The sequence below is a fragment of the Lytechinus pictus genome, chromosome 7 (assembly GCF_037042905.1).
Source record: "Lytechinus pictus isolate F3 Inbred chromosome 7, Lp3.0, whole genome shotgun sequence".
Taxonomy (NCBI): domain Eukaryota; kingdom Metazoa; phylum Echinodermata; class Echinoidea; order Temnopleuroida; family Toxopneustidae; genus Lytechinus; species Lytechinus pictus.
Window position 1 is genome coordinate 23,166,674 of NC_087251.1, and position 72,089 is coordinate 23,238,762.

The window sequence follows — 72,089 nt, forward strand, 5'->3', positions numbered from 1 at the left end:
CGACTTCATTGGTACAACCCTGGGTCATGTAATAGATGTCAGGGATAGGGACTTCATATTACTGCGTGGTCGGTGTTGAGATTACTAAAGTACGTGAATGATCTTGTTTTCTTGATTTAATAACAACGGAATTACAATTACAGATAAATTTCATGAACCACTTGGCACATATTTTTTATTCATGCATACAAATACTTAATGGGTGGTAATTTTATTGGTTTCTGTTCGAACTCATTTTGAGATCGTTACTAAAACTGGTATTTATCTTTAATTAACTACCCTTATCACTAAAGCTAAAAATAATGAAACTCGTAACATACCTGTATGTGTTAGCATTCAATATTTGGCCTTGACTTGTAAAGTTAATAATTTAATGGGTAACTGGGGGGGGGGTCAGAAATCCTATTTGTTCTAGGACCTTTGTATATCCCATTTTCACATGATATTCTCATTTGTTTTCCAGACGCTCTTTTCTCTCTCTCACTCTTCCTGTCTTTTTCTTTCTGATCAAGCCTGAATGTTAAAGGAGCCTGCGAAAACAACAGATCAATAGCAAAGACATTAGAGCCGCGTCCATGATTTCTTTAGCATAATTGGTGAGGAATTGTTTATGTAGAATTTATTCAGTGGCTTGAGAATTATTCAAGCAGTTTGCTGATTTTTGGAAGTGCAAAGTGATCGCTTTAAAATTATTTAGCCCTGATAAATCAAATATAAAGGAATCTTACGATTGGCCAATTTTTTTTCTTCGCAATATGGATTTAAATGAATGTATGAAATCATACCTTGATGAGCATTACTTCAAATTTCGTCAACAAGGCTGTGGAGGTGGACAGCATAATGGTAAGATGATGCTTACAACAACATGCATGGTATATTACGTGAAGAGTTCACGATGTGAATGAGATCACTTTGTAAAGGACAAAAGCTATTTAAAGATCAATAGCTATGTGTGCTTGTCTACGGCTCCATCTTACTCCTCCGCTTTGCACTTGTTTTGATTTACCTCTGTATAAAATTTTACATTCACATCACGTGACCTATATCATGTTATTCTCACACAGTAAAAATTAATGTAGATAATTTACTATTTTGTAATGGTGATGTATTATTGAAATATCCAATCTTTCTGTGCAAGTAATTGTGAACTATATCTTCTGATTATCTGTTGAAGTTTGAAATAGATATCACAGAATTTTCAGGAAAATGGGAAAGTTTTCTTCAGTCAAACCATTAATGATGATGTGATTTTTTACTATCCTCTTATTCTAAATGCTATTCATATAAAAAAATGTTTTATTATTATATTCATAGATTTTGTCCGATTATTATTCTAACGTTCCAATCGTGCGATCGCCGTATTTTGAGATAACCTTTGTTCACCATTCAAAGATGATAATGAAAAGAGCATTCACCATATTTCAGCTACCTTATGGCATTTACTCTACTTCGAAATGATCAAATCCATTGGGGAGGTGTATGCCCTCTCTATGTTTAGACAGTTTCCCCGAGTAGATTTGTGTAATTCAGGTTAAAACAACAATCTAAGATTTCCTCGCTACCTACCCATTAGCGATTCCCGTGAAAAAGGCGAGAAAATCCATTACTTCACTTTTTGCTTTAATCTACAGGGAGCGCCTTTCAGAGATAAGGGACTTTAAAAGGAAAAAAAGTAATCATGTCCTTAACTCTTAAGCTTGTACTTTTTGTAAAGTGTAATGCTGTATCTTCAGAAGATATGAAAGTATTCTGAAATGTGATGACATTTTATAAGACTGTTTCTCTTTTCGGTTTATATAGGCCAATGGTATAACATTATACCTACAAAACATATATTGATATTCTGTGTGTTAATTTTATGGTGCATTATACATTAGATTTATCGAAGAGTATTTGATCGATGAAAATGAGGGTCCGACATCAAGATTTTATCTTGTTCAAATCATCAACATGAATTCTGTCAATCGTCTTCTTATAATTCTCTCGTGAGATAAACTATTTGGACCAGTCAACTAGAAATAATGGGATTGTGTCCATCCTCTGAAAATACCCAAGTGTTTTTTTTTCAGTTGGAAATCATGAATATTCATTTCACCGCGGGTCTAACTGACATAGTCCGAGAAGCGGAAACAAGCAAATGATTGATCAGTGTCCGTTGACATACAAATGAAACAAAATGGCGGCGCGATTGATCGTTGTTTGTTGATTTCATTGTAAAATACGCTGCCTAAGTTCACTGTTCTTGGAAGGCATCCCGACAAACTCATCTCCATCCGATTGTGTTTCGGGAATGGTTCGGTGTGTTGATTGGTGTCTGAAGGCATCTTTAAGACCTAAAATGGCGGAAACCTTCCGATCAATAGAGAAGGCAGTTAGTGCCGTCGGCAATCTACCAAGCTCGCTGACACGTTCGATCGAACGACATGGAATCGAATGTCGGATGGCGATTGGAGTTCGACGTTGATTCATGTTATTTATTTGGAAGGTTATCCCGGTGACTGAAAGATGTGGCATCTAAAAAATCTGAATTGTAGTATCACAGAGCTATTTAAGTAAATACAAATTAAAAGAGAACTTGAGAAAGTTTAAGTACTCATTAAACCCCCATCCCTGTTCATGGTATAGGCATATTTTATTATTAAGTTTAACATTTACCCCTCTCCCTCAAAAACACGATGTAAAACAAATTTGTGAAATTGCAATTAAATACATCCGACAAATTATTGAGAGTAGACATAATATAAGGTGAATTTCCTTTTAAACCATAGTAAATAAAAAATGAACCTTATAGAGAGGGATGGGTGATAAAGAAACCATGTACATGTAGTTGTACAGTATTGGTGAATAATCCAATCGTTATGTTTCATGTCAGAGGGACGTTGTGTTGATGTAGAATTGCTGGTCCATTTAACTCTGAACAAACTGATATCACGCTGAGGAGATCGCTGACTCCATACTCGCAGCATCTCAGTACCTGACAGGTTCAGACATTATGGCGCACACATCAATCACGGACATATTTTGGCTCAATTGCGATGTAATCCAATGGTTAGAATGATAAGGCGTTCCCTGTCAGTTCTGAATCTCAGTGTTAAAATAAATCGTGATAAGAATATTGCTGCTGAAATATAGATGTTTCTATTGAACCAAAAAAAGTGTTAAACTTTGTTGAATCTTTAAGGGACTTGATATGCGTGTGTGCTCTGGGAGGGTTTGTAAAGTGCGTGTGCGAGTTTGGGACGGTGTGTATTCTGACGTGCGTGTGTGGGTGGATGCGTAAGGGTTACATAACCATGTGTGCTCTGGGAGGGTTTATGAAGTACGTGTGCGAGTTTAGGGGAGTGTGTATTCTGGCGTGCGCGTGAGGGTGGATGCGAATGTGTGTACATAACCATGATTGAGATTCTGATATTTTAAAACGAAAAAAAAATTACAAGAAATGTTATTTTCACATCTGTGGTAGGTAGTCCATTAGATTTTTGAGAAGCAGTCGTCGTACTTCCGGATGATTTCAGTCTTGATGAAAGAAAAACACACATTATTAAGATGAGTTTTTGTGTGAGTAATACTAGGAATACTATAAAGAAAATCAGTTCCAAAGCATTTTGGTCGGAGTGAAGTCCGAATTTTTATTCAATTCAAATCGCAGCCGATATTAAGATTGTTATGTTGACACCATGATTATCAACTAAAATTGCTTTCATTCCTCCAGGAAGGCTCGCGATTGACTCGAATTACGATTTAAATGTCTATATCAATATTCCGAACGTCTGAGTGATTCATATGAAATGCTACTGCATTTTCTTTCCTTACTCGGACTGTATTGTGTGTGATGGTCCTAAGTCTTTTATTAGATATAAAACTCTTCATTATCTTTATTTATATTTCATTTGTGGTTTAGACATCTCGTTTCCAATTTCTTTCAATCTGGACTCTGATGCTTTTAATTTTAATAAAATGGTTGTCAATGGCATTGTATCTTCTCACGTCGAGTGCAAATGAAAACATAAAGGAACGCCAAGACTTAATTGCACGCTGTATGAGGTAATGGGAAGAAGGTTATGGAAAGACTTCCCGTGGCGGGTTTTATGATCGAATGATTAATATCACGGATTGCCGCCGGAGGTATAGTGTTACATTCTACGAAATGTTCATCTTATATTCAAACATATTGGCCCCTACCCTAATATACTTATCATCAGCGGAAGGGATAGATACGGGTTCTAATTTCATTTCATTCTTCTTTTAACTCTTCTGCACTTATTTCATTTCTTCTTTTACTACGTCATACACTGTTAAAAAAACCCTGATTTTACAGACAAAAATGAAAGAAGATTTTGCAGAAAGCGATAACAGAATCATTCTGTAAATTCATAAAACAGGAATTTTTCTGCAATTTAACAGAACAGGTCTGTTTAAAAAGGGAAAAGGGTGTTTTATTAAAGGAAATTTGTAAGGTTCCATACACCAAATACCAATTTCCTGTAAAATTACGCAATCTGGTTAGATTACAGGTGTTCTCGAGACTCTGCTGCAGGAACTTCTTTTATTTTAATGATAAATTTTCTAACAGTGTACATCAAACATAATGTAATTTTCTGCCCTTTCCATCTCTCTTACATATCGTTTCTCTCTACATCGCTGAATATAAATATTTATCTGTTCCTCTTTCTCTCCCCTTCTCTCCTTCGACTTTTCTCTTTATATCACTCACCCCTTTTCTGTCCCTTACCACTCTCTATCGTTACCAATAGCCTTATCAGAGAGAACACATTCCGAGGCACACCTTCACATCAATCAAAAGCTCAGAAACGTTTAAAGGTATAAAACACCGTCTGAAAGTACTTTGGATGTTACGTTTTTCTCATGAAGTGCTGAAACCATAACAAATTTGGAAGTCATTTTTTTTTCTAATAGTAAATTAAACTCTTGCTGTTTACGCTTCATTTTCTCATTCACGAGACCAAGAAACATATAACGTGTATGAGGGGACAATGTGCGTCCCCAACGTGATCATCTGGATATTCGCATGGGCAGGAGAACCGTAAAGATATTTGAGTTGAAGGTCTCATTGCGAACACGAATCTATATTTCCTTCAATCAATAATTCATCAGGTGGGAGATCGACCTAGATACTTCCCAGATCTAGGACATAGAATTAGCTTTCTACTTTGGTGTCCGGTACTTCCTACTCTGTTTAAAATGGATAATGCGGATGAGAATTGTCATTATATTTGTTCCACTAATAATCTCTTTGCTAATATCCTTCTTTTGACCAGATAAATTGATTTATTACAACTCATGATGAAAATAAATTGAATTACAATCTGTGCATTCTGACATGCCATGATGTAAAGACAATTTTCGTCAATGTCAAACGGTCTTGGTACTTTTCCTTCTCACCAAACTTGCCCCTTTTTGAGAATAAAACGAGCCAACTGCAAATCACGTGTAAATACCCTTAGTTGGAACTTTCTTTTCAAAGGCTGATGTTTTCAGCATGACTGAACTGCCGTCCGTTCAGCCTCAAGAACGCGACACAGTGGAAAACATTTAATGGAAGGAGATTTGCCTGATATCGATTGACTACTTCGATTTTGCCTGCCTTGTGTTGTTGAAAACAGGGGAATAGCTAATGCTTTGATCATGTCGTTGGTTTGTGCACCTGGATCACGCGGTTTATCAGAGATGTTGCTTTCTGTTGTCGAAGAAGTAGCAAACAGAAAACACAACGCATTTTTCTGGGCCTGAATTGTCGAACACATTCAAATTATTTGCATTTGAAAAATCAGCCTTCTGAATTAGCTGGTAATTAATGCAAACGCGGTTCTGTTTGGGAAGTCCGAAAATTGTAGCCATCGGCATTGACGCAACATCCATAACCTCTTTATTTATCTGAGAAAAAAAAAGAGATAGCGAATGTGTTTGTAAAGATAACTTCTCTCTGCTATTTGTAGAGATCGTTGCTTAAGGCTCATATTTCCTCACTGTCTTATTATTCTAAACTTACCTTTATAATATATACGGTTCTATCCAGTAACAATAGACTCCCTTGTTCATACGCGTAAGTCAACTGAATGATTTTCAATGCATGGCAGTACCTGTGTACAAATATATATCCAAAATGCATAAATACTTATCTTCAAATAAAAGGCAGCCATCTACAGTTGCTTCATCGTTGATATATTTTTTCCAGTTTTGGTGTGAAACATAATACAATTTTCAGCACTATAAATGGTTTATCACTAAACTTTTACATTGAAAATCCCACAGACTTTGGTAATGGGCATCCTCAAAAGATTCTTTAAAGTCCCCAGAGGGCGGTGCGAGCGAGAACCTTGACTTTTTTTTATAATTTAATACTTAATTTTGTGATTTTGACATAGTATTCCGAAAAAACATAATATCTTACCATCTTCTTTCATTGACTTCCTTTTTTCTCACTTTTGGTGGTGGAACCTTAAGGTACCACGATCTGTAAGCCCTCTATCTTTAAGACGGTACTTTATAATACTATAGAACATAAATAAGAAAATAAAGGCAGAATCTGAAATCTCTGTAATCAGAAGTGTGAGAATGTAATTGTTTTCCCCTTGGTAGTGAATTGTCAGTCATCCTTTTCAATTGCTGTGAAACACATGTTTATAGACAATTTAACCGAAATTTAGATACTGCTCGAACAACAACACATATCATAAACTTCTCCTTTTTATTTTGCAGTTGGTGGTAACAGGCATCATGCCGGAGCTGCCTTCGCATCCAATGATGAGCTCAAGATTTATGACGATGTTGGAACTGGTGATCAACGTGGTCGATTACGGCGTCGTTTGCTTGCTGAAACATCAAGTCCTAGCATGGACTATTTCACCGATATTACCAGCGGCGTCCACGAAGTGGAGATGAACTGTACGCCTTCAAGTAAGCCATTTAGTAAAAACATACTTTTAAATATAATTATGATAAATTGTGTTATGAGGGGTTTTTTATCACAACTTGTGAATACCGCAATGAGCGTAGCTGTTCTCATAATTTTGTAGCCGTTATTATTTTGAAGGATAACGAAACTGTAAAAAAAATGGCAAGTTGTTCACTGTATACTAGCACAATGTCCAAAGTTGTAATGTATTTTATTTTTCAGTTATCAGAAATAATAAATGCCGAATTGCTGTATTTTATGTAGATATTAAAATCGACACACACCCTCTCACATACACACACCCCTACACACATACGTACATAGGGAGAGAGAAGGGTAATCTAGCCAGTTTGATTATTCTAGTACGGTAAAAAATAGTGAACTATCAGACGAATGACGTATGGCTTCATATGAATACGTTACTCACTTATTCGTGTTAAAGCAGGTGCATAAAACTAAAGCAGGAAACTTAATCATTGGTGGAATAAAATCACGTTCATTACGAAACCTAAATTCATATTACGCGAGTGGAGAAGACTGGGGTTAACGATATTTATACAGATGCCGCATTTTTAACGGAGTTGAAACAAGGATGAGCCTTTAACATTTCATAGCATCTCCCAAGCCGGATGCCGGAGGATGGTGTTTTATTATCGGGTCATCTTTATTCGCTATCCCTCCGGAACAGTAAAGCTCCGATGTCACATGATTGCGCACTCGTCATCGCATTTCCAAATTAATGATTGTTGCTGTCAGGGTGTTACTCTTGGAGTAATATAAGGAATTTAGTTGCTTAATCGTTTGTAAATGTCGACTTTATTCTACCTCTATCACTCAATTTACGCCTCCTCCTGTATCTCTTTATCTAAGGCTTACAGATATTTGTTTTTGTTTGAGTTTTGTTTAGCTTATCTTTCCCTCACGTTTGCCTATCAATCCCTCCATCTACTGTCTACACAGGCTTTCTTTCTAGCCATCGATTGCAGATCCTTATCTGTATTTCACTTCCTGACAAGTCTGACACATTAACTCATTTACAACCTCTATCCTAAGGCTCATCCTCTTTCACATTCATATTTTTTTAATGTTCCTATGTTGTTCGTATTATTTGTCAAAGAACACTTGATCAAACCTTGATTATTTCTCTGGAAGTCGATGATGTCTTATTCATCAACCCTATACAAATTCTAAACGCGGTTTTCAGTATTTTGATGAAGTCATCGTCCTAAAACTAATGTTGTAGGATAAAGATGCAGGAACGTAGCATAAGATGGCACGATACTTTTACTAGATGGCAGACCCGCTGGCTCATTTTCAATTTCTTCGTACTGCTGGATGGTAAAATGCGACCCTTTTTTTTCAAGTCGATAGGAGCTTATTCAAGTTTGATATTCAAATAAACATTGTATGTCAATGATAAATGCAATAGTCTCTCTGCACGAATAAAGCATGGAAAATTAATACAGTAAACATATGACATATGTACAATGCAAAGAAAATACGGCTTCCCATAATTGTAACGCAGACCAGATCATTGCTTTACTTTAACCATAGTTCAAAATATCCACCAGTATGTTCATATCTTCTCAAGACGAGCCTGAAAAGTTCAGATCACCGTTCACCTGTAATCTGATATGGCCGCCATTTTCCTGCGCAAACAGAATAAAGAGGATGTACAAGCACAGAGGGCAAGCCATTGCAAACAATGGCACACGAAACTGTGTTTTCTCTTCAGTAATGTTTCCTTTAAAGGATTTCCTCTCAAGGGATTGCTTAGAGAGAAAGAGGATAGATTTGAAGTGAGCATTTTAAAGTGATTACATTTTTGTTTATGAGAATTGAATCTATGTACGATAGGAATGGGGAGTTGTAGGACTAAAAATCGTATTTTAAACAAAGGTCAGTCAGTAACAGGAAAATGGAGTGAGAACTAAATTGATTAGCTGAAAAGATTGATTACTCTTATGTAGCCTATGTATTTAGAAAAAAATAGATGTACAATTTTTTAAAGAAAAGAATCTTTAATCCATGTTACCGTGAGTTCTGAGAATGGGCTTTCAAGATGAACACTATGTAAGTGAACTTAAGCATTTTCGGAATTTATGGTGGAAGAAAGTGGTATTTTGTACAGAAGATACCTTTACCACTATATCATGAACTAACAACATGTGGTAACTCAATGAGACTGTGAGGGAACACACTGTTCCAGCTGCCTGTTTTAATTTTGTTATTGTCATTTACCGTTCCCAAATACAGTCCTAATTTTCAAAAAAATTTATAGTCCCTAATCACTGTAGCAAAGTGCTTAGTGCTGTGACGATCTAAGAAAAATGAAGACGAATGGTTTGTCAAGATTCCGTCTCCATCACGAGTCTTTATTAATTGCAGTATCGTTTATTATTCCAAGCTTCCTGTGTACATTGCTGCGTCAAAGAAAAAAAATAATCCCTTGAAATGAAGCTTTACATACATCATCCCTGGATGAATTTGAACATCAATCATTCGCACGTGAACGAATCACTAACAACAACGTCACGTGATGTGAAGTGAACATGGGGAGAATCCAGGGGAAACAGCTGATGTTCTATTCTAAGAAACCCCAGGGTAATATAATAGGGATTTCATCAGTGAAAGCAAAAGAGGAACACTGCACTGTGATTTGAAACAAATGATATGGTTTTCCCCTATTTAAGTAACAATTTTTAAGTAACAATGGTTGTAGGAAAACAAACCTTAAGGGTTAGAAATTATTGGGTTTTAGCTAAATAGTCAATTCATACCTACTTCCTCTTCCCCGTGCATGTACTATTTCTCGATCATTTCTCCCCGTTTTCACACTCTAAAAACACTGAGTAAAATGTTACCCAATATTGGGTAGAAAGGGAACATGCATGTTTGCTGGGTATTTTTTGTACCCCATATTTGGCTATTTCAATGCAACATTTCGGTTTTTTTTTTTAACCCTACCAACATGCATGTTCCCATTTTACTCAATATTGGGTAAACCTTTTTTTACCCATAAAGTAATTTTCTGTATCTATCATATATTATAAGTCCCCTTTTTTCTCTTTCTTTTTTTATATCGATTAATCCATTGTCTCTTCATTTGATTCCCATCCAGGTTTGTATTCTCTGTTTATTCGCTTTGATCAGAGTTTATCTGCATATTGTTTTTTTCATTTTTACATACACATTTGCAATATTTTATTGATAAATGTAAGCCAGCAGAGATAAAATGTGCAAGATAAATATTTGTAATTAAAAGTGCTTTTGAATAATCCGAATAAAAAATACTACCGTCAACACTCTAAAACAATAAAGTTTAAAGTTTATATCTGAAACACTGGAACCATTTTAGTTTGAAAGATAAACGCAACTTATTATTTTAGATCCCAGAATTATTAAGACGAAATAAAGAAAAATAATGAAACAATGATGATAATAAAGACTTAAAGGTGACGATAAGAGCAACAATTATTTTGGCGATGGTTCATCGTACCATGGCTATTTTTCGCAAAGTTTTAAACAGTATTTTCAGGTACTGATGAAGAAAATAAATAAGAGCTACTTATTTCTGTAAGAAAATACTGAGATGACTTTTAAAATTCACCTAATACATCCGCCTACGGTGGTGAATTTATTGGATGAGAAAAAAAAAACCGATTTAAATGTCATGATTATTGGGTAGATTTAATGGAGTCGAGAAAAAATAGAAGAAAATTCCCATCTCAGCTTGCGGCGTGTGAATTGATTGGTGAAATTTGTTTCAAAGATGTATAAAATACGATTCTTATATATTATGCTATTGGTGGTTGTTTCATGAAGGTCACGATTACATGATTAGTATTCGCTTTGTGATTTCTGTTAAAATCTATCGAATGAAAACGATGTCGCAGGAGAAATCCCGACAGAATAATGTTATTAATTTCGTGTTTTTTATGCAACAATGTATTCAGCTTTCATTTGTTTTATTAGTGAAGGTTAAAAATACTTCATTTATTTACTTCATGAAATACATGAAAAATATCAACATTATTTTTTAATATTTGATCTAATGGGAGAGTGTTATTATCTTTTAGCCTTTTAATTTCGCATTTGTTGATCATTAACAAAAATCAAAAGACTTATTGTGGCTGACAATGTCCATAATATGTATATATTTTTTCAGATTTTCAATGTTTTTTTTCAAGTTCTTTGATCAAATGGGGGGGGGGGGGAATAGCAATCAAACTGTCCCCGGTAAATTATGTAAAGAAAAAGTAACTATTGGTTTGAAAAAGGTTTTTGACACAATCTCATTAAGATATTTAAAAAGTTAGAAGCCCAAATTAACACTTAGTTAACTCTTACTATAAAATTGGTTTTTAAACTAAATGTTTTGAGTAGTATAAAGTAGATGGAATGTTGTACATTTCTTGAGTAATTGATCAAAAATAAGTTTGATCGGTAAATATCTACATAGTCTACACCCGCTCTGCTTGACTTACTTTCCGTTTGGTATCACCGATCATGATCTAATCGTCTACAAGCAGTACCCAATTCTGTACATAGAATACAAAATATGCACTGCAAAAATTCCGGTGTTGATTTAACACCAGTCCGGAAGCTATATATGTACACACCAGAAAAGTATTGAAACAACACCAGTTTGGAATCAAACTGATGCTGTTTTAATACTAATTGTTGTTGTATAAAGACATATCTGGTGTTTGACCAAAACCAAACTGGTGGTGTTTAACACTTCTCTGGTGTGGACATATATAGATTCTGGGCTTGTGTTAAATCAACACCGGGGTTTTTTCAGTGTGATCATTGTCTTTGCCATTTCATATATGCTCACATGAATGTAATATTGTCCAATCTTTTTCAGAGAGGAGTTATATTAACATTCACCAACAACAATTTTGCTTTAAAACTAAAGAATTTATGACATGGAAGGCGGTAGGGTTTTTATTTTTGGTTCAGTTTAGTTTATAAATCACCCAATACATGGTCGTTTTTTTTTAAGTTTATCCTCTGGTCACATGGTCACATTTTTTTAATTGTTGCTCCGTTTATATTAAATCATTTGATAATTTGGCCATCAAATGCATGGAAATATATTCAGCCAATATTCTCCAAAAACCAATGTTCTGACCAACCTCTCAGCATCTCCGCTGGAGGTTACGCACCGAGGGGCCGTTACGCCATAAAGCCTGGAGCTCACGAACCATTACCACACCTTCCTGAATAAGCATGTTGGGATCAGTGGAAATGCTGATTCTGTCTTTCGTGGAACTGTAGCTGGAATTGAATCAAAGGAAATACGCATTTGTATCAGGGACAGGTAAATCAGTACAAGGGGTTGCAAGAATGCATTGAACTGTGAAAGATTGGGATGACCTACAGACATAGTAGTTACACAATGCAATCGTGCGTGAATTTATAACCGATGCATGAGGAAAAAGCGGTATATAAGAAAACATCTTAAAAATTTACGCTATATACACTTTCACAATTTAAATAATATCAGAACATTGACCAGATAATATCTTTGGAGAGAGTCTGTTTTCATTTTTATTTAAAAATTCATTCCCTTCATAATCGGCTGAATCAAAACAAGTGAAATGCTCCTCAAAGGGGCATTTTGTGATTAATATATAATGTATCCATCCTCAACAATGCGTTCCTTCACTTTGCCTCTCTCCACCCAGATGTTAAATGGTAGAATAACGTGAATGGGGAAACAAGTTTACATTGGGGAAAAAAAACCAAATCGTTTATGGCAAGAAAGAATTTGATGACCGGGGTAATCTTTAAAGGCGCCGTCTGGATGTAAAATAAAAATAGTTATAATATCACTATCATTCATGCATTATGTTAAACTTTACTTTCATACAATATTATTATGTAGACCTTGCGTCTCTCATCACTATGATAAGAACGATAATGGCATGCCAGATCAATGAACATTGTTAGAAGAAAATGAAACGCGTTCAATTTGATAAATATCATAAGGAAATTTGTTTCAAATTTTGAGGTAGGCAGTATGAAAAACAAGTTAATATACGTGTGGAGGCAGTATAACTAGCATTTGCTACTCACTTTATCATTCTCTTTTTTTTTTCTCCGTGGGCTATATAATAGTCAAGTGGTGAGCGCACTGCGCATGACCACAGGGGGTAGCAATACCCTGGATTTGGCCGTGACATTGCATACAATCGGTACAAATAGTCACGTGACTACTATTTTCCTGGGGACCTCTTTGAGTGGTTAGTTTCCTCATCTGCTGGTTTCTTGTGGTACACCCTCTTATTTCTTGATACTAAGCACATGACTCGGTTATTGCATGTTTAATTCATTCACTATTTTCAATTCGATTTCATAAGTAGTCCGACGTACATGACTGTACACTGCAAGACGTGTGTTTGTCAAAATAATTGTTTAAAGACTTTGGTTATTACTCCATTTAAGCAAATATTTATTGTCGTTATCCCTGGAATTCTGTTACATGTTCATGAATCAAAATTATGTCCCGTTTCATTAGTTTCATCTTTAAAATGACGAACTGTAATGATCTATACTTTTGAGACAAAACAAATCCCATCGTTGAAATAAAATAAAAAGTCTTTTCTCATATGAATCCTGTCTATATTGATATAGACATTATATAGAAAATATATTGACATTAATAATTTACTGGTATGAAAAGAAAAAAAGAGAAAATGCACCTTTAAATCGTGCTGAGCCTTTACCCCCCCCCCCCCCCACACACACACACACACACGCATGGAAATATACGAAAGAATAGGCATTTCCCAAAAGAAAGCCACCAAACCTAATAGTATTGAAGCATGATTAAATTGCTGGCTGTTAGAATAGGGGACCAAGTGTCTTGCATTTGTAATAAAAACATGTAAATTATATTTTACTCATTCATAGATAGTGTAATTAAGAATGATGTCGAAAGATTAAATCGTCGGTAGCCATACGAAGAGCTGCAAATAGAAGCGTGAAATTGCTGTAATAAATCGAATTTGTTCTATTGCCCGTAGTTCCTTAAGCCTCAAGGATGGTAAAATGAAGTCGGTACCTCGTCTCATTTCTGTTGACATTTGGATTTTGTTCGAAGGAAGAAAGAACACAGTTTTTTTTTTCTCTCATTCTATTGGTCTTTGATTATCCGTCACTTGGAATTGTGCGAAAGAGAAAGATGCGCTGATGCATATTCCACCCCCCTCTATGGTTGATCTTTGTAAGGGGGTACCCACCCTGATATCAAACTATTTTGAATACATAGAGCATGCACAGCCTTATGACCACCCACATCATTTTCCAAGTGGTGAAAGAAATGTCGGGGGGGGGGGGGTTAACGGTTTAAAATAGAAAAGAAGAAAAAAAATGAATTGAAAAAAGAGCACTTTGCTGTAGGAATATGCGAATCCCTTAATGCCATCGAGAGTAAATTACTTCTGTTGGGGTCGTCTTGCCACTTTTCATTAAAATACCTTTGCGCCGCCCCTGCAACAGAGTGAAATCATACTACCAAAACAGGAACATCTTTAACAAAATCAAAAGCATTAGATATAACAATGTTACGAAATTTGGCAGTTTTGCATGACGATAAAAAAACTCTCATTACTGCAACATACTTTTGAATGCAGATTAGTAAGGCGTATAATTATGTTTGAAGCCTTCTTTTTTATTGTATGTTATTTTATGTGAAATTACAAAAACAAACTATTTTTTCGCCAAAATTATAGAACAATGTGATATCTCATGAGAACATCACCATCTGACGGTAACATAATATGATACGAAGGTGACAATGTCTAAGAATCTCTTGAAAAGTTAATAGCTTAGACTCCATGTAAGAACACGCCACAATACTTCTAATGTTTGGAAATAGTGGAGGTGAGTTAAGTCGGACAGTGCGCTTTGAAACACCCGTATAAAGCGTTATTATTACTATTATTCTCATTATTATTAGTAGTATTATAATCTACTTGGCTCTGACATCTATAATCTATATGGCTAGACACACACACACATTTTGTTTTTGCTTCAATACCATGTTTGATTAAAGTATAAAACACATGTTCTCTGGGATGAAGTGTAAGGCAGTAAGGCGTGAAGGCACATGTCCATGGTCGGCCCAGACGTTCATAATCACGTATTATATAGATACACTTTCTCAACACACTCGCACAAACACCCACACAATTGGGAATAATCTCCCGCATCCATAAACAGGGATTTACTGTTTGATTTGTCATAATCATCTCAACCTTCATAAATTTATCTTATTTCGAGCTAATTTTGACTCGACAGAATAGCACAGCATTACTGCAGTGCCAGTGGGTTTTTTTAATGCTGGGTATATTTCTTTTTATTGCATCTTTGCTCTATTTAGGGTATTCCAATAGATGCCGGAACGAACAATGTCAAAACAAAACAAAACATCGGAAAGAGGCAAAACATAAGTGTCTGGGTAAAGACCTTTTAGATGTGCGATAAATGATATTATGGGTAGTGTTCAGCTAAGTGTCCTTACAGCATGACCAATACCCCTTTCATAAACCCATCCTCCAATTAGCCGCCTAAGAGTAATGAGGATAATTCAATGTAAATTGCGTTCACAAACTCCGAAAATAATCCGCACTATTTTTACGAGCGCCCGTCCTGAAAAAGGCGGATAATCGTCATGGCAACCGCACACACCCCCTCCGATGCGGTTGTGTTGGAAAAGGGTGACCTTGTGACCGCACCATGGCAATTATCCGCATTACTTTGGAAATGCGTTCATAAAGTCAAAATCTGGACCCGATGCCGCTATTATGCGGATAATTGCAGCATCAAAATAATGCGGATAACTCTGGTCCTCCGATTTTACGATAAACTTATGCTGCTATTAGCCGCATAATTGGGTTTATGAAAGGGGTACAAGATTCTATTTAACTGAGCACATTTCAGTCAATCCGTCACGCTGTACTGGATGGATTCGAGATCGCTGAAACCAGGCAATCAAGCGGACCATACTTCGTCAAGTCAAGGACTTCAAGCGTTAATTTATTGACAATTATGAATCTATAATGCAAATAAGAAAAAGATCGAATATGATATTACAGTGTGTTAGAACATTCATCCTTTGTGTAACCATGTATGCCCTTGAGGTGAAACGAAAATGCGGTATTCATTTTCTTCTATCATGCTTTATCGTGAAGAGAATAGTACCCAACTCTTTTCGCCAATCGACCAAGCGAAGAAGAGCAACATCTCAGTTCACTCATAAATCTTTGTACAGCTCTTCAACAACAAGGGCGTGAGCAAACATAATTCGGAAACCAAGACTCTAATTGGGGTGTCACGTTTGCTATTACAAGTCAGAATTTCCCATTGATTTGTTATCTTAGCTCGCATATTTAGAGGGAAAAGAGTTGTTTAAACCTGTAATTTCTAAACAAACGGGGTTAAATGGTAAATAATGTGTTTGCTCTTTTAATTTCAAGCTCTGTGGATATTCACAATCCACACATCCTTGTTTCATTCATTGCTGAAATATGGTGTTTTATTTGAATGTCAATACTTAATTTTCTAAATGCGTTCCTTTGCTTGCTGGGATGTTTTGCGGGATTTTTTTTGGGTAAAGATCTATACACCTTGTGATGTGCAATATTGTCAATTATATTTCACACGTAGGCGTTAATCCACTGGAAAACCACTTTTGAGAACGCCCCCTCCTACATTTTTACCGAGGGACACTGTGTAGCCAAGGAGGCTTACCTTCGTCGGTCTCGCTAGCATCTATCAAGTTCGTTGTTGGTATCATTATGTGGCATTCGGTATGTCATGTGTGGGTTAAAAATATTCTTTATTATGTGTTATTCAAAATACCAGGGACTTTGCTTAAGTGAAAGGATGAATAAACATTTATGCACAGGCAAATGCAGAGGACGTTGATTGGTGGCATTAATACATAGTCAGAGCATGCTGAATGATGAACTAAATCTAATGGCATATACTGTTCGGTTTTCGTAACGGAATGTGAGAGGGCTGAGGGGCTGTAGAACGTCCAAACTGTTTTTTTTATTGAATATCTGGTATATTTTATTTTACACTTTTTTACTGAGTCCGCCGAACATTATCATTACATGCCATATTTCTCGTTAACGAAATTAATATAAATAATCATTTATTACCGAAAAACGGCTATGATGAAAATGCTTTTTCATGTGACATAGGTGAAAGGTTTACATCATTTTTTGGAGGTGCTCTGTCAATGTCATTGTAATTCTAACGATGTTGAGAAATGAGAAAAAAACCTAATGGAGGACTGATTTATTCTCAGTGAGATAACCTAAAAAAAATGCGATAGAGATGCAATTAAAAGAAACAAATTAATAAGCAGAGACAGATGAATAGAAATAAAAATCATAAAGAAATTGATAAATGAATCAATAGACAAAGAATTAAGTAATAAAATAAATACATAAATTGATAAATAAACAAATATAAAGATACACCATGAATAAATCAATAAACAAATAGAATATATAAATGAATAATAGATAAAATTTATATTGGTATTTATTTTCCATATCACAATGTTAAAAACAATGCAAGGTAACTGTATGTACATAAAAATAAAGCGAAATGGCTGGATAAACCCACTTAGCTTTGTCAATATAACCACGCTGTCTTTCCCTGGGGTCCAGGACATACAACAAAAGTTACTGTACATGATAAAAACATATATAAATATAGAAATACAATAGTAAAAAGATAAATACATAAATAAGCGAGAGCTACACTACTGAACCATTCGGTGATGTAATCATAAAATGATTCCGCTACCCCCCCCTACTCCCGCTTTCCCGCTAATCTCGTCAGGAGTAGATATCATTTCATTGTTGGAAGCGGTAATGAACTGTTAGTAATAAGGAAAGTCAAGCTTGGGTCAGCGGCTCCAGCTGTGGGGCATGGCTTGTGTGTCAAGTTTCTATCGTGACCTCTGCGGTATGCCTTAGATGGGGAGGGGGTGGGGTGTCAAGCGAAAAGGGTGCAGTCATGATGATATATATCAAAAGGAAAGGTATGGGACACCCGCACGCTGACAATGATCATTTAGTCTACAAAGCTTTACACTGTGTAATATAGCGGACGAAGATGAGGTAATTGGCCCACCTGATTGCACCCCCGCCATACTCTTAGATTAGCCTATATACGCCTCGGTCATTCATAAATTTGGTCAAGATTAATTTCGCATTACATACCACCTTTGATGGGCTGAGTACAAACTAATCAAAAGAAAATTTAGATTTATTAGAATTCCTAATGGGTCAACATTCTCTACGCAGCAGATAGAAATGGCTTGTGGTATATTTATTGGCCTGCAGGCAAACCTGTCGGAGTGATATCGGTTTACAAAGGCGGTGAACTCTGTTACATTTGTATACTATGAAAATCAATCAATCCGAAAAGATGACACTATGTACACTCAAATTTCGGTTGTTTTAAGTTAATGCAGTTAAACAATTATTGGTTGAAACATTGACAGTTAGGCTTCGGGATCGGATTGTGGGCCCCACTTTAATATTGCTTTGTTTAGTAGGAGAAAGCTTACGTTACTTCAACATCTAATGAAGATCATATATCACATTCATGATCAAGAAAAAGAAAAAAGAAAATAAATAACAAGTCTAGTCAGACACGTCATGGGAACCATTTGAACTAAAAAAAAAAAATGGAAGCACAGGGATTGAAGCGCGGTATATGAATGCTAGAAAATTGGTCATATTGTTTATCACCGTCAGTCTTTGGATGCATATTTTTCTCCGAGCCCAAATCTCTGGGAGAGGAATGACAGTTCTGAGTGATGAGTGATCAAGGGTTCCGTTGCATAAAAGTTATTATCTTGGTAACTTTGCCATCCAATGGTAACTTTCATGGAATCCTTGGTTTTGATTGGCTGATGAGCATTGTTACCATGGTAGTTACCACTGGATGACAAAGTTACTATAGTAGTAACTTTTATACAACGGGGCTCAGAAGGCATACGATTCTTATAGTCGTTCATCAAAACCATCTCTGATTGAAGTAGGTATCCATGCGTATGGGATTAGCTCACATGGCAGCTCTAGTCTGATGAAGATAGTCATAGGTGTCAGTATGAAGTTACTTCACCGAATATGTAAACACGTTTTCATTCTGACAGGCAAAATTGTTATTCTTCAGATACCATTTCGTGTGTCTTGAGAACATAGATTGACTTTACTCTCTATAGTCTAAAATAACCATGTGTGGATACACAGCAATCGTTCTATAAATGGTACACATACATGTACGTCATTCCAAACGTATTATCTTGGCCCAAAGTGATCAGAGTGATGGTTATATCTTTGTTGGGAGGTCTCTAATGTATGATTGCATGCTCTGTGAGTGATCTCGGTGACAAAGTACGAAATAAACTGATAAAATAGTTCCAGGTTTGACCCCATGCTACTTTATGTGCGTCATAGGGTTTTCTTCTTTGATCAAAATCATCGACACATCAAGCCACAGCAGTTACTCAAAATTTATCAAATAAATTTACATTCCGATAAGTAAATATTGCATGCACTGAAGCATATTCTCTTGTAATGCGGTTTCTCTTGAGACATAATGAGTTTTATTAAAAAGGAAAGAGTCTACCTTCTTTTAGTTCACTTTTGAAGACATGAAAAATCATTACTGACTATGAATGAGGGCATGCATTGACCTCTGGAAGGGCCATCGGATGTTTCAATCCCCTTTTCAGTTGCTTTCACACAATTACAAGATATTAGTTATGTCTATATTTATGGGTGAGTTTGTAATGGTTAATGGTATGAGCTAAAAAGTGAATTGAATATACGTGATGAAATGGCATCCAATATGTCTAAGAAAAGTTGAAACCTTTATCAAAATAAATAAAACTATTTGCATTTTATCTTTGTTTCCCAAAATTGCTGTCACAAAAAAAATTCAGTCGTAATGTTTAAAGCACAAATGGCTTTTAATAATTCTTTTTCTTGTATTTTCCAGCTATTGAGGAATTCCCTGGGGATCTTTTCACAGAAGAACAACGAGAAAAGGGAGCTTTTATTTTACATGCATTATGTGTAAGTATACATTTGTTCTTTTAGTAAAATTATAGTTTATACATAGATATATTCTTATATTGGTAGATATTATGAGTATAAGGTAAATTTTTTTTCTTCAAATCACTGCTGATAAAAGCTGCGAATATTTGTTTATTTTTTGAGTCCACATCAATTGCTCATAAAACTTTAATATATGTATGGAAAATTCTCTATGGTTAGAGCATCAATAATTTCAGAAATATGATTTATTCCATGTTCTCTGAATTGCTTTGAGTTATATAACTTTAATTACTAAGGTTATTACTTAAGTACTATTTACAGAGCGAAAATAAAATTGTGTGTCGTTTTCAGACAGTATATTTCTTGTTGGTTCTTAGATGTTTCATCTTCCGTTCGGTATTCGTAGAACCAGAGATGATTTGCTTTCCAGATTAGATCAACATATGTTTGCAATGTAATTGTTGGTTGAAGCATGTTTAGTCTGTTACCGACGCGTACGAATGTCAAGAAGACATTGGCATTACGTTCAAGTGATCTACCAGATTGGATCTTTAATGAAGTAAGGGATCAAACGACTAAAGTCAATTGACACCAGAAACCGTAATGAAACCAAATGACTAGATGTACCAATCTCATCCTCCTAGAAATCTAAATTGATTGACTGCAGGCCGTACCGGTAACGTCACATTCTAACGACGCAAACACGTGTGACATTTCATATCCAACCCTAATGTTAGGTCATGGGTGTATCACGTGACCTAATCATGCCTCTGCGTGTGTGTCTCCACACGAAATTGTCTTATATGATTACCTCCATCTTCATGAATTGCAATTGTTTGCTGTTTCAACTATGGCAGTGAGAATGATGAATTTATTGGCGTGATGTACGGGGTTTGTACGAGTTCTTTGAACTTCTTGAATGGGGGGGTCAATATTTATCGGGTAGTCAATGAAATGTCATACTGCTTATTTGGCATTCCAATACCTTGATTGATCGGTGTTTAGGTTTACCGGATTGCTCTAACTTGTCTAAAGGCTGCTGTAAACTTAATCGAAACATACATTAAGTCCATAAGAAACGTGTTTGGCATATCCGATAGATTAATGGCCTCATTTCTACATATCTTGAATGAATATAAAAACCAACGTTGAAACTAACCTCGCCTATTGATTTGTATTAGCAACTTACCTAAGCCTGTGATTTATACTTGTTTTGAGTTTATCTCAACATGGAACTAAGTTTACCCAAAAAAACTCTTAAGAATTTGTGAATCAAAGTTCGACCTTAAAAAGTATTCCACAGCTTTTCGACTGAAAGCGCTCAAGGTCGAAATGTTAAGTGTTCGGCAAGGCGTTCGGCATCTCTCCAATTAATTTTATAACACACATAAAACATAAAAATAAACAAATAATGAATTTCAAGTTTTTCAAGATGGATAAATATGATGTATTTATCTGGTGCCCTGTATACAATCCAAGAACTTTTTTCCATGAAAACTCTAACTACGGATTATATTTTTATATTGGGAAATGTCGACCCTGAAGGTGATATATGAAATAAAAACAAATTTACAGGATGCATCAGGTCGACAGGAGGATCTGAACGATTCCACATTATTAAGACCTCAGGCATTGCATTACCTACTAAATTGCATCAACTTCCCAACAGATGAATTTACAATACAGCTTAGTGCTCAGGCGAGGTTGTTTTTAATGTTTGAATCCAAAATATTTTCTCAGAATATCATTTAAGACTTTACACTGTATTGAAATGGATTTCATGCGCTCGTCAAGAAGGTCTTCTGATGTTTCAATGAGGTAACTATACACAGGTTTTAGTTCAGGTTTAGGTTATGCCACAATTATGCTATCAAGCTAATAATATTTTTAAGGAAGAATTTCTAAGATTTTTAATACATCCCAAAACATGATGTTATTGAATTATGATATTAATTGAAATGACAGCAACAACTTTAACGTATGACTTTTTATCTGAAATTGACCACTGAATCATTGTGAATAGTATTGTTTCACGGGCCAGGCTGTGTCCTTGATTTATTTATTTATTTTTTTTGATTGATTGGTGGTGATTTTTTTACCTGATTGCTAAGAAAGCATGAATGCTTGTAAGCAAGCAACCAGAGGACCGACGGCTTAAGGTCCCCCCCGAAGGACCTGGTACTGAGGATTAATGCCTTACCAAAGGGCACAAGCGCACCAAGTGGGAATCGAACCCGGGTCACCGGAATACGAGTCCCCCGCTCTACCGACTGAGCTATCGCGCCTCCTTACCCGTCAACTCCAAAGTTTCCAAGGTCACCTATTAAATGAAATTAATTTTACTTAACTGTAATAAAGATAATGATGAAGAATGTGAATTACTACCATTAACATTACCTAGAATTTGTGGTCTGGTCGGAAATGAAGAGCAATTCCGTTATAATATCCGTCAGAGCTTTTTATTTCACCATTTTCCTCCCTGTCCTATTTCTATTCACGATTTTGAGGTGAGTTGCAAGAAAAGTATAAACATTCATTCTTGCAAAAGAAAAATATATAAATGTATGTCCTCTGATTAGAATGATATTTTGATTCTAAATTTGGAACACACTGATAACAACATATTCAAATAGACCAAATCATTTTGTATGGTGTGAGATCGATTGCAGAGAGTTGCATTTGATAAATTTACAACAACAACAAATCAAGTCCCAACTGCGCTTCAAATTCTGATTATGAGAATCATGTCATGTTTTTGTAGATTAGTTTGATTGCCACTCTTTCCTCAACGGATCCTTGGAGTTGGTTTCATATGTTTGATTGTGATATCGTACACTCTAAACATAAACGATTTGAAATGGGTAAATCACCCTTTAAAAGAGCTGACGAGTGACGGCGTTTTTAATAAGAGTGGAAAACGATGTCACTCTGCCATTTTCCACTCTCTTCGCCTTTATTTTTAGAGTATATCAGGAGCCATCGTTACACACACCAATCGAGCTTGATGTTCAGCCAATCAGAAGTCTGTATGATAAGCATTACATTTGAATTTGTGCGACAGACACCAGAACATGATGTCTACATCATACGTCTGCACAATAGTTTCATATCTACCCCTGATCTTCAAAGTTGCACGCTTACATTAAATAAATTGACAAAGCTGAATGTTTATTTGAAAAATGATACGAATAACCAACAATGCCTTTTTTATTAGTTCATGTCTTAACATAATACATTTCACCTTATGCAATAATCGGGGCGATGCAGCTTGTATATGAGAATGCTGCAATTGAGCTCAATTTACGAATATTTTCGCAGAAGACAATTCAGATGCTTTGTTTTTTTAGGATGAGTTTTGTGAGAAGCCCCTTTCACCTTTTCGCGGGATGAAGAACATGAAGTGGCTGGTCGAGATTCTAACCCTGGGAGTCTTTGATGTAGGTGCTCATTAGCGAAGTACCGCACTGTGGTTGATGCCTATTACAAATCATGTGCAAGACAGATATTGGCACCCAAAATAGCCTCAACTACGTTTCACAGCTGCCACGTTCACTCTGAGTCGGTACGGGTTGTGCAAACCCTGCGATTGACACAGCAAACATGATCAGCCGCTAATGATCCGCATTCCTGATCCGTTGGCACCCTTTCTCTCATTAAGTGAACATTTTTGTGTGTTTACACGTACCAATGCATGCTTCTTGGACTCGAGACAACGGCGCTGTTAGCATTCAAGAAGTGGACCTTAGTGTGTTGGCCCATGTTCTCCCGCCGTAGGCTTTGTGTGACGTGCATTAATAAAATGGTTCATCTGTACTTTTTAATTCTGTTGCAAGATACGATACCTTTGAAGGTATCGGTTTGGTTACTATAGCATCAATTGATTCCAAACTTCAGAAACAGCTTTTTAACTGTCTCCATTAAAAGGTCACATGATTTTAATTGTCATAGTGGTTTTAATTAAGTTTTTCTTGAGAATTCATCCCTGCAGAATGATCAATTACTATCTCACTAGAATTGAAATGCATCTGCCAACAAGAATAGATCATTGCTTCAGACGTGTAGAATACTAATTTTAGAAAAGTACAAAGTTGAGTCCCTTGCTACATTGTGCAATATTCGAACTTTTATCAACATTAATTACTTGAAGATTATTACCATGTGGTTACAAAACTTTCCACAATGACTAAATTTCTGTTTCTACTATCATCTAATCCGAAAGTTCCTAACATGATCATCAGTGATCCAGCATTATTATACAACAAATTACAATTACCTTGAGTCATCCGTTTGAACCTTTTACATGTTGATGCACCTCATAATACTGCGTAAAATTGTCCGAATATTTCCTTCCCGTCTTTCCGTGTGGATTAACTCCATATCTCCTACCATCTAGGGGAAGTGGAATTGTTTGAAATCGTCGAAAGGCCTACTATGTCTCACATTGATAATCTATACACAGTAAGCGTGCCTGATACAATCATAATGTATGACTAGTAGCATGACCCAGTTTTTGTAAAGATTTTTTTGGACAATAGTCTGAAAATACATTTATTACCTAAAATAAACACCCGTTATGTTTGTTTGTTTTTTGTCTTACAGGCCGTATACATGTTTATTGCACTGGCCATTGTCTGTGATGACTTTTTTGTGTCTTCGCTGGAAAAAATATGTGAGGTAAGATTCAAATAAGCCAACAGCAATGTTAACAAGCAAGATTTAAACAAAGTCACAAAGGCCACATGCTGCTTTAGTGTAACTCATGCAAGTACCTTTCTTTCCAATATTTTTCAATAATTACACATTATGATGACAAAAACGTAAATACAGTACATCATAACAATGCCATGTTGGTAAAGTGCAAATTCCACTTTTGTTTGGAGACGAACAAACCTTATATCTGAGCAGATTGGTTTCAAAGAGGAAACGGAAATTGTTTCGTTAAAATTCTGATCCATGATAATCCACGTCCCTTACGTAATTTTATCATTCAATTTAACGGTACACGTTCCAGAAATATGGAACTTTATTTTTGTCGAAGTCGATGGCTCTTCTTCCATTCTATTGATGTGCATAATCAAAACAAGATCAATAGTGTAAGAAAACGTTAGTTCTTTATTCCAAATAAGCAGCAAGAATTAATGAGATATGAGAAATACCCAGCAAAGTACTTCATTCCCCCTAAAAAAAATATGAATTTAAGGTCATGTGGTTTTCATCCCTTGAGCAGCTAAGGGTTAGGATTTGAATCTTATGGAAATATTGGATTACGTATGTATTTGTGATAGAGTTTATCTAGATCATACTTTTCTTTTCATGTAAATTTTAGAGTAAGAATTATAAGTAATCTTTATAACTTGCAATAGGACCCGTCTTTAAAAAGGTGCATATCTATTATCAGATCCCCCAAAAGATACAATAACAATAGTTTAAAACATGGCGTACGATGACTTGGTATTTGGCGTTGTTTTTCTCAATGTATGTATGTATGTATATACTGTAAACGTACTTTGTCGTGACGGGATTGGCATTCATTGCGAGTTGGGTAACATTCTATCTCGTCTTTATCTTTTCATTGTAATCATCTCCCACACGATTTTCTTCCTCACATCACATTTTCCCATCATCTTTATTCAGAGACTCAACTTAACGGAGGACGTTGCCGGGGCAACCTTCATGGCTGCCGGAAGTTCTGCACCAGAACTCTTCACTTCAGTAATAGGTAGCCAACTAATGCTTCTTATCTCCATTCATACACACATGATCAAATTCAATTTGTTGCCTTGTTAAAGAGAAAGAGGGGGGGGGGGTAGATAGAGTGGGATGTAGTAAATCATAGATTGAAATTGTGAAAGATTATGTTCATTCTGTGGTGCCATCACAAGTTACGTTGTTGGCTTCAATCGTGGTGAAGGCGTATTTGTGTTTTGCTTTACACAATTTTGATGGTGATGGTAAGTTCCTCGTGACAATATCCAAGGTATATCGTTCGCAACTGACATGTTCTATGCTAAAGTAATAGCACTGTTGCGTCCGATACCAATGATGACAAGTTATTACCTTTAAAACCTCAATGTATGCGAAGGAGGTTGTCATATTGTTTCTCTATATGACCATCCCTAGTTGCGATTGACGATCATGTACCTGAATCATTTACCATGTTTACATCACAATTTGGTGTCCCTCAGGAGTCAGTGATTGAATCCAAATGCAAGTTGCATCACCATTTGCAGACATAGTAAAGCAGTATCCCCTCTTTAAGAAAAAGGTTTTTTTTTCATTAGTTTTCCCGCTTATTTTATGTTAATTTTACCTGTTTCCATGTTTCAAGGTGTACAAGTATTTTTTTCAAAGTTAATTGCTTTGATGCAAGAATTTGGTTAATATAATACTGGCTTGCAATTTTGTCTCGCCCATCAGAGGTGAAGGCGAGACTTAGGGATCCAATTGTCGTCCGTCCGTCGTCTGTCGTCCGTCCGTCACAAACCTTATGACACATAACTCCACAACCGTAAGTCGCTTTTCAACCAAACTTGGATGAGAGATGGACTTGGGAGACCTGCATGTTGTGCTAAAGTCGGAGGTCACATGGTAAGGTCAAAGGTCATTTTCAGGTCAACTTTAAAATTTACATGCAAGACTCTCTTATGACACCTAACTCCACAACCGTAAGTCACTTTTCAACCAAACTTGGATGGTAGATGTACTTAGGAGACCTGCATGTTATGCTGCAATCGGAAGTCACATGGTAAGGTTAAAGGTCATTTTCAGGTCAACGTTAACGTTTCCGTGTAAGACTCTCTTATGACACATAACTCTGCAACCGTAAATCACTTTTCAACCAAACTTGGATGGTAGATGTACTTAGGGGACCTGCATGCTATTGTGTTGGGAGGTCACATGGTATGGTCAAAGTTCATTTTGAGGTCAACATTAAAGTTTACGTGCAAGACTCTTATGACAAGTGTTATTCCATCCCAGTCATTTCACAATGAAGTTTCGATACAATTCTGTTTCTGGTTATTTTCATAAGTGGGCGAGACACAAAATCGCTTTTGCCTTGTTAACATTTGTATTACTTTCTCTATTTGAACAATTTTTAAATATTGTTTCATGAAAAAAGCTAAGGAAGTGATATTTTGCTTTCCATATAACTTTATCAACCTTTCATCAATCAGTACAATTGAACTCTTGAGGAGCTTGTGAGATAGTTCTTCCAACTTCCGGAACAAAGGCAAAATAAAAATAAACATGAGAGAGATGTGGCATGATGAAGAAACTGAGTGTTTGCAATGATCTATCTGCGCAGGACTACATTACTCCTACATTTCGTCAAGCCCAATGTCCAATTTGGCATTTTAGTCGTGTTGGGAGGGATGTAGTGAAAACATTAAGTGGATTACGATGAAGTGGCGCACGCGACATAAGAGGATGGCATCCTTAGAAATCCATCTCGTGGGAGAGCAAATTTCAGCTTGTTTAGACGGGAATGAGATAATAATGCTCATGGCAAAATTGCTCTCGCGTTCTTGGATTGCTCCGTTAGTGGCCAGGCTCATTGTATATTGGTACCTGTCCTCGGGCTGTATTATGAATGTTATTTTGGCTAAGGGTTGCTCCGTCATGTTGTGGGTGTCAAAACACCTTAAAACCGACAAAAAGGATGAGCTTATTATGAATCAATGTTTCCGAAGTGTTTCTAAAATATTCAACAAATATACACTGCACAATTGATTACATAGGAATCTGAATAAGTCTGCGGAGGGTAAAACAAACTTTTGGTGCTCTAATCACCCCAAAAGTAATGGCAAGACATTAGTAGACCAAAAATGTTCCATTCTGTATTATGTGTTCGATAGGGGGAAAAGTAGATTGTCGTTTGCTCTGCAATATGACTCTGCAATAAGAACCCAATGCCGTCTGTCTGAGATACCACATAATCGTGGGTAGAGGATGCGCATGCTTTATCCAAAATGTATTATGTACAGGGAAATAGGAAAATAAGAGTGACATTATTGACGAATTTTTGCGTACCTTCCATTGACCATTCCTAAATGATAAACCCCAAATTAATGATGACAATGCTTATAATCTTTTCTGAGAATAACCAGATTAATGAATGTGTATCAAGAGTCAAACTCTATCCTCATGTTTAGATTATGATGTCTTAGATAGTGTACAGACATCATGGACGTTGAAGTTATTCATGTATTAGCTCCAATCAAATAAGTAACCACAAAACATTGGATCTTAAGCACTTTAATTATTGTCTTATTCCTCTATATAATGTTTTTTAAGAGAGAGGGAGATAGAGAGTGTGAAGTTAAAGAGAGAGGTAGAAACGAGGGACATGGGGGAGGGAGGGATAGAGAGAGACCATTAAGCATAAGTTATTTGATTGATGATACCAGTAATGTTAATCTCATGAGGAGTCCCAGATGATATCGAGGCGAGTCTTCCGGGGTGTAAAGTGGCGAGAAGATTGAAGAGTTGCATCTTCATGAGGAAAGAATACCGAGGGTACAGGATAATGCTTGATAATTAATTGCAAACAAGCCAAACATACCACCGCGTTCCATAGAATATGGGTCGATAATGAAACCACTTCTCTATTTTTGTTATCACTCAAACTCTACGAATATGGGAAATTTACCGTATCTTAAATTGGGTGTTTCTAGCAATAGTGTGTGTATCAGTGGACGAGGGTGTGCGCGTGTGTATTTCGGGATGTGAGTGTATTTTATGTTATCATTCAAAATATACAAATACGGGATGATTTGATTAAATTTAGCTTAAAATAGGTGTTTTAAGTGATAGTGTGTGTGTGTCTGTAGAGGAGGGTGCATGTATGTGTGTTTTGGGGGTGTGAGTGTATTTTATGGCATCGTTTCCTAGAGGTTGAGGTACTGGAATGGATATGCGCGGATTATGTGTTAATTTCCTGCTTAAGCCAAATGAAAATATTGAACACATACGGATGTGCTAATATCTTTCATTTATTCCATTGATAACATACAATTTTTATTGTGTGTATGAACTTCTGGTCTCTCATTTCCATACAACTTGTGTTTAACATTTGACTGATTTGTGAAAATGAAGCAAAACAACTTCGAAATTTTGGGATTCTCCGTTTATTCAAATTCATGTATTCTTAAATTTAATTTTGATTTGTTTGTCTAGGTGTCTTTATTGCCAAAGGAGACGTGGGCGTTGGAACTATCGTAGGATCGGCTGTTTTCAACATTCTTATTATCATTGGTATCTGTGGGCTGTTTGCTGGTCAGGTGATTAATTTTGCTTTTAATTTCTACCCAATATCATGAACTCATTATTTTATGTACTCCATTATATATTTTTTTATGCTGGCACAGTAGCCTAATAGAGTTTGACGACGTCTGAGCTGGGCGTGTGGCGTCGTGATAATTCCTAGTAGCTAAACGTAAGCGCAATTACCATTCAACGTGGCGTCGCGTTTTCTTAGGTGGAAATGCCGCTAATGTTCGACATTGTAGGGACCTTAATTTCTGTCTTCAAAATCACAGAAGATGAAGGTCCAGGATTGCATTTGCCGTTGGAAAGATGTATTTTATAATATTTGTTTCTTTTTTATGACAAGGCAAGGTAAATTGGAAGCGATGAAGAAATAGATATGTGAGAATAATCAATTCAATTAAAAAATGGGCTTTATTGATGATCAAACATGTTAATAACAATCGCACATGAAAAACAAAAAAAAAAGCCGGAGCTGGAAAATTCATGTTAACAAGTTTGTGTTGTCACAATAAATTACATAGTAAAATGCATTGAAAAGTATATACATTTTAAAAGCTAATGCAATTTCAGATAAAGCATAAAAATTAATGAATGTAACATGATAATGGCTGACTTTGAAGTTGACAGAGAGGAGACTGGCACTTTATTTTAATGACAAAAGTGACTCTATTGTGGTCGGAGGGGAGTGACCATTGTCCATTGCCTTTTCCCAGTCAACACATTTTTATCAATAGTGTGAAAAATAACTTATTCATATCTTATACCTTGCATCCGAATAGACATTTAGCCCTCATGGATGCTGTCAAGTTTAAAAGTTAATTTGCTCCATCTCTTACATTTATTTGAGCTTGTAATCATTTTAAATTCGGTGGAATTTGTAATTGGATAAATTCTTACTTGTTTTATGTTAATAATGCTGATAATTAACATGAAATCCACACTTTGAGAAAATGAATAGATTCGAATTGATTTATCTATAAATCATAGTTAGCTTATCAACAAAAATGTCCGCTCTGCATTTCAAATGAGTTCATGTCACATTATAAAACCTAAGACTTATTCAATTAAATCAATTGAATGCAAACCAGATAAATGAGGTAGTAGGAAATTTTTATACGAATTAACATAGTCCCATTGCGGCAAAACCGAAAAACCGAGATTACTTTGCTTGAAAGTACCCCCCCCCCGGAAAATTATATAACTTAATTCGTAAGAAGGAAGGTAGGTGGGAAGGAAGACATAAACGTAATTAAACTAAATCTATATCTATAATCAATTTATGTTCAGCGTTTCGAGGTAGTTGTTCGAAAATTTTGAAATCCCTTTTAAGGGTTACGTTCATGCGTAATATAACGCGTAATCAATACCATTTCCTGTTTTGCCACCGCATTTAATTCGATCAATACAATATTATTCACGTAAACCCATTTTTGTTCACTGAGATTTTCCGAACCGAAAGTGTCTTATCAAAATCATAGTTTTATTCAGGATAATGATTTCACTGTCCACTAAATATGTGATTTTTTCCGTATGCTTAATTTAATTTCTAATCTCCTCTTCAGAAATAGTTGGCATTATAGAATATGTATTCACAAAACTTTTCTTATTTTCCATGTTTCTTAAAATCCTTTATTTAATAGGATATAGTTCATTCCAATCAACTATAAAGTGATCATACTGTATACAACTAGATGTTGTTGGGAGATATTGGGGGATTATGTTGATCAACGTTTGTGGGAATGAGAAAGAGTAATTCAATCAATGTTTGTGACTTAGCTCTTGTAAGGATGATAGACATTTTTCGGGAATTGTTATTTTCAACGAAATATTGATACGTGCAAATATTTGGAAAATTTGACAAGAAGGTATTACACTATATCTAACAAAGAATCATACAGGAAACACATGTTGTGAGTGTATGGAGGCTATTTTGTGTATTGTTCAATGGATGTTGTAACCGATTAAGAAAAGGCTATACAGGCACCACCTGAAACTAATAAAACAGTAAAGCTCTTGTACCGTTATGATGTGGTTTCTTCCAAACCTTTGGCGCGGAAAGTACTTATTAGCTGCCTTCCTTGGCGCAAGCTTATGAAGATTTTATCCAAAGTGGCCCTAGGTTCACATAGTTGAGCATTCTTGACATGCTTGATTTTTTTTTCTCGCCAGGTTGTCCATTTGTCATGGTGGCCTCTCTTCAGAGACACATTGGTGTACTCATTGTCAGTAGTCACTCTTGTCTTGGTCATTAGGGATGGCTGGATCAGTTGGTAAGTTCTATGATTATTCAATATAGGCCCTTTCTAACTCTAAGAAGTAAACATTGTAAGTAAAATGATTTAAAATAGCCATATCCACGTCTACGTTCCCCCTCCCTTGTCTTTACTTTTTTTTAATTGGTCTAATGCCAATTCGTCCAATTGTCAACTCGTCTACTTTCATTTAGTCTACCATCAGTTCTTCCACTATCCATATGGTCTAATTGCCATTTCGTCCACTTACCATTTCGTCTAATAACGAGTTGGTCCAATAACCATTTAGTCCATATACCATCCGGTCTAATTGGAAAAAAAGTGTTAATCAGGTGAAATGAATGGGGAAAAAATTGATATAAGACCAACTGACCATGAGACGAAATGGTCATAGGCGAACTGGTGATTGGACGAAGTGGTGATTGAACCAAATGGTTATTGGACCAAATGTTTATTGGACCAAATGGTTGTTAGACGAAAGTTTGATGGACGGAATTGCATCAGACTAAATGAAGTTAGACCATGTGGTGAGTGGACGAGTTTGCAGTAGACGAATTGGCAATTTACCGTCTTGTACTACACACTTTGATATACACCCTAGCAAAAAAATTGCACATCAGTCTCCCACTCTTGCTCCAAATTTGTTTCCAAGTTGTCGCCTATTTTACCAACTTGTCTCCAATCCCTCTTTTTGCTCTCACTCTCACTTCTCTTATATTGCATTTATTAATTGCACTTACACACACACATCTGCACACACACGCCGCTGCACCCACCGAAACCCACCTGTCTTATCTCTCTTTATCTTATCTTTTAATTCTGTCTCCCTACAATCATATAAATCAGTTCATCTTCCTCTCCCACACTCACGTCTTTTGGTCACACACTCCTCCCCCCACACACACCATTTTTTTATGCATATTTATTTAGTTCCATATTTTATACAACATGATTACACAACCATACTATTTATTTGATTATTATTTTCTTGGAATTTAATATTTGACTTCTCATCTTTTTTTAATCACATGAGGCTCTAAAATCATCATAACTGCCCTTTTTATGTCATTTTTATTTTCATTTCGTTTATTTCCATTTTCAACAATTACATTTTGTTTTGTACGTTTATGATTGTATATACATATATGATTGTATATATATATGATTGTATATACATTATCATTATAGAGTTATATTGTTATATTCATGATGATCGATTGTATATACAGTGCCTGATAATTATATCTTTCTTTCTTCCATATTCATTTCTATCCAGGTATGAATCATTAATCATGCTTATTATGTATCTTTGCTACGTAATCATTATGTGGTGAGTAAAAGCGGCTACATAATTTCTATCAATTTAGTAATGCAGCAATATTGATTGATTGATTGAATTTATTCTTCTTCATTTCAAACAAATTTACAAAGTAAGTAGGAACAAATCAGAATATGAATAACAGAAATTAAAAAAGGGAACTCACTGGAAAGCATCGCGTGTTTATATGAGTCCCCTGAAATTAATAACTGATTAAAATTTATCAAATACAAATAGAAATTACCAATGTTCAATAGAATAATTGAAAAATACTAATATGAAACTGAGACAAGAACTATAATGGAGAAAAGAATCACGGAAAACTCATACGATGTCGAAAGAAAACCTTTTATTTTAATTCTATCATCCAAAACGTGGTGTGATTTGATGTGAAGATGTGAACATGTGAACTCGTGTCCATTTTGAATATCTTGGTAAAAAGAGCTGGTATGATTACTAATATGATTTCTTACAGTTGACAGACTGTCCGTTACTATAATCAACTACAGATTCTTCCTGATTCCTTAAAACACAAAAATTCACGCATGTTAAACATATATATATATATACATATATATTCTTTTGTTTTTACCTCCTAGGTGCAATCCTCGCCTGTTTAAACATGCTCAGAGGTTAAGCGAAAGGAGAAGAAAGAAGAGAGAAACGTGCAATAATGGCAAATCAGCAATTCAACTCGAGCAAGGTATAATGCATAAAGCAATTAAAAGAAAATATGTTTTAGAATATGCTTTTACAATACCTTCTTTTTTAAATGCATACAAAGATTAAGTTTTTGTTAGTTCTATCTTGAAACTGAATAGAATCCTATATAGAGGAATCGGAATGCACCGTACAGCGCTTAACGCACAAAATTTAGGTTTGTATAAAAAATAAAGGGTATCGCGCTGGTCAATCACGTCAAGAGGCGCATATTGTGACTTCATGGAGGGAAAAAGAAATAATTAGAGGAGAATTAAGGGGCACTTTACCCACCCCCGCTTGGGATATATCAGGAGTAATGGTGTTTGTTTTTGCAGCTCTGTAGACCCTGTCCAGATAGATATTTGATCGCGATGACGTCATAAGCAGATTGTTTGCTGTAGAATGAAGGCATGCAAAGTAGGGCAGTGGGGGAGAAGCGCTCATTCGAAGAAAAGGCATCAATTTCCTAGACGAATCCCTCAACATGCCTTTCATACAGTGGCAAAATAAAATTTATCCATTTCATTTTTCTTACTCTTGACCAATTAGATCATGGAGTTAAGTTTCAATTATTATCTTATTCTTATGATATCGTTCTTCTGACTTTATTTTTCTTTTGTAACTGATATTCCTTATAACTGAAGGGGAAAAAGTAAGTTTATTATTTCATAAATAATCAGATTTTTTTTAAATGTATGTTCATCACAAGTTGTACTCCGTCTATGATAAGTACCGACAATAGATGGCGTTAAACAAGAGATTTGTCGAGGTGTATTTGATGAAAGAGAGTGGGCTTGACGGCTAGTTAGGAAAATAAGAGGATGAAAGTGATCTATTCTACAAGAGAATATTATAGGCTTATTTCAAATTCCTTGCAAAATATAATGAGGATTTCAGCAACGATTTTGTGGGTCCGTTTCAGACATATCATAAATTGTAGATACATCTATGTTGTGACTCATTTATAACTGTTGGGCAATTCTATAAAATATGTACATTCGACCCCCTATATGTGGGACCTTCATGAAATTGTTTTTGCCTCTGATTTCTTGTTCTTTTGGGAGTCTGTAATGTTCTCAAAGGACCATGACTTGGTCAGTTTATGAAGTGAAGTAAGGCTTGAGAAAAATGAGGTACAACAAGGTTGATCAATTAATGGAATTGCCCTGTTGCATAATTATCTAAGAGAGTCATCTTATTCTAAAACTATAATACATATCCTAAAAAAAGTAATCATAATTTAGAGGACTAATATGAAAAAAAGGAATATTACTCGATTTACCAGAATGCAAAAGAACAACCCCTCATCTTTTTATAGATATCTTATACCAATGACACCACACATGGACGAATGAATTCATTTGAAAGACAAGAGGTGCAGATCTCGGATTCCCAAGTTTTGATGAAATGGAAATAGGTTTTTTAACCTGCCTTGCCGTCATTAACATAATGTGCATATAATGCTCTACATAGGGACCTTATATGATTTCTTAGTAATCACTTTTCTGAGGATATCATTAAGGGATACATCTACATCTGGACCTAAATTGCCAAAACTTAGTTGGGGAAAATGAAATTCGTACCTGATGACTTCAACAAAGATCAGTTGACCACAAGTGGTGTAAGAGAAGTAGGTTGGATATCGATTACAATATCTGATAAATTCTAATTGTAATATCCAATAATCTATGAATATTTACCCCTCGAAAATCGGATTACCTTTTCTGATACCCCGGTATTACTATTTGTACCTTGTTTACCAGTTTATCGTAAAATTTTAAATAGATTCGATGTACATTTGGAATAAGCCATCGTTGGATTATACTGAATAATATCATCACTGTAGTTGTCATCATTACCACCACCACAACCACCGTCATAATCATCGTCTCCACCACATCATCTTTATTATCATTATTATCATGTTGTATTTTGATATATATCCGAATTTCCTTTGTTTCACATCACAGTTACGCCGCTCAATGCCACAGAAGATATCACGACGAATGGAGAAAAGAAAGACGTTGAAGACGTTGATGAAGAATACAGTAATTCACCCAAAAGGTATATTTTCCCCAACCTTATGTCAAAAGATAATGCAAATTAGGTTGTATGTGAGTGAGTTCATCGTATCTGCACCGTCATTATCATATGCAGACATATCCCGCGATATTTCGAGGGTGGTACGTAGCATTACCTACGGCATGGACCTACTACTCTGACAGAGTAGTAGGTCCATGGGGTAGGTCAGAGTAGTAGGTCCATGCCTACCCTAAGTCAGCCAGTAGGGATTAAAGAATAGGTTTCAGAGACAATTCTTCGTTTGACGTAGGTCATTTTGCAGAAATATCTACGTCTAAAATGCAAACTCATAAAACGAGTCAAGCGTGTGTTTAGAACAGGGGACCATTTCATAAATGTTGTAAGCACCAACAATTAACCTTAATTATTCTCTGACAGTTCTTATAGTACGTAGTCCGAGGCCAGGGCTTGTTTCACAAAACTTGTTATAAAAACAAATTTGGAATAACAGTTCAGCTTCTGAAATCGTGCATTTGTTATTGTAAAAAAATGTTTATGAAATAGAGTCTCTCGCAACAATCAACCAATCTGGAGATAAGTCATCGGAGACAGTTGTCTGTGGACAAATCTTGATTATTTCATTAGTTAAAGACCAATGTACTTTTTAATTTAGAGCTGCATTTGATGTTGACCCTTTCTGCAACTTTGAGCTCAAAAGTAGTTCAATACTCTGTCGTTTAATTTACCATTTAGAACCTTGTGTGTGGTTATGTGTGTGTGTGTATGTGTTTACCCGAAGGTTTATTAAGGCTTTCGATCGGTAAAGTAGACAGTATGCTATAGATCAAGATTATCTATGTTAGATTCATGTTAAATGTCACAAGAGGCATCGTTTATTGGAATGGAATAGATGTCGGTACAGGTGTCCTCACCTGGGTATTATGTACAGTGTGTCGAGTTCATGTCTAGTTCTTTTTGTCCATTCAATCCCAAGAACTCTGTGTAAGAGAACGATTTATTTCACTGCTGAGATCAAATCATGGTTATTGTTTTTGTTACAGGTTAACATTTTCTGATGCTGGTTTGAGGTTGATGTTGACCAAACAATTTCCTGCTCGCACGCGATTGAGGACGGCGTGTTGGCTCATCATTACTGAGGTATGAACTCTGAAATCATTCAAATCAACTGGTTGGATAATTTTCGTTAAATATATGGATTAGAGATCACGTAAGGAAAAAAGTAAAGTGCAGCATGCAACTCAAAGAGGCATAAAGTTAGCCCAACAATTTGACATATGCATATTCGGATGAATCGTTCCAGTTTGCTTGGGTTTACCAGCATCTAAACATTTTGTATGGACTCAAATATTATTAGTACACATGCCACTTATATGCATACGAGCGTGCAAAGAATAGTCACTCCAATTTACATGAATTTTGTCGCTCACATAGTAGGCCTATATGTTCGAATCATAAGAACCATCATTCTTCCTTCCACGACAGCAAAAACAAATGGAGGCTGAAAGTGGCGGGAAGTTTCCAACAACATACACCCACCGTCCAAGTCTACCAGAGACAGAGAAGAATGGAAATGTACCTCGGAGTGACTCCATCTGCAAAGATGAGAGGTAAGCATTCCTATCCTGATCGATCATTCAGTGGTTAAAGAAAAAAATCACTCATTGAAGCTGGTTGAAAAATCAAGCATACACTGAAAGCAATATGATGGTTTGGAAAAATCTTTCTTGGATGGTCCTGGGAAGCGGGGGTGCTGGGGTGTTATTCTCCTTGGGCAGCACCCCTAGAATTCTGGTAGATGTGGCAAAATGGAGAAATATAATCAAAATGACCTTCATTTTTTAGTGAAACTCTTTTTTTTGCTTGTCAAATTTCCGGAATCAAAATGACTTTATTTTGTAGCGAAACTCTTTTTTCCTTATTTTGTTGCCTATCAAATTTACATCAGCACCCCCTGTAAAAAAAAATTGTTCCCAGGGCCCTGCTTTCTTGGTTCATTTCATACCATATTTTTTTGTGCGTGGAATGTGTATATGTCTGGATGAACATGAAACCATATGCCGAGAACGCAAATATCCCATTGTGCATTCTCATGCTAATAATGCACTGAAGCGAACTGCAATTTTTAGTTTCAAAAGGATTTTGACCTCTTCTTGCTGATCTTGACTGTGGGCGATTTTTGTACTCTCGCTAACAATTCCTCTTGTAAGAGTATTAACATGAGATACTACTCAAAAGTTATACCGACATTAATATATTACATTTGATTTGAAAAAAATATTGATAATGAAAAACATTTCAAAGATTAATTCAATTATTACAGATGCCAGCATTTGCAATCGTTAATCCAGAACAGCCACATTACGAGCTTCGATTACTGGTGTTATGCCCGTTTCTTTGTGTCCGTTGATATCCATATTCTTAGTTTCAGTATGAAGGTGTTATCTTTGGTAACAGGTTTCCTGGAGTCTCAATAGATATCTCGTGACTAAAATAATTGTTTGACTGCCGTAAACCTTACATTTCGAAATTCTTTTTTATTTACTAGAACTAATGAGTAGACCTAAGAGTTGTTTAATTTTTTTGTTTTACTGATTATCACAGTGTTGATTTGTCAATCGATAAAGATGGAACAGAAGATGTAATCAGTGAAAGAAGCTTTCCAGAAATAGATTCTCCTTTCTGTGTACCAGGTGGGTTATTTCATTTTTCTTTTCTTGTTGTTTATTTGTTAATCCTGTACAATGATTGGTCAAACATGACGTCATATGACCAAACTTAAGGTCGCTATAATGTAACTAACATATACTATCCTGTGAGTTACACATTATTCCTTTTAAAAGCATGTTGCGCTCACTAAGTACAAGAGAATTCCAATCACTTTAAAACATCACGATTCATGTAAGATGTCTCGTAATGTGCAATTTGATGGGGTATTTTTTTATATTAAAAGTGGAATGTTTACAAGATTTGGCTAATGAAAAGCATTTCAATTAAGGAGGCTTCAACCTCCTAAAAATACCTCCATCAAATTGCAACTTTTTTCCTTGGGCCACTCGTTTTCAGACCTAACAATATGGGGTAAAAAGAAGTCGCAAGCTATGTAGATTTTCAAAAAAAATATGCATGATACCCTGATAATCTAGTGTTGCCAACGGTGGCCGTACCTCGATGGATAAACCAATAAGATTGACCGATTGAAGTTAATGGAAATTATACTCTATACATCAAAAATACCTTTTCATCTTTCGTTTTGTCGCACCAATTTCTTTCCCGTTACAGATGGTTTAATGAACATAATCAAATGGTTCGTCACACTACCTATCTGTATTCTACTGTTCTTCACTATACCGGATTGTAGGAGAAAACGTTTTGACCGTTGGTACATGGCTACATTCTTCGCTTCTGTCGGTTGGATCGCAATCTTTTCCTATGTTATGGTTTGGATGGTGGCTTATATTGGACACACACTTCACATTCCTGACACTATAATGGGTATTACCTTCTTAGCGGCTGGCACTAGTGTTCCCGATGCCATCGCCAGCTTACTGGTTGCCAGAGAAGGTATGAAGCTAAAAAAGACATGCTTAAATTATTTTCTTATGCATATGCTATTGAATGGTTATTCCAATTAGATAGACAAGTATTGATTCCCTTCTTATCAACAAGTATTGTCGAATCGCAAACCACTTCATCTGCAGCAGACAATATTCATCAACTATTAGAGTGATTAGAGTGAAGGGAATGTCTATCTCTCTATTTTTTGAGCCATCATCTCTCGATTCGAAATTGCACCTTTAAGTTATGTTGGAATCCTATATATCTTGACTTCATCTGATATTAATGATTACGAAAGTACAAACGAAACAACACCGCCATACCCCTATACGCCCCCATTTTGGCACCATTTTCATTCTTTCCAATAAAACTTTATATTAAATCTCAAAATCCGATAGTTTTATCATTTGTTACGATATTTTAAAATCGTTGCCTGTTGAATTTTAGATCATTAATCTCGTTATGAACTTTTCACCTCTTCCGCAATACAGCATTTCCCCCAGAAAGCTGAGAATTGTCGATGTTTTATCAAAGCTTAATACTAAATATTAATTTTTAAATGAAATATTATCGCGAAACTATATGTCTTTTCTTTCTATGGTGCAACTGTATGATACAGCGAGTTTACAAAAAATGAAGAAAGGATACCAAAAACTAAAGATTTCGTTCTCGATAATTACATCTGCTCTTTAATATACCTCCATTGAATAAAATAATCAACGCTATCATGTAAATCTTCATGCCATTTTTAGATTGCTTCATGTGGTCATGTATTGATATCGTTATTATATATACTAGATTTTCATTTTCATTTTCGACGATACGAAAAGTAATGTCCTATTCGTTGGTACTTTTTGTTTTAGCGCCTCTAAATATTCATTATTATTATTAAATATGAAGAAATATGCTTCAACTCAAATATCAATTCAGAATAAAACCTAAAAATAATTTTCACATGTTTGTTTTACGTTCAGGTTTGGGTGATATGGCAGTATCTAACAGCATCGGTAGTAATGTTTTTGATATTCTTATTGGTCTTGCCCTTCCCTGGTTTATTAAGACAACATTCGTCAGTTATGGCACCAGAGTAAGTAGTTTATATTATTTTTTTAATACTGAATTTTATTTAATTGTCTGTCATTGCTCAAGAAGTCAGTATTTATACAAGTTTTTTTTAATGTTACATGGTTAGTGTGTGAATTTAATATGAGATGCTAAAGAAACCAATATTACTTCCAAAAAGCAGTATCACCATCTTCTAATGAATTATGAATTCATGAATCATAGAAGTATAACTCCATATATGAGGTGCCAAATGGAATTACCACATTAAATATCAGGTTTTCACTTGAATGATAGTAATATTAATGAGAATAATGATAATAATTTTAATGATAATGATATGAAATAAAAACTAGTAATGATAAAGAAAAAAAGAGCATGATTGTAATAACTTTTTAAGGCAATCCCTTCCCAGCTCCTGAATAATGAGTTTATAGTAAATGCGATTATTTTCTTTGTTTTCTTCTTCTTCTTTTTTGTCATAAGTAACTTTTAAAACCAGAATCGACCCTACGACACGCACACTCACACATACGCTCACACCATATAGATATGCATGCATTTTATGCATGTTGAAATCATCATGAAGCAGAAAATCGATAATGGTTGTTCGCCCTTTTTTTTATTTTGAGTTGGTGATTGCAATGAAACCATAAAATCTAATGATGAATGTGTGCAATTTTCTTAGCAAAATTACCAAAATTTCTTTGCAGAAAGGGGTTTATATAAGCCTAATGATTATTTACTTGTGCATAATGATTTTTCCAGTGTGTGGGCTATGTTATCAAAAGAGAAAAATCATATATCATTGGATATGCTTTTTCCATTTTCTCTTTGAGAAAATATCTAGAAAGTTTCCATTGCCAGTCGTAGCGTCATGTGTTTTCAATGTTTAATTACAAAGTCATTTTTACTGTGTAGGCGTTTGTTACTCTTTCCATATTCGCTCCATTGTTATATTTTGACTAAATTTGCTGGTATTTTCTTTTTGGAAAATAGATCAAGATTAACAGCAAGGGTCTTCTATATTCGGTTCTTCTCTTATTTGCATCTGTAACTGCAACGGTAAGAATAAATATTGTTTCTTCGTTCTGTTCTTAATCCATTCTATAGAAGTTCCTTGTCATACAAACTGTAAGTCAGTACACAACCCAAAATTTGTAAACTGTACATGACATAGGAGGGAAAATATCAGATGCTAACACTTCTAATGGTGGTTACAGTTCCCCTCTTGTCATTTGATTTATTCATTTAAGCTGATGTCTTTTCTATACTTTGATTCATTTCATTTGAATAATTATCACGTTCTTTCGTTTGTCAGTCAATCTGTGTAGTATATTTCACTAATTCAAATTTATCCATCAGTTCATGAAAATTATCAAAACGAAGATTGAAATGAGAGCAACGGAAAAATGACAATCATTTGGGTTTTCTTTCTGTCTTTATAGATCAGACCGAAAAAAAATTGTTGAGATCATCCTGCAATAAACGTTACATGAGATTTTGTGAGTTATGGGTAATAACAAGTTCGTACATTCCATTTTACTTTTAAACGCAGATATTGGCGATTCATTTCAACAAATGGAGGTTAGATCGACGACTCGGTATTCTACTGACTTTGTTTTATGTGGTCTTCCTCTCATTCTCAATCATGGTAGAAATGAATGTATTCGGTTATGTGAACCCACCGATATGCAAGAATTAGCAGCATCGTACACCATCTTATATCTCATTCATCGATGCCGAGAAACTTTGGTTGGCAACCAGTTGCAATATATTTGAAGTTTGTTTCAAAGATTTCATTGTGAAGGAAATCACAGTGGAAAAAAAAGAGGACATGCCAAAAAGTTACTTCATCAACTCATCATAATGAAAGGAAGTACACTTTAATCTGATAATGATGAATTATGGATAGTTCATTTGGGAATGCTGAGGATGTTTTTTCGCTACTTTGTTGAATGGAGTCAAGCAGGGTAGTCCGGATGAAACCCCAAAACGGTGGAATAATTCAAGATTTATGAACATCACAACCAGCATTATTCGCCAACGATGCTACAAGTGTGCTCACCTATCTGTGACGTCAATGCTCAAACTCAAAAGAATAATTCAATTTATGTGTACTGGTACATAGATAAAGATATGACTTAATACCGTAATAATATTCGTTTGCTAAAGGGATGCAATTTTTATAAGTCTTCATATTCGATTATACAGATAACTGTCCAGCGTTAAATTCTTTAAAATCTCCAAGGTACAATGAGCAACCATTTTTTTTCTCAATCTGTTAAAACGAAATTGAAAAACGGATTATGGCAAACATGCCTAATAGTTTTTTGTTTCGCCTGCATAGCAGAGCAAGACTATAGGCGCTGCTTTGGCGGCGGCGACGTCGTCGACATTGAAATCTTAACCAAGGTTATGTTTTGGAAATGTCATCAGAACTTAGAAAGTATAGAATATTAGTTCATGAAACTTGGAATTAAGAGTAACCAAGTATTACTGAACATCTTGTCTGAGTTTCAGGGCACATGACCCAGGTCAAAGGTCATTTAGGGTCAATTAACTTAGACCGCGTTGGGGGAATAAGTTTTTGAAATATCGTCATAACTTATCAAGTATATGGACCTAGTTCATTTAATCTTAGACATAAGGTAATGGTGCTTCACTGAAGATCCTGCCTGATTTTCAGGTCAAATGACCAAGGTCAAAAGTCACTTAGGGTCTACGAACAACTTTGGATATATTAGGATATTTGTGGAATTGTCATCATAACTTTGAAATTGTATGGATCTAGTTCATGACACTTCAGTGGACATAAGAGCAATTAAGTATCCCAGAAAATCCTATGCGAATTACAGGACACGTGACCAAGGTCAAAGGTTATTTCAGGTCAACAGGCTTTTGTAACGTTAGGGGTATTTGTGGAATTGTCATAACTTTAAAAGTTTATGGATCTAGTTCATGAAACCTTGACATAAGAGCAACCATGTATCCCTAAATATCATGTGCGCGTTTGAGATCACGTGACCAACATCAAATGTCATTTAAGGTCAATAACTTTGTACCTGTTGTTGAATTGGCATCGTAACTTAAAAAGTTTTTTAATCTAGTTCATGAAACGTAGATATAAGGTTAATCAAGTATGAATCATTGTTTTGCACACGTCTTAGGTCATATGATCGTGGTCAAAGGTCATTTCGGGTCAATGGACGTAGTATTTTATTATCATATGAAGGTTTTCATTTGTGAATAATTATTCAATAATTGTTTTCAAAGTCAGCACTTGTGCTATATCGAATCGCGTAATGCGGGCGAGACTGCCAGAGACGTTCCACTTGTTTTTAATAAGAGGAAGATAAACGATAATCTGAAGCACGAAACTTGATGAAAGGTTTATTGAATAAAATTGTTTGACTCAGAAGGATGAAAATAAATGGAACATTTATCTTGTTTTGTTGACACAACAATTAGTATTCATAAAATTAAAATGGTTTTGAAATGATATAGCTGATGTGACACTCGTGTTTGTTAGAATCAACTTGGAGGTTTAAATTTGCATTAAACTCGATAATACTTGACCATGGCAGATTTTTTATCGTTTAGTAGATCGAGTGATTGATAAAGTATTGTTTGTCATTCAACATTCTGTTGCAATAATATAATATTAGTGTAGTTAATGATTTTAGAGTATTGTAGGTTGAAGGATTTCTGGCAATACACGTTTAGTAATGTAAAGTACGAAAAGTGCACTTGTAAGAAGTTATTTTTAATTCGGTGATTACATGTGCCTATTGCATGATCGATCACGTGGATTTAAATGATTAGGCTTTTAGTTAAATTTGTATTACCGAATATCTTAATTCATAAATGTAGGTTTGATATTTTCCCCTTGTGCAATCGTGCAATGAACTATAGTATTGGTGATGGGACGACATGGAATGTTTTTGATATGCCAAAATAATGCCACCATGTGTGAAATAATGTCTCGATAGCCATTACGATGAGAAAGGCGAGTCTCTTTGGTTTATATAAAGAGATTTGATATCAGTTTTCTTTGTATTCGACGAGTCCCATGTCCTAATAAGTTTGTTGTGATAGTTTATTCACTTACGACGTAAATCTATGCATTGAAGAGAATAAGAATGTTTATTTCAGTAAAAGAGATATTTGATTTGATACTAAATTTTATTAGGATAATGAGAGATGCAATGTTGTGTAACTATTTATCAAGATATTTAATATTTTGTGAAGTGTTTTGTATATATGCACATAATTAAAGTGTAGTTGTATAAATGGATGAAGTTGATATTTATGATAACATTTATTTAAATTGGTCTATTCGTAACGGCACAAAGACATGTACATTCTAATTAATTATGCCTCGATGGCAATGTTATTTGTAATGTTAAAGCATTATCAAAGCAACTCCCAGATATTTGGAAAGGCATATTTTTAAATCCACTTTATTTTTCCATTGAACCACATGATGTATCTTGCCAATAGATGAAGAATATAAAAATGAGTATGATAATTAATAAATCTGTATAGTCTAATATACTTTCCAGATACTTTTATTCCTTGAGAATGCAAGGCATTTCAATCAAGGGAATTGTATTGCACATATAAGCACGAGGGGTAAGTCGGGTAATACCGAACAACATTCTATTTGGGCCAATAAGTCAAGTTTAGTAAATGTAACCATACCATACAAAGTTTATGCAATGCTTGAGCTAGGAGTTTTCGTTGATTCAAATACTATAGATAAAAAAGAAAATGAAACATAATGTCCGTTCGTGATAACCCCCACACTTCGCTGGCAATCCCGAACGATCTTCAATCCTATTCTCCCACCATTGATGTGTTTTGCTTCTAAAATCCCACCCAAAGATTGATCTACACGGTGTTCATTTAGATTGAAACACTGTCTCAATTTATGCAGCGTGGTATTTCGATAGGTGCCGGGCGGACCGAAACAAAGGTGACGTCACTTTATCTCGATTGAACTACAGGGGAAATAAAGGTTAACTTTAAACACGTCTCACTTTTTTAAATTCTTCTTTGATTTACTTTCTCGCCCCCACTCTCTCTTCATTTCCTTCTTTCTCTCATCCTTTTAAAAATAAGTTTCTCTTCTTTAAAAGTGTTGGGGCAGTCATCCCCTAACCCCTGCATGTAGCGCGACGCCCCTGTCACAATACAAACACTTTTTTGTAAACACGAATCATTTTTATTATCTGGAACAAAAATATGCCCTAACAAAGACTAATTCATGAATTACTTTAGTGAAAGTAAAATTTACACAAGAAACATAATTGGGGTAGTCCCGGACGGTCGTTAGAAATTCCCCTCACCGTTAAGTATTATTATTTTTCTTTCTTTGTCCTCATGGAGCATCTTCGTTGACTTCAAAGATATACACCTGCAACCTGCAAAAGTAAGCTCTACACAAGATTTTTAAAGGGAGCCCACCGTAATTCATCTAAGCATTGTTAAAAAAATTAATCATACTACGAATATTCACATGAACCTTCTCAAAATTTCTCTTTATGTTGGTCAATCAAATGACAACAATGAATTCCAATGTGTCACGTCTATAGGGTCAGTGGGACAACAGCTTTCATTATTGGATATCATTAGAGCGCCATGATTCGTCAGTTGAACAGGGGCCGTTCCACAAAGCTTTTCGTAAGTTAAGAGCGACTTTAAGAACGACTGGTGAACCTTTCTTACGCGCTAATCAATCACCAATGAACATTTAATGGTTCATTTACTACAAGGAAGGATCACCAGTCGTTCTTAAAGTTTCTCTTAACCTACGAACAGCTTTATGAAACACCCACCAGGACAAGCGTGTTGGGGGTTACTCCTCGTTCAGCAATACCCGTCTCACTCCTTTTATCCGGTTATAACATTGAGCAAATGCAGTACATGTTTATTGTATTATTTCAGTCGTGCATTGGCAACATTAGATTTTGTTATCATGAATGAAAGGTCATATTCTCAATCAACAGTAATTTGTTTGTAAAAGTATCAATGGAGCTGTGCGTTCCAAGACGCAATGCATTAATTTCTCGACAGTTGTGGAATTAGCACTTCCCAAACACAGTGACCACATTTGTAATGTTTTGTGTAGTCTTCCTGAAACTTAGTTTAAAGCAAAGTTTGTCGTTTATTTATATTTTTTCCGTTCAAAATATCGCTAGAAAAAATATACAAAGTATATCTTATGGTATATTATGATAGATCAGGGAATTTATACTGAATTGTAAAATGTACAAATTGTGACATCAGAATCTTTGCATATATGGGTGTGAAATATTGTATATCGTATTCTGACTTCTTCTTTTTTTTTTTTTTTTTTTAAATATGCTTAGTAACATGTTTGACAAAACTATTGTCCCCGCGAAATTATATTGTTTCAACATGCTACACTCTAAAAACACTGAGCAAAAATTTACCCAATATTGGGTAGAAAGGGAACATGTATGTTTGCTGGGTATTTTTCATCCCATGCATATTGGGCTATTTCAACGCAACATTGCAACCAACATGCATGGTCCCATTTTCCTTAATAATGGGTAAACCTTTATTTTTTAGAGTGTATCCTACAGTAACATTTTGTACTTGTGGCGATACATAATCTCCTTCAAAGAATTATGTTCATTTTCGTTGTGAAATCAATCTAAAAGGAAATCTTTTAGGATTTTTTTCATAAAGAGATATTTCAGTTTTGGTGAAAAATATTAAATTGTTTCTCAAACTTTTTTTTTTTTTAATTTTTGACATATTAGGTATGTAATTGAATTTATCACAATTTTTATACTCACACCAATTCGGATCAATTTCAGAAAATCATTTTCATGCTCTTGATGATTATAATACAGTCCTGCTTAGTTTGTTATATCCCCATGGGACCTAGATATGAGTTCTGAGTGAAAAATTAATTTACAGTACAACTGATTCCTCTCCAGAATCAACAGACTCGAGTTTGTATGAAGTAAAAAGAAACCATTTGATTACGATTTAAGTTTATTATTAAAAACACAACATTATGCCTAATTCGACCAATTTCTTGTTTTTATTACAAAAATGTTTTGCAATTAATTGAGCATAAGTGTAATAAAATTGGGAAAATGTATTGGAATGAACCACATGAGTAAAATGTCATCATTTTATCTTTCAAAAAAAGGGGGGGCTTACGATTGAAACCCTCTTTCGAACGGTTCTAGGACAATTACCTCCCGAGGACAATTACCAAGGACAATCACCCCGGACCATAATCCCCGAACAATTATCTCTGACATATACCCCAGGACAATTACTCCCTGAAAATTACCCCCCCCCCCCTCCTCTCCGGCATCGATGTTAGAATCAAGCGGGATCCATTGTAAGTCTTGGCCGGTGGCACAGGTTTTTGAAATATTTTCGACTTTATCTTATCTTAAATCTTTCTATTTCTCTTTCCCTTTCTCTTCTATATTCCTTTTTTTCCATTTCTCTCTCTCTCTTTCACTTTTGTCTTTTTTCCCTTGCTTTCTCCCTTTTCCGCCCCCTTTTCCTTCCTTTTTGTTTAGCGGCGCCTTCTGCGCGATGAAAAAAAAGGGGGGGACTTGCGCCCCAAACCTCCCGTTTGGCTACCATAATTATATGCATCAGAAAATATGTTAACTGTCCCTCAAACTACCTTTTATTTTCAAGTTTTTGTAGGACAATTGAACATTCATGAAAGGACACGATTACACATAATAATCACAAATGTTGAATATCTCTGATTCCAACTGATCTGATTTTTATTTATTTTGGGTTTGATTTCAGGAAAAATATCAGGCAAATAGATAAAACGTTAAAAGGACACCTTCATAGGTAGAAATTTTGAAAGTCGCTAACGCAAACAATGAACACTAACACAGACAAGTATTAAACTGTTATTTTAAAACGATTCAACAAACAAGAAGCGTAGAATTATCAAACAATTGGTGCACAAACGTACGGCCGTCGTATGACTTTGTCCTCTCCCTTTGTCTGGGGGTAATTGTCCTCGTTGGGTAATTGTTACCGGGGGTAATTGTCCTCGGGGGTAACTGTCGGGGGTAATTGTCCGGAGGTAGTTGTTCTCGGGGGGGGGGGGGTAATTGTCCGGGGGTGATTGTCCAGGGGGTAGTTGTCCTGATACGCATTCGGTTGCATGCCACGTCTGTTACGGCACATTTTGGTAAATTACCGAAATGTGGAATTTACCAAAATGTGCCGTAATTATTTTATGACAAATTTTGGTAACTGCACATTTTGATAAAATGATTTTTTACCAAAATGTGCCGATAGTGTATCTATGCCAGACAGGATTTTTTTTTAAACAAAATGTGCAGTTATAATATGATGAGCCTGCTCATTTTGGTAACAACTTAAAGGGATGCTCCGAGCTGAAAATATTTATATCTAAATAAACAAAGTAAAATTAACAAAGCAGAATGTTAACGATTTTGTTGAACTTTGGTTCACAACACAAAAAACAGAAAATAACGAAGAGTTACCTCGAAATTTTCGGCTGCTAACTGCAACCTTCGTCAGCGATGTGACCCGATTTGACCTTAGTGACGTAATGGTCGATGATCGGGTCGTAGACATTCGGAAGCTTGTTAGTGCTCTACAAGAAATAGAGAGAGACGGTGGTATCAACAGAGACGAATATCGCAGGTTATACCCAACTACAGATACCCCTCCTAAGTTTTATGGTCTCCCTAAAATCCATAAACCGAACATTCCACTTCGACCGATTGTAAGTAGTATTGGATCAATTACTTATAACTGTGCCAAGCATCTTGCCTACATTATGTCACCTTTAGTTGGTCAGACTTGTCACCATGTAACTGATTCTCAATCTTTTGCTGAATGTATTAAGAATACGCGTGTTGAGGAAGACGAGGAACTGAGATCATATGACGTGACAGCTTTTTTCACTTCAGTTCCTATTGACAAGGCCCTGAAGATTATCCAATCCAAACTTCAGAGCGTGAACACTTGGAAAGATAGGACTCGCTTATCAGTGGACCACATTGTGAAACTGTTGGATGTTTGCCTGCGATGTACTTATTTTGTTCACAATGGCATATATTATCAGCAGATCCATGGAGCAGCGATGGGATCGCCAATTTCCCCCATTGTTTGTAATCTGTACATGGAACATTTTGAACAATTAGCTCTTGAGTCAGCACCTCATCCTCCAATATGGTGGTTTCGATATGTTGATGATACACACACTAAACTCAAGAAAGAATTCTCGCAGGAATTTACTGATCATCTGAACTTGATTGATCCGGACATTCAATTCACCACTGAAGGTGAGGAAGGACTGTCGCTGGCATTTCTTGACACTTTGACGGTTATTCAACCAGACGGCAACTTGGATATCAAAGTTTACCGTAAACCTACGCACACCGACCAATACCTGAACTTTTCCTCTAATCACCCACTTGAACATAAGCTTGGTGTGACCAAGACTCTTTTCCATCGAGCGGAAGCGGTTATCACAGATCCAGTCACCGTTTCTGAGGAAAAAGCGCACGTTAAACGGGCTCTCTCCAAGTGCGGCTATCCTAGTTTGGTCTTCAACAAGATCGATAACTCAGCTAAAGGAAAGTCTCCGCCTAGAAAGGACAACCCCAAGCCACCCAAAGGACAGATTGTACTTCCGTACGTTAAAGGATTATCGGAAGCCCTTCGTAGGAATTTCAGACAATTTGGCATTAGGGTGTGCTACAAACCAACAAGGACCCTTAGACAGTATTTGGTTGCGCCGAAAGATAAGACAGAGAAGAAGGATATCACCGGTCCTATTTATTTGATTCCTTGTCAAGGACAGACGACTAAGGAATCTTATATAGGAGAAACAGAACGTTCCCTTAGGACAAGATTCCTTGAACACCGACGCCCTAGCTCCACTTCCTCCGAGGTATCTCAGCACATCCACATCGAATCCCCTGGCCATTGTGTTGACATCAACAAGGTACAAGTGCTGGACAGGGAGCCGCGGTACTTCGAGAGAGGTGTGAAAGAGGCCATCTACATCCGGGCGTTCAGACCTTCTCTCAACAGAGACGGGGGGCGATACAAGCTTCCGAATGTCTACGACCCGATCATCGACCATTACGTCACTAAGGTCAAATCGGGTCACATCGCTGACGAAGGTTGCAGTTAGCAGCCGAAAATTTCGAGGTAACTCTTCGTTATTTTCTGTTTTTTGTGTTGTGAACCAAAGTTCAACAAAATCGTTATCTTTTACCAACACAGATGAACTTTCATGATCGTAAAGCAGAATGTTGAAAGTTTCATCAAAATCGGAAAACAAATAACGAAGTTATTGAATTTTGAAATTAGCAATATTAGCAATATTTAGTGAAAATAGTTATATGCACGTCATCATGAATATTCATTAGGTAGACTGATGATGTCACATCTCCTTTTTCCCTTTTCTTATGTTATTACATGAAATAATATTTTTTTCATACATGTGTGAATAATGTGTCTTCTTTATTATGAAATCAGTTGCAACAATGAATATCAAATGCACTAATTAAAACCAGTTGTAAATCCAATTTGGTCGGTTCTTGGTAGAAACAAAATTGAATAAACCTAATTTCATATAATAAAATACAAAAGAACAAAAGGGGATATGACATCATCAAGTTGCTCATTTAATATACATGAAGACATGCCTAGAACTGTTTCACCGGAATAATGCAAATCTTTAAAATGCCATGCATAACTTTGTTATTCCGAGTCCGATTTGGATCAAATTTTCGGTGTTTGTCTGAGTTTTCTTTATCTGTTTAATTCATATTATTCTTAGCCCGGAGCATCCCTTTAAAAACCAGATTTGACGGTTATAGTGGAATAAAGATTATTAATTATGATATTGGGTTAGAGACAAAGTCAGGGGTAGTTTTTTTTTTTGTGTGAGGGTGTGTGTGTGGGTGAGGGGGTGATTAGCATTTACGTCCAATGCCATTTCGTCCAATGACTATCGTCTAATTCCGTTTGATCCAATATCATTTCGTTCAATAGTCATTTCGTCCAATAGCAACGATGACCATTGCTTGGGTTCAAGTGCCTCTCTGTAGGCCTATGCCTTGTCCCCAAGTTTTACGAGACGTTTGATTCTGTGAGTCATCCAAGACAAAGGAAGCGAAGAAGGGAAAGTAATCACCATTGCATGTTAGATACATTCAGAGCTCTGCTGTTTTTTATGTTATTTTGCCACCTTGTGTCGCATTGGCTTGTAGAAGATCATTGCGTTGTTCATGAACTTTGTTAGTTGCCACAGAGAAGGAGTTTATTAGCCTCGATACGTCTTTCGCCCGATCAGATTATTCTTGCAGCCAATATGTAGAATGAAGCCAAATAAGAGAATTTCCTATTTCCTACTTTTTCTGTGTACCCATACGAATAAAAATTGATTTTCCAGTATTAATGTTTGTTATGGATCACTTAAGGCCTGGTCCGACTGGCCGACGGACACAAAACGTATTCATAAATTAAGGACACGGCGGACGATCAAAATTTCGGAGGTGGCTCCATCCGTTTTCACCCGCTCCAGAAAAGGACAAAATTTGCGAAAACAACGGAAAAGAACGGACGTGGGTAGTATGTAGCGCGGTTGTCAAACAGATGTTCATCGGGAACCTATAGCAGATGAAAGCGGGATGGAAGTGGATGGCAGCTCCGAAGGGGTTACCGGGGTTTTTTAATAGGCCTACTTTATATACGAGATGCATACGCTTACATCCTTTCTATTTCCGCGCTCCTAACGATGTATAGACGTTCCATGTACCTTATCTTCCATCCCTCTTTCCGTTGCTAGTTTTATTAGCTGAACATAGAGAACATTATTCAAAATTTTCTTTATTTAATAGAATCATAAGAACGCCTTACGAACTGAGATCCTTATGCCGCTCCGTATCCGAATCTCTTGTTCGTATAAGCCGTTCTTACGAACACGCCGGTAAGAGTCTTCTATATACGAATAACTAAATGTGTTCTTGCGATCCTCGTAAGATTTTAAGGCTTCTTGAGTTGTCTCTTAGCCCTAAAAAATCTTGCGTGGATATAACGATATTATTATGACGTTCTTAGGGTCGCCTGTCCTTACGAAGAGAGGGTTCCGTAACTTAAAAGATCTACGAACGGTATGCCAAAGGTCTGCGAACGCTGGATTCGTACGGCATTCTTGAGAAGATCTTACGGAATGGTGTAAAACCTTTCGTACAGCGTTCGTTTTCATCCTTAATTGTATTTTTGAACGAGGCTTTAATCAATCCGTATATACAAGCATGTATTTTGTTCTGAATCTGTTTGTCACTGTTAAAACAAATTCACTTCCTATCTTCTAACAGGAAAATAAATGATTCTGATGTAACATGATCATATTTAAACGTATGGTAGTTATCTAATATCAATGACTTTTCTGCTGTCGTATTATTAGCATGTAGCATTACTTGAAACATCAACTCAATTTATAGTCCCAATTATGGTACTAATTGGTTGGTTGAAAGGTGCTATCTTTTGTATAACATTAACTGATATTACTCATGACTGTATTGCGTATTACATAAATTTTATATCAAAATTTATACCGTGGTGATAACTTTATTGTAATAATTCATTACAAAATACTTTCCCATGTTTTCATGGTCTAAATTTTTCGAACTCATAATTCATCAATTGTGCAAATGTAAAAAGTTCTCGTTACTTTTGCACACACAATATCTTACTGATCCAATTGATACTACTAAAGTCACTTCTAATTCAAACTGGTTGTTTTAATTGTCATTCAACCGCTAGTTTTTTACACTTTTTAATGTGCTATATAACCAGATGTCAATCTATACCTGTCTATGCAATATGCATAATGCTTTTTTTTTGCACAAGGATAGTCTTTATCATGTATACTCAAGTTCTTCCAAATTTGCTTTCATTTCTTACCTAAACTTTGCAGCCTTACAACTTCCTGTTTCTACCTCCTCTGTTTTTCTTCCCTTAATTTCCTGTTCTATCTCTACTTCCCCTCCTTTTTCACTTTTGCTAAATCCTACCGTTCTTGCTCTCATTCCCATTTCGTAGTTTAAGTTGATGGACATGACGTGTGTGTTTTAAATGAATTGCCTCTTTTAACATGCGTTTCTATACTTTGTTTCTTCAAATAATGCATGATATATTACGAACTAATTTATCTTGACAAGTTTGTTTAAAGAGATCGTATAACTATTTTGATTTATTAAGCATTGTGTAATTATGAATTTATTACAATGTTTGTATTATTATACTTGTACAAGTTTCTGCAATTCAGCCTTTGGCTGCTAATTAATTTTTGAAGAAACAATTACTATTAGCCGTCAAGAGATTCATCAGATTGGTAAAACTCAAATAGAACAAATTTTCATCTTTCCACAATCAATTTTGTTTTTATCTTGTGAGCTTTTGCCTACTCGTTCTGCAGGCTTCTTCAGTCTAGAGCGCTGACTCGCCGTCGAGGGGTAGTATCTACAACGCGGCAGTCCGTATAATTACCATTAAACCAACTAACTTTATTATGTTGATAACGTTTTTAGGCATTGAGACTTTCATAAGGATGTATTTTCAGCGTTCAATTAGTCAGTTGTGCGCATGTCATGGTTGCCATAGACACACAATCTAATGTGTTTTGAATTCAGAATTCTCCCGAGTACTCTTCTTCTTCATCATTATTCTTCGAGACTCTGAAGGATGATGACGTTTTACTTTGTAGAAAATATTCAAGTAAGGTAAGATTTCACATTTCAGATAAGTTATTTTTGCCTAATCCTATAGTAGAAATGAATACAACTTTTTATACGTAGACCTTGTATTTCGGGGTTCTGACCTGTTTGTGAGTTCGTGCATGTCTATAAGTGTATAAAAATGAATTCAATGCAGATGAATATTTCAACCTGATAGTTCGTCTTTGTTTGGTTGTTATATTTTGCAAAGTGATCAATTATTTTTTTATCTTTACATAATATGTGATGTTGAATTGGTCAGGGTCGATTTTGACAAGTGTCACATCACTAAAGGCTGTGAACTTTTTTCCCCCTAAAATCATTATTTTTAAAAGGTCCATGGTCTATTTGGGTTAGAGGTCGGAAGTCACGAATCGTGCACACTGGATATTGTCCAACTGTGCTTTGATCCAAGTGTTTATAGCTTTCATGGCGTAAGAAATTGTTGGGGAGGGGAGGGGGGGGGGGCTGCCTCCATCAAAATAAAGAGTGCACATTTTTTCGCTCTTTTTTATCCATCAAGTTCATTAATTAAAAAACATAGTGTGTTACATAAAGTACTTGTTTTGTAACAAAATATAGAAGGAAAAAAATCACATTTTTAAAATCATGTTAGAAAAAATAATTATGAACATTTTACATCTTCCATTCTGCACCAAGTATCAATGACCAACAAAATTATGGAGATATAGATAACATTTTTTTTACTTACTTACTTCTTTATTCAGCAGAGAAATATTTAAGACTGGAATGGTATTTTTGCTTTCAATAGTGCAATGTTTGTATATGAAGCAATTGATGGATGTCAGACTGGAAAGCAAGGTTGACAATTTCCATGAAAATATCAATATTTTCTACACAGGTATAAGGGCCTACCTGTAAGTCTTGGAAAGAATGGAAATTATTGAAAATCCTATTGCCAGTAAATGGGCAGTATAGAAGTTTATACCTAAAATAATCGAATCTAAATCTAAATAGAGACAATGATTGAATGTAATTTGATGTATTTCATTTTTTATGACAAGGACACTCAATTTGGAGGCTTAGGGTTTGACATAATAATCACCCTTGACTTTTATTTTTGAAGAAATCTCTAATTTTACTTCTGATAGTACTTCAAATTTCATATTGTTTCACCTTGATGATAGACGTTGTTTTGTACTACGAAATATTACTCAACTTAAAAAAGGCGGCATATTTCCTGTGCTATTGTGTCTGCTCTCAAGTCTTTGTGGTACGTTTCCACTTGTAGATATTTGAAGAGTTTTATTGCAAAACGAGTAAAATGCACGTAAGTCGTTTTTTATTCACCACTTTCCCTAATCCGCTGCTATTTTAGTGTCATATATGTAATATATATTTATAATTAGCGGTATATGTATCATAATATGCATATACATATTATATTATGAAAAAAAAATGAAAATTTCATTTCCTTTGAATTAGCTCTTTTTGGAATAAAACGTTAATCGAATGTCAATTTTTGCACATTTAAACATATTTAACAATGAAAATATTAATCGAAACACATTGGTATTGCTAGTGGAGTACAGTTTAATTTTTTCTGATGTTTATCCATGTGGAATTCAAATCAGGAAAAATTTCGGAAATTCTTGTTATCTTGCCTAAAGAGATAGATTTTTACATTTTATTTCAAAAGGAGCTAAAAACTTCAAATATCTATTATAGTAAAAGCATTTTGATCAAAATTTGCACTGGTAATGTAAACTCGTAGGCACAACTTGCACTTAAAAAATTTAATACATAAATATATGTAATATGGTTATATTAATAAATCCTCTATGACCATCGCGGATTGAGCTCCTATGGGCTTCCTCTTAGAATTAGTTCATTTTGGAATAAAACGTAACGTTTAATCAATCTTTGCCAATCCTCCAAACAATCTCTTTCTAAAGCGATATGGTGCATTTGGTTCATTTATCTAAAAATATAAATTTTGGTCAAAAGTGGATTTAGCCCCTTTTGGAACTAAGTTCTTCATTTACTTGTTATCTTCTTTATTCTTTGTACTAGAGAAGGAAAATTAGCTTCTATGCTTAAGTACCATCTGTGGCAATTGTAAGTGAGGGGTTTACAGGAAATTTCGTCACCCTCGACTCAGATTCAATTCAACACAAACAAAGATAATTGCATATTTTGAACAGACAGAAGATTTAGAGTGTCATCGACTTTTAAGAATGGCGAGACAATTTAGCTCTCCATGTTGTAATATAACGAACGCCAAATCGACTTTGCGAGATAAATCTTAAGTCAATGGCTAGTTGAGGCCTCTGGAGATACTAGATGAAAATAATCCAATCCTCATTTTCATTGTTTTAGTCTTTCATGAATATAAGATTTTTGCGAAGACATGGATGAAGAATACTGGACCTTTCATTTTCATTTCATTTATTTAACCATTGAAAATCAACAAAGTTCATGAACATCGTAAAAATAAATACACTATCCATTGACATAAACAAAATAACAATTTAAAAATGGTCAGGACCCAAAAGAAGCTAAGCCTGTTTATATGCTGAGCCCTACAAAAAAATGCATATGCATTTAAATATTAAGTTAGAATATAGGGCATACATACATACATACAGTCACACACCCGTATATACACCCATAAACCCACCCACGGACATACCCATCGGATCCCAATACACACATACATATAGCTCGAGATCCTAGAGGTAATAAGAAAGGGAGTGATACATGTAAAAAGGAGACCTTAGAAGATGAATGAAATAACCTTCTTAGCCATGGACAACGTTTTATTTAATTTAACTTTCAAATGCAGATACTTAAATCTACTTATATTATTGTAGTACTGGATCTTGTATCGCAGTTAAACTGTTCCAATCACGTACCCCCAGCAAAAGATAAAGAAATATAGAGCAATGTTGACTGACAAGAGGAATGTGCAAGTTTTTGCTTTAAGCCCCTTTCGCAATTGGTGGTGCGACAGCTTACAACCGTTGCGATTGTGTGCTACATATATTGTGACCAAATGACCGCAAACGATCGTACAAGCAATTGTGAAAGCCCCTTTAAAGGGATGGTCCGGGCTGAAAATATTTATATCTTAATACATAGAGTAGAATTCACTGAGAAAAATGCCGAAAATTTCATCAAAATCGGATAACAAATTATAAAATGTCTCCCTTATAATTAAATAAGTTGCAGCAATAAATATCTAATGCACTAAATCAGTTGTGGATCCAATTTTTCTAGTTCTTGGAGGAAAAAAATTGAATAAACCTAATTTCATTTAATAAGATACCAAAGAACAAGTGGGGATGTTACATCATCAACCCACCTAATGAATATTCATGACGGCTGTTTTCACAAAATATTGCTAAACTTTAGAATTCAATAACTTTGTTATTTGTTATCCGATTTTGATGAAATTTTCGGCATTTTGCTCAGTGAATTCTACTCTATTTATTAAGCTGTAAATACTTTCAGCCTGGACCATCCCTTTCATGACTTGAATAATTATGAACTGCAGAATTCGTTTGGAACAAATTAATGAAAAAACGGGCGTTGAAAAAGATGTTTGTGAAATTTGAACATGAATGTGGATGTATTTAAATTTATCTCGTAAGTTACAGGAATAATTTTCAGTTCTAAAAACAGTGGTAAACTTGAGGATAAATGATGGCTGTTTAGAATTAACCGAGCTATACATTTATGTAAATTATAAATATATTGTCTAATTTTGTTTTGTAGGTATTCCCCCAAATAGCATTGCAATAATTTAAATGGGGAAAATTGTTGAATTATAAATTTTCATCAAGATGTTCCTTGGGAGAATATAATGTTAGCTTATACAAGACACCATACGGGATATTTTATAACAGAAGTAATCAATATGACGTTTCCAATCAAGACATCCCCGAAGTAAATTCCTAAGCAAAATCTGATTGGTGAGGTTGAAAATATGTTTACTGACGGTCCATCGAATTGGGTTCGTCCTAACCACTAAAATCAGGGTACTAATGGATAATTCGTTTTTCATTCCTGATTTTCGTAGAGCAAAACGGAAGTCAACCTCATGGATTGGTCTTTGAAAACACAAAAACGAAATCACAACGAGAAAAACCCCGTTGTGATTTCATTTTTGGAGATCAAAAACAGAAGAATGAAATCAGAAATACTTTTGGTCCTCTCTGATACCTCATTCTATACCTGTGTTTGTTATATATTAAAAACAAAATCAGAACACGCTTTCTACCCCTAGTAGAGCGGATTAGCTCCAAAAATCACAACAATTGTGCAAATTTTGACTAAAGCATGAAACTTTCACAAGTATTAGTATATGCCGTAAGATTTATTTTAAAGATGGGAGGTAAATTTTTAAATGCCATTTTCGGCCGTTGCCATGGCAACGGATTAATTTCTCCAAAACAACATACATTCTCATGTAAATGGTAAATAAACATGATATAGATGACCAAAATGATAATTTTTAGGCTCCCGATTGAATACATATGAAATTTAGAAATATTCAAGATCATCAAGATGGTTCCAATTGGTCCGTTGCCATGGCAACGGCTTGTTTTTCCCCAGAAAAATAAAAATATTTGTTTGAAAAACCTTGTAGAATATGATTTATCTTTAATTTCCCCTAATTTTACAGTGCTTAACAAAGATATTTTGGTTGCTAAATGTGTAAATTACATCTCAAGCCATTGCCATGGCAACCAAATATAATCTAGTTTACAAAAAAAAACATGGTTGACAAGACAATGGACAGGTGGAAAATACAATTGGAATTGACTTTAATCTGTATGCTTAAGTTTTGACCTCCTCATTTGAACAAAATATACAAAAAGTGTTCTGCAGGAGTTCTTTATAAAGATAAAGAATTATGTTCCCTTGGTTATGCTTGAATTAAATTTATAAAGGAACAATTTTACAAAGGGCCTGTTGCCATGGCAACAGCTTATTTCTCTCTAGAAAGGTAAAAATATCGATAAAAATGTAGAATACATGTACGGTATGATCATCATTCCATTTTCCCAAATTTAAAGGTACTAATCGAGATATGTTTGTGACTAAATTTATAAATATAACATCTTAAGCCATTGCCATGGCAACCAAATAACATCTAATTTTTTTTTTAAAGTGGATGATAAGGTTCACAACAGGTGAAAAATACAATGAATATTAACTTAATGTACATGCGTAAGGTTTGACCTACTCAACTAATTTAGGGGAAAATGATACAGTCAGTGTTCTGCATGAACTAATTAAAATGATAAACATTGATGTTGCCTTGGTAATATTTGAATTCAACGATAAATATCAATGTTCCAAATGGCCTGTTGCCATAGCAACGGATCATTTACTCAAGAACAGTACCAGTTTTGATTTAAAAAAAGGACTGTATAATCTGATTTTCCTTAATTTTAGGATTAGAATAGATATGTTTGCTGTTAACATGCAAATAATATCTAAATCCATTGTCATGGCAACCAAATAACATCTGATTTGAAAAAAAAATATAACATGGTTGACATGATAATGGACAGGTGGAAAATGCAATTTATAACAATTAACTCAAGGTTTGACCCAGTCATTTAATTTTGAACAAAGATTACAGTGTTTCGCATTAGTTCATTAGAATGATGAAATTTGAGATTGCCTTGGTAATGCTTGAATTTAATGATAAATATCAATGTTGCATATGGGCCGTTGCCATGGCAACAACTCTTTTTTTCCCCAAGAAAAGCACCAAATTTGATCGAAAAACAGTTTAGAATCTGCATTTTGTCATAAATTTCCCCTAATTATAGGGTGCAAAGCATAGATATGTTTGCTGTTGATGTACAAATAACTTAGGCCATTGCCATCAATGCCATGACAACCAAATAACATCTAATTTAGTGGCTTAATTTTGTTTCTATTCAATGGTTTTCAGGGTGAAGTAGTACATTGGGACTAGTTACAAGGACAGCCAGTGGTCTGACGTGTCCAAAACCCTAAGACGGCTTCCAAAAATGGAGTTTTAAATGGCTGTTGATATATAAATGGACATAGCTCATTTCATACATGTATCCGTCTGAGATATATGATTTTGGTGTCTAGACCATGGTTTCAATGGTCAAATAATACACTATGACAAGTTGAACGGACAGTCAGTTGTCCAGTATATAAAAAATCCAAGATGACTTCCAAGAATGGAGTCTAAAATTGCTGTTGCTGCATTGAAAAACGTAGTTTGTTTGATATCCCGGAATATGTTTATGTCATGGTTGAATGGGTCAAATAATACATTAGGACAAGTTACAAGGACAGTCAGTGGTCAAGTATGTCCAAAAATCCAAGGTGGCTTCCAAAAATGGAAAAGCTCCTGTTACTAACAAATGGACATATTTCGTGTAATATATGCCAAAGGCATATTATTTTGATATCTAAACCATGGTTTGAAAAGTCAGTAAATACATCATGTACATTGGAACAAGTTACAAGGACAGTCAGTAATCCAGTATGTCTAAACATCCAAGATGGCTTCCAACAATTGGAGTCTAATCGGAGTCTGTTACTTTAAAATTGACATAGTTCATTTAAAATCCACCAAGTAAAAATATTTTGGTGTTCACACTTTGGTTTCAAGGTTTAAAAAATATGTTTAGACTGGTTACAATGATATCCAGTTGTCCATTTTTTCTAAAAAAATCCAAGAGGGTTTTCAAATTGGCGTCTAAAATGACTTCTATCACTCAGAAATTATCTGAGTTCATACAACATCAACCTGTGAGAAATATTTTTGGTGTCTACACTGTGGTATGAAGGGTCAACTATTACATTAGGACAAGTAACAAGGATGATTAGTTATCAATTTTGTCCGAAATCCAAGGTAGATTCTAAAATTACATCAAAATGGGTGCTGTTGCCAACTCATACCTGCTTGCATTTTGAATGTAGACACCAACATTATTTCTCACAAGTGGATATTACATCCACTTCAAAGTAACAGTCGTCATTTTAGAATCCATTTAAGGAAGCCATCTTGGATTTTCAGGCAAAATGGGCAATTGTAACCAGTCCCAAAGTATATTTTGATCCTTGAAACCCTAGTGTAGACACCAAAATAACATCCCCAGGTGTATTTTTGATGTACTATGTCCAATTTTAAGTAACATTAAAACCCCCATTTTTTAAGCCATCTTTGATTTTTTTTACACAATAATGACACCTGACTGTCGTTTCAACTTGACCAAATGTACAGTATTACTTGACCCTTTTAATACTAGTTTAGACACCAAAATCATATCCCCAATGTATATTATTAATGAACTATATTATGTCCATATTGAAGTACCAACAGTCAATTTAGACCCCATTTTGAAGGCCATCTTGGATTTTTTAACATACCAGTCCACTGACTGTCCTCATAACTTGTTCTAATGCATTAAACCATGGTTTTATGATTATGGTTTAGACATCAAAATCATATTCCCCAGACAGATATTGAACAAACTATGCCCTAATTTATTATTTGACTCTTGAAAATATGGTTTAGACACCAGAATCACATCTCACAGGCGGATATAGAATGAACTATGCCAATTTTTAAGTAACAACAGTCAATTTTAGACCCCATTTTTGGAAGCCATCTTGGAATTTTGGACATACTAGACCACCGACTGTCCGTGTAAGTTTTTCTTAATGTATTATTGGCCTTTGAAATCATAGTTTAGACACCAAAATCATATCTCACAGGTGAATATAAAATGAGCTATTCCACTTTTAAGTATCAGCAGCCATTTTATAATTATTGCCCTTTGAAATCATAGTTTAGACACCAAAATCATATCTCACAGGTGAATATAAAATGAGCTATTCCACTTTTAAGTATCAGCAGCCATTTTATAATTATTTTCGGACATACCTGTCTGTCGTTGTAACTTGTCCTAATATTATTAGACTCTTGAAACCAATGATTTAGAGTCAAAATCACTTCCCCAGGGCCAATATGAAATGAGCTACGTCCACTTAAGGTATCAGCAACCATTTTAGATTCAATTTTTTGAAGCCATCTTATGTTTTTGGACATTCCAGTCCACTGGCTGTCCCTGTAACTTGGCCCTATGTACTATTTGATCCTTAATAACCAATGAATAAAAAACAAATTAAAGCCATTTTATGAAGTAATGGATGAGTTGTGGATTTTAGCATACGGCAGCCAGTGAGGGCACCATCTTGGATTTTCCTGTTACCCTGGAGTACTTAATTTTTCTTTTCAACCTTTCAACCAGTATAAAGGGTATTTAAATTTTTTAAATATTTTAATAAGTCTACTTGTCATGTAAAATTAGCAGTGAATAGATCATACTTCATGTTGATTCCATTCATATTCATGTTAATCTAAAAATTATCACAGCATTTCAAAATCTTCTTCGTCAAAATCAGTAGCGTAATTTGGAGGGGTCCAGATATGATGTATCGAGTGAAATGTATTTTTAAAAGTTGTCAGCTAGCCCAGCGAGGAGTAAAACCTTCGAAATTTTTCATTTTTTTTTACAAAAATAAAATTTTGGGTATAGTATTCGGAAAATAATCATATTTTATCCATCTCTCTTTCACTTTCTCTTTATTTTTTTCTTGGTAATGATTTTTTTGGGGTGGAGTGGGATTGCAGAATTCCCGGGAATTTTCTTGATGGAATCTTTTCATGGGTATAAACGGGAATTTTGTGGGAATTTTCAAGAAATGATGGGAATTTACAAAAAGTAACAATTTTCTATGCAGAAATTAACATGCATACCCTAGCAGATGATACTTGATGATTCTTTGCCTTCAAATTTCAAGCCAGGTATTATGCTAAAACAGTCAGACAAAGCAAAATTTTAATGATTTCCATGTAAAAGTTGATTTACTGTATTTACTTTGATTAGGAGCTCAAGACCATGTCAACTCCTCAAATAGACTTAAGATTTTGATTTATCAACGCCTATAATCCCCTAATATATTGATATGATGAACGGCCTTAAAGCACAAATCACACCAAGACGCTTTCTTCAAAATGGCAGCCTGCGAATACTTTGAACGAAATTGACCAGCGTCGAAATTAGAGTTTCGGGAATTTATTTGAGCCAAAAAAAGTCTGATATGATTTTTGTAGGTCTTATTTCGATGCCATGTATAATGAAATAAATTGGTGCTTATCATTTAGCATATTTATGTTCAGCACCCTCAAATAAGGGAAAAGGAAATAAAAATAAACATATTATTTTCATAAAAATTGGTACTTTTAAGGGACCATTGGCAACATTGATATTTATCATTATGTTCAAGCATTACCAAATCAACATATCGTAATGAAATCATGCATAACACTTAATGTGATTTTAAAATTAAAAGAGTAGGTCAAACCTTACACATATTAAGTTAATTTTATTGTATTTTCCACCTGTCCATTATCTTGTCAGCCATGTTATTTTTTTGGAAAATTAAATGTTATTTTATTGCCATGGTAATGCCTTAAGATGTTATTTATACTTTTAACAACAGAGATGTACGTGTATGTTTGGCACCCTAAACTTAGTAGAATTGAATGAAAAATAAGATTCTACAAGGCATTTTTTAATCAAAGATGGTATTTTAGGGGGAATAAAATGACCCGTTGTCATGGGAACAGAACACACATTTGCAAACATTAATATTAAATTCAAGCATTACCAAGGCAACTGTCAGTTTTTATCATGCTAATGAACTCATGCGGAACACTGTATTTTTTGTTCAAAACTTAATGACTGGTCAAACCTTATGTAGATTAAGTAAATCTTTACTTTACATTCCACCTGTCCATTATCATTTCAACTGTGTTAGTTTGTTTTAAAAATTATATCTTAAGTGGTTGCCATGGCAATGGCTGAAGATGTTATTTATTTATTAACAGCAAGCATATATATGCTTAGCTCCCTAAAATTGGGGCAAATGAAATAAAAATCAGATTTTACAATTTTGTGTTTTTCAAAGATGATACTTTTCTGGGGGGAATTGAGCTGTTGCCATGGCAACGGTACATTTGAAACACTAATATTTATCATTAAATTCAAGTATTACCAAGGCAACATCATTTTATTATTCGAATGAACTCAGAATACAGAACTCTTACTGAAATTTTTGTTCAAAAATTAAATGACTGGCCAAACCTTTCGCATATTGAGTTATTTGTAATTGTATTTTACACCTGTCCATAATCTTGTCATCCCAATAATTTTTTTTTTGTATTAGATATTATCTGGTTGCCATGGCAATAGCTTCAGATGTTATACATTTTGCATCAAACATATCGATGTTTAGCACACTAAGATTAGGGGAAATGCAGTCCCTTTTTTAAGCATACAGATTAAGTCAATTCCACTTGTATTTTCCACCTGTCCATTGTCTTGTCAACCATGTTATTTTTGTAAATTAGATGTTATTTGGTTGCCATGGCAATGGCTTAAGATGTTATATTTATAAATTTAGTCACAAACATATCTCGATTAGTACCTTTAAATTTGGGAAAATGGAATGATGATCATATCGTACATGTATTCTACATTTTTATCAATATGTTTACATTTCTAGAGGGAAATAAGCTGTTGCCATGGCAACAGGCCCTTTGCAAAATTCAATTTAATTCAAGCTTTACCAAGGCAACATGATTTTTTTTATCTCTATAAAGAATTCCTGCAGAACACTTTCTGTACTTTTTGTTCAAATGAGAGGGGTCAAATCTTAAGCATACAGATTAAGTCAATTCCACTTGTATTTTCCACCTGTCCATTGTCGTGTCAACCATGTTATTTTTGTAAATTAGATGTTATTTGGTTGCCATGGCAATGGCCTAAGATGTTATATATATAAATTTAGTCACAAACATATCTCGAGTAGTACCTTTAAATTTGGGAAAATGGAATGATGATCATATCGTACATGTATTCTACATTTTTATCAATATGTTTACCTTTCTAGAGGGAAATAAGCTGTTGCCATGGCAACGGGCCCTTTGCAAAATTGTTTCTTTTGAAATTTAATTCAAGCTTTACCAAGGCAACATGATTTTTTATCTTTATAAAGAACTCCTGCAGAACACTTTTTGTATTTTTTGTTCAAATGAGAGGGGTCAAAACTTAAGCATACATATTAAGTTAATTCCACTTGTATTTTCTACCTGTCCATTGTCTTGTCAACCATGTTATTTTTGTAAATTAGATGTTATTTGGTTGCCATGGCAATGGCTTGAGATGTAGTTTACACATTTAGCAACCAAAATATCTCCGATAAGCACTGTAAAGTTAGGGGAAATTAACGATAAATCATATTCTACAACGTTTTTTAATCATTTTTTTACTTTGCTGGGGAAAAACAAGCCGTTGCCATGGCAACAGACCAATTGGAACTATCTTGATGATCTTGAATATTTCTAAATATCATATGTATTCAATTGGGAGCCTGAAATTATTATTTTGGTCATCTATACCATGTTTATTTACCATTTACATGGGAATGCATGTTATTTTGGAGAAATTAATCCGTTGCCATGGCAACGGCCGAAAATGGCATTTATAAATTTACCTCCCATCTTTAAAATAAATCTTACGGCATATACTAATACTTGTGAAAGTTTCATGCTTTAGTCATAATTTGCACAATTGTTCGGCTAATCCGCTCTACTACCCCTGGTTCTGTTTGGAAAAACGCAGACAGCGAAAACGAAATCGGGTAGTTCGCTTTCCACTTCCTGCTCTCTGATTTCGTCTTTCGCACAACCAACAGCCTTATCGAAATACGTTATACACACGGGCACGCAGTACAGTGCATGCATGATACGACCATGAAGCTATTACGTAATAGCTTTATGTTACGACCACGTGCAACAAAAATTCACGTTAACATGGCTTTTAATTTCCAGCGTTTTCGGATCTTCACAGACAGTGGCGTAGCTAGGATTTTCCCTCCCCCGGGGGGGGGGGGGCAATGGGGGGGTCCTTGCTTTTTCAGGGGGGGGGGGCACCGGCCATTTTTGGCGGTGTGTGTGTAATAAAGTAATTTTTCAAGGGGCGCCCCAGGGATATCCCGACGGCCTAGCCAGGGTAACCACGTACCCTAACTTGTAGAGCTCGACACGGGCAACCAGTTAAACACTGACTTGACCCGGCGCATGCACATTAAGGGGGCTCAAATTAACAAAATTAAAGGGAATAAAGGGCTATTTATCGCATTTTTAAAATTAAAATAAAGTAAATTTTCAAGGGGCCCCAGGGATATCCCGACAGCCTAGCCAGGGTAACCACGTATCCTAACTTGGAGAACTCGACTCGGGCAACCAGATAAACACTGATTTGACCCGGCGCATGCACATTTAGGGGGCTCAAATTAACAAAATTAAAGGGAATAAAGGGATATTTATCGCATTTTTAGATGATTAAACTAAAGTATTTTTTCAAGGGGCCCCCAGGGATATCCTGACGGCCTAGCCAGGGTAACCACGTATCCTAACTTATAGAACTTGACTCGGGCGATCAGATAAAAACTTATTTGACCCGGCGCATGCACATTTAGGGGGCTAAAATTAACAAAATTAAAGGGAATAAAGGGCTATTTATCGCATTTTTTAAATTAAAATAAAGTATTTTTTCAAGGGGTCCCCAGGGATATCCCGACTGCCTAGCCAGGGTAACCACGTATCCTAACTTGTAGAACTTGACTCGGGCGATCAGATAAAAACTGACTTGACCCGGCGCATGCACATTTAGGGGGCTAAAATTAACAAAATTAAAGGGAATAAAGGGCTATTTATCGCATTTTTTAAATTAAAATAAAGTATTTTTTCAAGGGGCCCCCAGGGATATCCCGACGGCCTAGCCAGGGTAACCACGTATCCTAACTTGTAGAACTTGACTCGGGCGATCAGATAAACACTGACTTGACCCGGCGCATGCACATTTAGGGGGCTAAAATTAAAGGGAATAAAGGGAATAAAGGGCTATTTATCGCATTTTTTAAATTAAAATAAAGTATTTTTTCAAGGGGCCCCCAGGGATATCCCGACGGCCTAGCCAGGGTAACCACGTATCCTAACTTGTAGAACTTGACTCGGGCGATCAGATAAACACTGACTTGACCCGGCGCATGCACATTTAGGGGGCTAAAATTAAAGGGAATAAAGGGCTATTTATCGCATTTTTTAAATTAAAATAAAGTATTTTTTCAAGGGGCCCCCAGGGATATCCCGACGGCCTAGCCAGGGTAACCACGTATCCTAACTTGTAGAACTTGACTCGGGCGATCAGATAAAAACTGACTTGACCCGGCGCATGCACATTTAGGGGGCTAAAATTAACAAAATTAAAGGGAATAAAGGGCTAATTATCGCATTTTTAAAATTAAAATAAAGTAAATTTTGAAGGGGCCCCCAGGGATATCCCGACGGCCTAGCTAGGGCAACCACGTACCCTAACTTGTAGAACTCGACTCGGGCAACCAGATAAACACTGATTTGATCCGGCGCATGCACATTTAGGGGGCTCAAATTAACAAAATTAAAGGGAATAAAGGGCTATTTATCGCATTTTTAAAATTAAAATAAAGTAAATTTTGAAGGGGCCCCCAGGGATATTCCAACGGCCTAGCCAGGGTAACCATGTATCCTAACTTGTAGAACTCGACTCGGGCAACCAGATACACATTAGCTTGACCCGTTGCATGCAGTGGCGTAACAGGGGTCGGTGGCTGGGGGGGGGGGCAAGAACCAAGAATTTCCCGGTCACATCATAAAGCAGGCAATGGAGTCATAAGGCAAAAATTTTGAGGGGGCGATATTATGGAGTATCGGACAAAAATATATATTTATGCGAGCGAGCGGAGCGTTCGAGCAAAATTTTTGACATTTTAATGGCAAAAATGAGTGGGGTCCGGGGTAGAGCCCCGGAACCTCTTGATATTAAAGCCATTTTAAACCTTACAGATGGCCACTAATTTTAATCAAATTGCGTGTATATTTATATAGCTTTCACACTACACATAAATTCAGTGCTGCAGTTGACAGTTGTGTACCGTAATCATCTAAATATTTTGAGGGGGTCTACCATAGCAAATGTGGGAAAATTTGTAAAAAGTCGGCAGCGAGCGAAACGAGCCAGAAGAAAAATGGCCTTTTGAAATAAAATTGAATTGTGTGATAGACTTTTACCTCACAGCAAATATCATGTCTTATATTTTTTTTATTTCATTCATCTCATTTCGCTGCCTCCTTCATATTCTTTTATTTCCCCTTGGCTGTGGAACCAATCCCCCCCCCCGTACGCCAGTGCTTCAACGCAATAGACTTTCATACGAAATTATGCTATATACCATCCATCTTTTTTTCCCGCTCGTTATCTTCAATCCTCAGCAGCCCGGTAGTAATATCTTGTCCCTTTTTTTTATTTTCCAATTTAGATTTTGCCTCATTCCATTCTACCTTCACTCGCTTTTGTTTGCCTTTATCATCTTTAATTTATTTCCCTGTCTTTTAAAATTATTTTGAAATTAAATTCTAATTATGTGATAGTCGCTTTGGAAATTTAGTCGATCAATCAATCAATCAATCAATGTAGTTGTGTACCGTTATCATCCAAATATTTTGAGGGGGCACACCATAGCAAATGTGGGAAAATTTGTTTTAAAAAAAAGTCGCCAGCGAGCGAAGCGAGCCAGAAGAAAAATGGCATTTTGAAATAAAATTATAATTATGTGATAGATTTTTACATCATAGCAAATGTCATGTCTTATATATTTTTTTAAATATTTTATTCATCTCATTACGCTGCCTCCTTCATTTTCTTTTATTTCCCCTTGGCTGTGGAACCCCCCCCCCCCGTACGCCAGTGCTTCAACGGAAGGATCCATATAGGGGGCCGTTATAGAACCCTTTAAAGGTTACAGGTTAAGAGCCTCCACTGCACGGGGTCTTGACTCTTGGACAGAGCCCCCGGTAGCTTTGGATATTTAGCAAGTTTATAATAGACTTTCATACGAAATTATGCTATATACCATCCATCTTTTTTCCCTCTCGTTATCTTCAATCCTCAGCAGCCCATCTTGTCCCTTTTTTTTATTTTCCAATTTAGATTTTGCCTCATTCCATTCTACCTTAATTTCCCGCTTTTGTTTGCCTTTTTGTCATCTTTAATTCATTTCCCTGTCTTACTAATCATGCTAATGTATGTGTATATCTGGGAAAATTGTTCTTCCTCACATGTTCTTCTTTCCTTCCTTTTTCCAAATTCTTTCCGTTTTCCCTTTTTTTTCCTTAGTTTTATTTTCCCTTACCCTTTTCTATTCCCCTCCCTTTTCCCCCTTTCATCTTTTTTCCTTTCCTTTTCCTTTCCCTTTCTTTCTTTCTCCCCTTATTTTTTCCTTTTCCCGGTTTTTTTTTCTTAACATTTTCAGGTGAACTCCGCCAGGGGGAAGGGGGGCAGCTTGCCCCCCCCCCCCCCCCCGCCTGTTACGCAACTGGTTGCATGCTCATTATGGGGGCTAAAATTAACAAAAGTAAAGGAATACGGGCTTTTTCAAGCATGGGGAACCACGGTCCTGACTTTTCCCCCCATCCCTTAGTGCTGCCGATGGGTAGAGTAAAAAACAACAAGGAAAGAGAGAAGACAAAATAGAAGAGAGAGAAGCGAAAGGGAGAGATAGGAAAGAAAAGGAGGGGGAAAGGGAGAGAAAGAGAAGGGAGAACGGAGGGGTCATATCATTGTATGAACAGGATATTTTATGATTATGCCCCGAGCATTAGTGCGAAGCTCAATGCGAGATAAGAACAAAATAGAGGGGGCACACCATGGCGCACGCAGCAAAAATTTGCTTAATAATAAGTCTCCAGCGAGCGAAGCGAGCGAGAAGAAAAATCACCTTCAATTTTGAGATTGATTTTGACATGGTATGCAGAAAATGACATATCTTTCCTCTTCCTTTTCTTTCTTTCCTTTTATCATTTTTTTTTCTCGGTTGTAGAACTTTTTTTTTTGGGGGGGGGCAGTGCTATGCGGTTCGGGTCCGGTGCAATGACGGTACTAGGGTTTTTAACCTAGGAGGAGGCAAACAAACATTTTGGGGCCGGGGGGATGGCACACATTTTAAAAAAAAATCGAGCGAGAAGCGCGAGCTAATTTTATTGCAAATGCAGTCCCTACTGATTTAAAAAGGGAACTGTTAAGAATCAGCTGTTTGCATTAATTGGGTCATGAAGATGATATCTCACCAAATGAATAATGCGAGCGCGAAGCGTGAGCTGAAAATTTTTGATATCCGGGATGATACCTGGCCGTTCTAAGCTTTTTTTTAATTATAAAATGAATGGCTATCTAATTCGCTGAAAATAAATCCTCTATGGAAATTATGAATACGCAGGATATGTATCTCGCTAAAACAAATAATGAAAACTCTAATAACATTTGATTTTTAAGCCCCATGTGAACAGATAATCATTAATAACTGCGAGCGCGTATCGCGAGCTACATTTTGAATTTTATATAATGGCCTGAAAGATTTATGTTAGTGACCAAAATTGTTGGGACCTAAATGCTAACGGTGAATGGATGAGAATATTTGTAAAATTTAAAGAACAAAAAACATTTTTGTAGTATTATGACAACGTTTACTATACATTTTGTTTCTTCAAATTTCGGGGGGGGGGGCAACTCACTGAAGACTCCCCATTCGGTGGCGCCACTGGTCTGGGGCGGAGCCCCCAGAACCTCGTGATATTTTTAAACATTGCAGATGGCCATTTTTTTTTTAAAATCAAATCGCGGGTACATACATCACATATTATATTAAGTTGCTAATTAATTGAATTGAAGGCTACACGTGCAAAAGAAAATGTCTCATGAGAATTATTCGAAGATTTGAGGAGCTTTATACTCATATTTTATATTTTGACAATACGTTTTCTATCGATATACGCCCCCATCTTTTCTCCAAGAGATGACGATCTACAACAGAAGGCTGAAGATATTCATTCGACCCAACCCATTCTCATTTTTTTAATTTGTAAGTTGATTACAAAAAAGAATATGTATAATGATTAGACTGATTCTAGAAACAGAGAATGGGCAACCATTGAACATATTTTGTGCAAATAAAAGAAAAATACAGGTGTCACTCAGCTTTCGGAACTATTTTATTGGCGGAGGATTTAGGACTGAGTATAATATATGAATAAGATCTGCTCATGAGATGCTTTAACCAGTTGCCCCCTAAATGTGCATGCGCCGGGTCAAGCTAGTGTTTATCTGGTTGCCCGAGTCGAGTTCTCCAAGTTAGGGTACGTGGTTACCCTGGCTAGGCCGTCGGGATATCCCTGGGGGCCCCTTGAAAAAATACTTTTAATTTAAAAAATGCGATAAATATCCCTTTATTCCCTTTACTTTTGTTAATTTGAGCCCCCTAAATGTGCATGCACCGGGTCAAGCTAGTGTTTACCTGGTTGCCCGAGTCGAGTTCTACAAGTTAGGATACGTGGTTACCCTGGCTAGGCCGTCGGGATATCCCTGGGGGGCCCCTTGAAAAATACTTTATTTTAATTTTAAAAATGCGATAAATAGCCCTTTATTCCCTTTAATTTTGTTAATTTAAGCCCCATAAATGTGCATGCGCCGGGCCAAGCTAGTGTTTATCTGGTTGCCCGAGTCGAGTTCTACAAGTTAGGATACGTGGTTACCCTGGCTAGGCCGTCGGGATATCCTTCGGGGCCCCTTGAAAAAATACTTTATTTTAATTTTAAAAATGCGATAAATAGCCCTTTATTCCCTTTAATTTTGTTAATTTGAGCCCCCTAAATGTGCATGCGCCGGATCAAATCAGTGTTTATCTGGTTGCCCGAGTCGAGTTCTACAAGTTAGGGTACGTGGTTGCCCTGGCTAGGCCGTCGGGATATCCCTGGGGGCCCCTTGAAAATTTACTTTATTTTAATTTTAAAAATGCGATAAATAGCCCTTTATTCCCTTTAATTTTGTTAATTTTAGCCCCCTAAATCATGCATGCGCCGGGTCAAGTCAGTTTTTATCTGATCGCCCGAGTCAAGTT

At 35.7% G+C, this 72,089-nt stretch overlaps 2 protein-coding genes across 2 annotated transcripts; both read left to right on the plus strand.

The window, feature by feature from the left end:
* The first annotated feature begins 6,723 nt into the window (after positions 1-6,723).
* On the plus strand, positions 6,724-47,366 carry LOC129265374 (sodium/potassium/calcium exchanger 3-like). Its single transcript, XM_054903374.2, has 16 exons — positions 6,724-6,918; positions 19,958-20,034; positions 24,616-24,690; positions 25,651-25,735; positions 29,194-29,297; positions 31,456-31,556; positions 32,815-32,868; positions 33,456-33,559; positions 35,529-35,622; positions 36,642-36,738; positions 37,084-37,208; positions 38,203-38,291; positions 38,881-39,162; positions 40,131-40,243; positions 41,218-41,283; positions 41,777-47,366. The coding sequence occupies exons 1-16, from the start codon at positions 6,855-6,857 to the stop codon at positions 41,921-41,923; spliced, it is 1,677 nt and encodes a 558-aa protein (XP_054759349.2). The 5' UTR covers positions 6,724-6,854; the 3' UTR covers positions 41,924-47,366.
* Positions 47,367-48,817: 1,451 nt separating this feature from the next.
* On the plus strand, positions 48,818-50,413 carry LOC135154613 (uncharacterized). The gene has a single exon (XM_064101396.1). The coding sequence runs from the start codon at positions 48,818-48,820 to the stop codon at positions 50,411-50,413; it is 1,596 nt and encodes a 531-aa protein (XP_063957466.1).
* Positions 50,414-72,089: the final 21,676 nt, after the last annotated feature.

Bases quoted from the DNA above. Each gene is read 5' to 3' on its own strand.
- LOC129265374 (XM_054903374.2), top strand. From the start codon at position 6,855: ATGGACTATTTCACCGATATTACCAGCGGCGTCCACGAAGTGGAGATG. The intron at 24,691-25,650 runs GTAAGATTCAAA...ATCTTTATTCAG, and splicing joins CGCTGGAAAAAATATGTGAG to AGACTCAACTTAACGGAGGA. The intron at 41,284-41,776 runs GTAAGAATAAAT...TTTTAAACGCAG, and splicing joins TTGCATCTGTAACTGCAACG to ATATTGGCGATTCATTTCAA.
- LOC135154613 (XM_064101396.1), top strand. From the start codon at position 48,818: ATGGTCGATGATCGGGTCGTAGACATTCGGAAGCTTGTTAGTGCTCTA.